The sequence below is a fragment of the Aquarana catesbeiana genome, linkage group LG11 (assembly GCF_042186555.1).
Source record: "Aquarana catesbeiana isolate 2022-GZ linkage group LG11, ASM4218655v1, whole genome shotgun sequence".
NCBI classification, from domain to species: Eukaryota; Metazoa; Chordata; class Amphibia; order Anura; family Ranidae; genus Aquarana; species Aquarana catesbeiana.
In genome coordinates, this window is record NC_133334.1 from 121,014,913 (window position 1) to 121,087,001 (window position 72,089).

Below are 72,089 nucleotides of genomic sequence, written 5' to 3' on the forward strand. Positions count from 1 at the left end.
AGCTCTCAGGTGAGAGCCCCACACCAGACTACAAAATGTAACTACGAACTTAAAATATACCAGAGTTTACTGTAATTTCATTAACCACTTGCCGACTTGCCGACCGGGCCATAGCCGAAAGATGGCAACAGCGCGGTCGACTCATTCTGGGTGGACGTCATTCCAAAATGTTGCTCCCGCGCACCCGGGAACTCCAGACCCGTGACCTCCAGACCCGGCGCATCATGGATCACGGTAAATAGCCGCTGATTGCGGCCATTTACCACGTGATCGTTCCGTCAAATGACGGAGCGATCACTTGTAAACAAACCGACCTCACATCATGACGCTGGTTCCTCCCTCCCCTCTGTGTACCGATCGGTACAGTGCAAGGGGAGAGGGGGAGAGATGGCAGCAGCGCTGTGGGCTGGATGTTTAGTGCCCACAGCGCTGCTAAATGTCAATAATCTGCAATACTCTGCAACACCGTGCAATACTCTGTAAAACTGCAATACTCTGCAACACTGTGCAATACTCTGCAACACTGTGCAATACTCTGCAACATTGTGCAATACTCTGCAACACTGTGCAATGCTCTGCCAATACTCTGCAACACTGCAATCTCTCTCTCAATGCCGGAACACACTAAACAGGGCCGCCGTGCAGGTGGCCTTATATAGTGTGGGGCGTGTACTAAACCCCCTGAGCCATAATTGGCCAAATCCACCCTGGCTTTGGCCAATTACGGCTCTCTACACAGACGGCGCTGTGATTGGCCAAGCATGCGGGTCATAGTGCATGCTTGGCCAATCATCAGCCAGCAATGCACTGCGATGCTGCAGTGAATTATGGGCCGTGACGCACCACTCGAATTTGGCGCAAACGGCCCATATCGTTCATAATTTGGTGAACGACCGAACAGGCAATGTTCGTGTCGAACATGCCTTCGATTCGTACACGAAGCTCATCCCTAATTCTGATGTAGCTTGAAGCTCTCAGGTGAGCGCCCTTGACAATTACCGCCGAAAAGGAGTCGCTTCATCCTGATGTAGCTTCTAGCTCTCAGGTGAGCGCCCCACTTACCACCGAAAAGGAGTTTATTCATCCTGATGTATCTTCTAGCTCTCAGGTGAGAGCCCCACACCAGACTACAAAATGTAACTGCGAACTTAAAATATACCAGAGTTTACTGTCACTTCAATTACATCTTACAAAGAAGGAGAGGCATTGGCCGGCTATAGGGGAGGAGGAGGCCGCATTTATTTTTACACTAAATATCTGAAAAAGAGTCGCTTCGTCCTGATGTAGCTTCTAGCTCTCAGGTGAGCGCCCCAGGCAATTACCACCAAAAAGAAGTCGCTTCATCCTGATGTAGCTTCCAGCTCTCAAGTGAGCGCCCCAGACCAGACTACAAAATGTCCATACAAAATTAAAATATACCAAAGTTTACTGTCACTTCATTTACATCTTACAAAGAAGGAGAGGCATTGGCTGGCTATAGGGGTGGAGGAGGCTGGATTTATTTTTACACTAAACAATATTCGAAAAGGAGAAGCTTCATCCTGATGCAGCCTCCAACTCTCAGGTGAAGACTCCAGGCAATTACCGCCAAAAAGGAGTCGCTTCATCCTGATGTTGCTTCCAGCTCTCAGGTGAGCGTCCCAGACCACACTACAAAATGTAGCTATGAACTTAAAATATACCAGAGTTTACTGTCACTTCATTAACATCTTACATAGGAGAGGCATTGGCCGGCTATAGGGGTAGAGGAGGCCGGATTTATTTTTACACTAAACAATATCTGAAAAAGAGTTGCTTCATCCTGATGTAGCTTCTAGCTGTCAGGTGAGCTCCCTTGACAATTACCGCCAAAAAGGAGTCGCTTCATCCTGATGTAGCTTCCAGCTCTCAGGTGAGCGCCCCCGACCACACTACAAAATGTACCTACAAAATTAAAATATACCAGAGTTTACTGTCACTTCATTTACACCTTACATAGAAGGAGAGGCATTGGCCGGCTATAAGGGTGGAAGAGGCTGGATTTATTTTTACACTAAACAATATTCAAAAAGGAGAAGCTTCATCCTGATGCAGCCTCCAGCTCTCAGGTGAAGACTCCAGACAATTACCGCCAAAAAGGAGTCGCTTCATCCTGATGTAGCTTCCAGCTCTCAGGTGAGCGCCCCAGAACAGACTACAAAATGTAGCTACGAACTTAAAATATACCAGAGTTCACAGTCATTTCATTAACATCTTACAAAGAAGGAGAGGCATTGGCCGTCTATAGGGGTGGAGGAGGCCGGATTTATTTTTACACTAAAGAATATCCGAAAAGGAGTCGCTTGATCCTGATGTAGCTTCTAGCTCTCAGGTGAGCACCCTTGACAATTACCGCCAAAAAGGAGTTGCTTCATCCTGATGTAGCTTCTAGCTCTCAGGTGAGCACCCCAGACAATTACTGCCAAAAGGAGTCACTTCATCCTGATGTAGCTTCCAGCTTGGAAGGTTAGCGCCCCAGACCAGACTACATAATGTAGCTACAAAATTAAATATACCAGAGTTTACTGTCAGTTCATTTACATACTACAAAAAAGGAGAGGCATTGGCCGGCTATAGGGGCTATATTTATTTTTACACTAAACAATATCCGAAAAGGAGAAGATTCATCCCAATTACCGCCCAAAAGGAGTTTCTTCATCCTGATGTAGCTTCTAGCTCTCAGGTGAGAGCCCCACACCAGACTACAAAATGTAGCTACGAACTTAAAATATACCAGAGTTTACTGTCATTTCATTAACATATTACAAAGAAGGAGAGGCATTGGCCGGCTATAGGGGTGGAGGAGGCCGAATTTATTTTTACACTAAACAATATCTGAAAAGGAATCGCTTCATCCTGACGCAGCTTCCAGCTCTCAGGTAAGTGCCCTTGATAATTACCGCCGAAAAGGAGTTGCTTCATTCTGATGTAGCTTCTAGCTCTCAGGTGAGCACCCCAGACAATTACGTCCGAAAAGGAGTCGCTTCTTCCTGATGTAGCTTCCAGCTCTCAGGTGAGAGCCGCACACCAGACTACAAAATGTAGCTACAAAATTAAATATACCAGAGTTTACTGTCAGTTCATTTACATACTACAAAAAAGGAGAGGCATTGGCCGGCTATAGGGGTGGTGGAGGCCAGATTTATTTTTACACTAAACAATATCCGAAAAGGAGAAGCTTCATCCTGATGCAGCCTCCGGCTCTCAGGTGAAGTCTCCAGACTATTACTGCCAAAAAGGAGTCGCTTCATCTTGATGTAACTTCTAGCTCTCAGGTGAGCACCCCAATTAAGGCCAAAAAGGTTTTCTTCATCCTGATCTAGCTTCTAGCTCTCAGGTGAGTGCCCCAGACAATTACCACCGAAAAGGAGCTGCTTCATCCTGATGTAGCTCCTAGCTCCCAGGTGAGAGCCCCACACCAGACTACAAAATGTAGCTACGAACTTAAAATATTCCAGAGTTTACTGCCATTTCATTAACATTTTACAAAGGAGAGGCATTAGCCGGGTATAGAGGTGGAGGAGGCCGGATTTATTTTTACACTAAACAATATCCGAAAAGGAGTCACTTCATCCCGATGTAGCTTCTAGCTCTCAGGTGAGAGCCCCAGACCAGACTACAAAATGTAGCTACAAACTTAAAATATGCCAGAGTTTACTGTCACTTCATTTACATCTTACAAAAAAGGAGAGGCATTGGTCGGCTATAGGGGTGGAGGAGGCCGGATTTATTTTTACACTAAACAATATCTGAAAAAGAGTCGCTTCATCCTGATGTAGCTTCTAGCTCTCAGGTGAGTGGCCTTGACAATTACAGATGAAAAGGAGTTGCTTCATCCTAATGTAGCTTCTAGCTCTCGGGTGAGCACCCCAGACAATTTTCCGCCAAAAAGGAGTCGCTTCATCCTGATGTAGCTTCCAGCTCTCAGGTGAGCGCCCCCGACCAGACTACAAAATGTACCCACAAAATTAAAATATACCAGAGTTTACTGTCACTTTAGTTACATCTTACAAAGAAGCAGAGGCATTGGCCAGCTATAGGGGTGGAGGAGGCTGGATTTATTTTTACACTAAACAATATCTGAAAAGGAGAAGCTTCATCCTGATGCAGCCTCCAGCTCTCAGGTGAAGACTCCAGACTATAACCGCCAAAAAGGAGTGGCTTCATCTTGATGTAGCTTCTAGCCCTCAGGTAAGCACCCCAATTATCTCCGAAAAGGTGTTTCTTCATCCTGATCTAGCTTCTAGCTCTCAGGTGAGCATCCCAGACAATTACCACTGAAAAGGAGTCGCTTCATCCTGATGTAGCTTCTAGCTCTCAGGTGAGAGCCCCACACCAGACTACAAAATGTAGCTATGAATTTAAAATATTCCAGAGATTACTGTCATTTCATTAACATTTTACAAAGAAGGAGAGACATTGGCCAGCTATAAGGGTGGAGGAGGCCAGATTTATTTTTACACTAAACAATATCCAAAAAGAAGAAGATTCATCCTGATGCAGCCTCCAGCTCTGAGGTTAAAACTCCAGACAATTACCGCCGAAAAGGAGTCGCTTCATCCTGATGTAGCTTCTAGCTCTCAGGTGAGCGTCCCAGACAATTACCACCGAAAAGGAGTCTCTTCATCCTGATGTAGCTTCTAGCTCTCAGGTGAGAGCCCCTACACCAGACTACAAAATGAAGCTACGAACTTAATATACTAGAGTTTACTGTCATTTCATTAACATCTTACAAAGAAGGAGAGGCATTGGCTGGCTATAGGGGTGGAGGGGGCTGGATTTATTTTTACAATAAACAATATCTGAAAAAGAGTCGCTTCATCCTGATGTAGCTTCTAGCTCTCAGGTGAGCGCCCCAATTACCACCGAAAAGGAGTTTCTTCATCCTGATGTAGCTTCTAGCTCTCAGGTGAGCGCCCCAGACCAGTCTACAAAATATAGCTACAAAATTAAAATATACCAGAGTTTACTGTCACTTCATTTACATCTTACAAAGTAGGTGAGGCATTGGCCGGCTATAGGGGTGGAGGAGGCCGGATTTATTTTTACACTAAACAATATCCGAAAAGGAGAAGATTCATCCTGATGCAGTCTCCAGCTCTCAGGTGAAAACTCAAGACAATTAGCGCTGAAAAGGAGTTGTTTCATCCTGATGAAGCCTCTAGCTCCCAGGTGAGTGCCCCAATTACCGCCAAAAAGGAGATTCTTCATCCTGATGTAGCTTCTAGCTCTCAGCTGAGCACCCCAGACAATTACAGCCGAAAAGGATTTGCTTCATCCTGATGTAGCTTCCAGCTCTCAGGTGAGCGCCCCACACCAGACTACAAAATGTAGCTACAAAATAAAAATATACAGAGTTTACTGTCACTTCATTTATATCTTACAAAGAAGGAGAGGCATTGGCCGGCTATAGATGTGGAGGAGGCCGGATTTATTTTTACACTAAACAATATCTGAAAAAGAGTCGCTTCATCCTGATGTAGCTTCTAGTTTTCAGGTGAGTGCCCTTAACAATTACTGCCGAAAAATAGTTGCTTCATTCTGATGTATACCAAAGTTTAATGTCATTTCATTAACATCTTACAAAGAAGGAGAGGCATTGGCCGGCTATAGGGGTGGAGGAGGCCTGATTTATTTTTACACTAAACAATATTCGATAAGGAGAAGCTTCATCCTGATGCAGCCTCCAGCTCTCAGGTGAAGACTTCAGACAATTACCGCCAAAAAGGAGTTGCTTCACCCTGATGAAGCTTCTAGCTCTCAGGTGAGCGCCCCAATTACCGCCAAAAAGGAGTTTCTTCATCCTGATGTAGCTTCTAGCTCTTAGGTGAGCACCCCAGACAATTACCGTAAAAAAGTAGTCGCTTCGTCCTGATGTAGAATCCAGCTCTCAGGTGAGCGCCCCACACCAGACTACAGAATGTAGCTACAAAATAAAAATATACCAGAGTTTATTGTCACTTCATTTATATCGTACAAAGAAGGAGAGGCATTGGCCGACTATAGGGGTGGAGGAGGCCGGATTTATTTTTACACTAAACAATATCCGAAAAGCAGAAGATTCATCCTGATGCAGCCTCCAGCTCTGCGGTTAAAACTCCAGACAATTACCGCCGAAAAGGAGTCGCTTAATCCTGATGTAGCTTCTAGCTCTCAGGTGAGCACCCCAATTTCTGCCGAAAAGGAGTTTCTTCATCCTTATGTAGCTTCTAGCTCTCAGGTGAGCACCCCAGACAATTACCACCGAAAAGGAGTAGCTTCATCCTGATGTAGCTTCTAGCTCTCAGGTGAGCGCCCTTAGCAATTACCGCCGAAAAGGAGTTTCTTCATCCTGATGTAGCTTCTAGCTCTGAGGTGAGGGCCCTACACCAGACTACAAAATGTAGCTACAAACTTAAAATATACCAAAGTTTACTTTCATTTCATTAACATCTTACAAAGAAGGAGAGGCATTGGCCGGCTATAGGGGTGGAGGAGGCCGGATTTATTTTTACACTAAACAATATCCAAAATGGAATTGATTCATCCTGACGCAGCCTCCAGATCTCTGAGGAGCACCCCAGACAATAAACACAGAAAAAGTAATCGCTTCATCCTGATGTAGCCTCTAGCTCTCAGGTGAGCGCACCAGACAAGACTACAAAATGTAGCTACAAACTAGAGTTTACTGTCACTTCATTAACATCTTACAAAGGAGAGGCATTGGCCGGCTATAGATGTGGAGGAGGCCGGATTTATTTTTACACTAAACAATATCTGAAAAAGAGTCGCTTCGTTCTGATGTAGCTTCTAGCTCTCAGGTGAGCACCCCATACAATTACGGCCGAAATGGAGTCACTTCATCCTGATGTAGCTTCCAGCTCTCAGGTGAGAGCCCCACACCAGACTACAAAATGTAGCTACAAAATAAAAATATACCAGAATTTACTGTCACTTCATTAACATCTTACAAAGGAAAGGAATTGGCCGGCTATAGGGGTGGAGGAGGCCAGGTTTATTTTTCCACTAAACAATATCTGAAAAAAGAGTCTCTTCATCCTGATGTAGCTTCTAGCTCTCAGGTACGCGCCCTTAGCAATTACCGCCAAAAAGGAGTTTCTTCATACTGATGTAGCTTCTAGCTCTCAGGTGAGAGCACTACACCAGACTACAAAATGTAGCTACGAACTTAAAATATACCAAAGTTTACTGTCATTTCATTAACATCTTACAAAGAAGGAGAGGCATTGGCCGGCTATAGGGGTGGAGGAGGCCGGATTTATTTTTACACTAAACAATATCCGAAAAGGAGAAGCTTCATCCTGATGCAGCCTCCGGCTCTCAGGTGAAGACTGCAGACAATTACCACCAAAAAGGAGTTGCTTCATCCTGATGAAGCTTCTAGCTCTCAGGTGAGCGCCCCAATTACCGCCAAAAAGGAGTTTCTTCGTCCTGATGTAGCTTCCAGCTCTCAGGTGAGCGCCCCACACCAGACTACAAAATGTAGCTACAAAATAAAAATATACCAGAGTTTACTGTCACTTCATTTACATCTTACAAAGAAGGAGAGGCATTGGCCGGCTATAGGGGTGGAGGAGGCCGGATTTATTTTTACACTAAACAATATCCGAAAAGCAGAAGATTCATCCTGATGCAGCCTCCAGCTCTGCGGTTAAAACTCCAGACAATTACCGCCGAAAAGGAGTCGCTTCATCCTGATGTAGCTTCTAGCTCTCAGGTGAGCACCCCAATTTCCACTAAAAAGGAGTTTCTTTATCCTGATTAGGGATGAGCCGAACACCCCCCTGTTCGGTTCGCACCAGAACATGCGAACAGGAAAAAAGTTTGTTCGAACACGCGAACACCGTTAAAGTCTATGGGACATGAACCTGAATAATCAAAAGTGCTAATTTTAAAGGCTAATATGCAAGTTATTGTCATAAAAAGTGTTTGGGGACCTGGGTCCTGCCCCAGGGGACATGGATCAATGCAAAAAAAAGTTTTAAAAACGGCCGTTTTTTCAGGAGCAGTGATTTTAATAATGCTTAAAGTCAAACAATAAAAGTGTAATATCCCTTTAAATTTCGTACCTGGGGGGTGTCTATAGTATGCCTGTAAAGGGGCGCATGTTTCCTGTGTTTAGAACAGTCTGACAGCAAAATGACATTTTGAAGGAAAAAACTCATTTAAAACTACCCGCGGCTATTGCATTGCCGACAATACACATAGAAGTTCATTGATAAAAACAGCATGGGAATTCCCCAAAGGGGAACCCCGAACCAAAATTAAAAAAAAAAAAAATTACGTGGGAGTCCCCCTAAATTCCATACCAGGCCCTTCAGGTCTGGTATGGATATTAAGGGGAACCCCCGGCCAAAATAAAAAAAAAAAATGACATGGGATTCCCCCTAAATTCCATACCAGACCCTTCAGGTCTGGTATGGATTTTAAGGGGAACCCCGCGCCAAAAAAAAAAAAAAAAAAACGGCGTGGGGTCCCCCCAAAAATCCATACCAGACCCTTATCCGAGCACGCAACCTGGCAGGCCGCAGGAAAAGAGGGGGGGGACGAGAGTGCGGCCCCCCCTCCTGAACCGTACCAGGCCACATGCCCTCAACATTGGGAGGGTGCTTTGGGGTAGCCCCCCCAAAACACCTTGTCCCCATGTTGATGAGGACAAGGGCCTCATCCCCACAACCCTGGGTCGCACTCTCGTCCCCCCCTCTTTTCCTGCGGCCTGCCAGGTTGCGTGCTCGGATAAGGGTCTGGTATGGATTTTTGGGGGGACCCCACGCCGTTTTTTTTTTTTTTTTTTGGCGCGGGGTTTCCCTTAAAATCCATACCAGACCTGAAGGGTCTGGTATGGAATTTAGGGGGAACCCCACGTCATTTTTTTTTTTTTAATTTTGGCCGGGGTTCCCCTTAATATCCATATCAGACCTGAAGGGTCTGGTATGGAATTTAGGGGGAACCCCACGTCATTTTTTTTTAAAATTTTGGCCGGGGTTCCCCTTAATATCCATATCAGACCTGAAGGGCCTGGTATGGAATTTAGGGGGACTCCCACGTCTTTTTTTTTTTAATTTTGGTTCGGGGTTCCCCTTTGGGGAATTCCCATGCCGTTTTTATCAATGAACTTCTATGTGTATTGTCGGCAATGCAATAGCCGCGGGTAGTTTTAAATGAGTTTTTTCCTTCAAAATGTCATTTTGCTGTCAGACTGTTCTAAACACAGGAAACATGCGCCCCTTTACAGGCATACTATAGACACCCCCCAGGTATGAAATTTAAAGGGATATTACACTTTTATTGTTTGACTTTAAGCATTATTAAAATCACTGCTCCTGAAAAAACGGCCGTTTTTAAAACTTTTTTTTGCATTGATCCATGTCCCCTGGGGCAGGACCCAGGTCCCCAAACACTTTTTTTTTTTTTTTTTTTTTTTGAGTTTTAAGAAAAAGTTTATTGAAGATCAATAACATACAATTTATGAAAAATATTCCATAACATACAGGAGACTAACAGAGAATGTATCCTGTCACAGCTATCGCCATATCCAAGAAGGTAGCATAAATTGTAGATAAACTAGTATTGCGAAAGGACACTTTGCACAATGAAAGTTAAATCATCCAGCAAAAACAATCAAGTAGGGAGTCAAGACAGTCGGGAGGTGCCACCCCCAGAAAGCAATCACAGAGAGAGCAAAATTGTTACTTTCTGGTGCTATAACCTCTCTATCCCCCCTAGGTGCCCAAACGCCCCACCCCTATGGGCTCTTACTGTTGAGACGTCTGGGGGGTTCCCAGGGGCTCTAAACCTAGGCACTGACACCGTCAACTGAAGGAGTTGGTTGTTCCTGAGGGGGAGAACACCTTCCCGACCGTCCACCCTCCACATAAATAAAGAGAACAAACTAAAATACTTCAGTAATGCTTTTTCAGAAGTGACTATTTGTCAATCGGGGTACGGGCAGAAGGCCCAGAAGAAGAGGAGAGAAAACGTGGGAAAGGGAGGGTGCAGTTAGAGAGGTAGAGGTCAGTGAGGAGGGGAAAGGTTCCGGGACGTCTGTCCCATACCAGGGAGGATTGGAATATCGCAGAACGTGGCCCATGGTTCCTAAGTAGTATTAAATCTTTCAATTTTATCAGTCAGCTTCGCCACTATAAGCTCTTGTGCCATAATCCACGAGATTTTTCTTTTGCAAGCCTGAAAGGAGACTGAGGGCTTCTTCCAGGCTTTTGCCAAGGTAATCTTAGCTCCCACCAGAATGAAGAAAGAAAGTACTTGTGACCGTTTAGTCAGATTAGGTATGTATTGATTTAGTAGAGTGATCATAGGATTAGGGGCGATCGTTTCTCCTGTTAGGGAACTAATTGTGCGAAAAATTTTCTTCCAAAAGGATCTGATGCGAGGGCAAGTCCACCATACATGAAACATTGAGCCCTCTAGCTCACATCCTCTAAAGCACAGCGGGGAAGTTCCCGGATAAATTAATGCCAATCTAGAAGGGACATAATACCACCTATTCATAACTTTTAAGCTAGCTTCTATTAAGGAAACGTTGCACATACCTTTCGATGACGCAACGAAACCCGGAACCAATCAGAGGCAGTCCAGACGCAGCCCGTGTCCTCCTCCCAGGCCCGAGCGTAAGCTGGTTTATCCGAGTGCGATTGAAGTGCTGCATAAATTAGGGAGATACCCCCCTCTGGTCCATGGAGTCAGTGCACCATTGCGCATAAGGTGTTATATAGGGAGGATCCTTCCTGGAGGACCAGATAGTGTGTAAAAAGTGGAAAATTTGCGAATATCTGAACCTTTCCGAATCCGGCATACCTAGATTTTTCTTACATTGGGCCAGAGTGAGAGGGCCCTTGGAGGACAAAAAGTGCCCTATACGGTAGAGGCCCTTGTCTGTCCACCAGTGGAATGCCCGAATGTTAAGTCCCGGAGGGAACTTCGGGTTATGGAAAAGGTGAGCCAGTGGTTTCAGTTGAGAGATCAAGGAGTGATTCATGTAGAGTTTGGTGCATAGAGCTATCGAGTGGGATAGGGTGGGGGCCATAATAGCTGGCCTACTTCTGGTGTCTGACCATAAAAGGTAATCGATAGTATTAAGGGGGATCGCTTTCCTTTCCATTGCGACCCAATCCGGTTTGTAGTTCCTGGAGTAAATTATTGATAATTGTGCTAATTGAGCTGCCTGATAGTAACCCCACAAATCTGGCAGACCCAGACCCCCCTGTGATTTTAGGCGTACTAAAATGCTGGATGGGCATCTGTAACCCTTGTTACCCCAAACAAAGCGGGTTATGTCAGACTGGAAGTTACTGAGGAAGCGTTTCCTTATGGGAATCGGGAGCGAACGGAAAGGATATAAAAGGCGTGGGAGGACCGTCATCTTGACTGCATGCACCCTACCTAGCCAGGATAGACCACTTCTAGACCACTTAGTCAGGTCTGCTCTGCATTTATGAATCATCGGTGGGTAATTAGCATTCAAGAGATTATTTATGTCCGAAGTCAGTTTAATCCCTAGGTAAGGGAGTGTGGCTGGTGCCCATGAAAAGTCAAAGTTGTTTGAAAGATGAGCGAGAGAGTCGCTAGGTACTGTTATATTTAAAGCCATGGATTTAGACAGGTTTACTTCTAAACCGGAAATCGCCGTGAACTCCTTCAGCGTCTTATAAATCATAGGCGTAGAGACCAAAGGGGAAGTAATATAAAGTAGGAGGTCGTCCGCGTAGAGCACACACTTGTGTTCCTGGCCCCCACACATCACCCCCTTAATGTCAGGATTCGATCTGATCGCTATGGCCAGCGTTTCGATGGCCATAGCGAAAAGCAGGGGCGAGAGAGGGCATCCCTGCCTGGTACCCCTACTGATCTTGAGAGACGATGAGTATCTGCCCATCAGTCTCACTTGAGCAGAAGGGTTAGAATAAAGTGAGTTGATTAAGTTCAAAAAATGATTACCAAAACCCCATCTCCATAGGATACCAGACAGGTAGGCCCAGTCCACTGAGTCAAAGGCTTTGTTTAAATCAATCGAGAGGAGAAAGCCTTTCTGCGGGGATCCCCCATCCCACTGCGACTGTAGGAGTGAAATTATATCTATGGAACGGCGGATCTGGTCCGGGCCCTGTCTCCCGGGAATAAATCCCACCTGGTCCCCATGTATATATGATGGGATGAAGCTCCCTATTCTGTTTGCCAGTATCTTAGTCATAATTTTGATGTCGTTATTTATCAGCGAGATGGGTCGATAGTTGCTCACCTCACTGGCGTCTTTGCCCTGTTTTGGTATAACTGAAATATATGCTGAGTTAAGGTCAGTATCGAGATGTGAACCCTCCCGAAGTGCATTGAATAGTTTCGTCAGATAATGGGCTAGACAGGTGCCAAATTTCTTATAGTAACCATTTGAAAAACCGTCAGGGCCTGGTGAGGAGCCCACCTTTAATGTTTTGATGGTGTCCAGGACTTCCTGGATTGAGAAGGGATCCTCGAGGAGGTCCCTGTGTTCCGGTGACAGAGTAGGTAGGGTAAGGAAGTCCAGGAACAAACTCTGCGAACCTCGGGGTGGGGAGAATTTCGGATTGTAAAGATCTGAATAGAATTTATGGAAAGCTGCCATAATCTTTTCGGGATTTTGGGTCAAGTCGCCTGTGGGTAGTCTAATTTTCGGGAATGCCAAAGAGCGGGGTTTGGGGCTTAGTTTGACTGCCAGTTTAGATCCTATTTTGTCCTTTTGGGAATAAAGCTTAGCCCCCGACCATCTAAGGTGTTTTTCAGCTGCTGTAGTCAGTTGTAGGTTTAGGAGGGTTCTGGCTTTCTCCAGATTTTCTAAGGATTTAGGTGAGGGGTTCTGCTTATGTGCTTTCGTAGCTTTATGAAAATCTTCAGTTAGTCTGAGTGTGTCTACTCTGTGCTCTGCTTTAAGTTTGGATGACATTTATATCAGTTTCCCTCTAATTACTGACTTGTGGGCCGCCCAGACCGTTACCGGGGAAACCTCACCGGTCGCATTAATTTGAAAATATTCATTAATGGCTTCTTCAACTAGGGAACATTGAACTGGGTCACTCAGTAGGGATTCCTGCAGACGCCAGCGAGGTGAGCTCCCTGCGCCCCCAGACCTTTTTAGGATGAGTGTCACCATCGAATGGTCGGATAAGGGAGTATCTACTATCCTAGATCTTCTGACCAATGGGATTGTTGCTGAGCGTGTGAAAATGTGGTCTATCCTGGCATAGGAATTATGCGGTGCCGAAAAGTGGGTGTAATCTTTCGTACGTGGGTTAGTCTCTCTCCAGATATCAATCATACCCGCCTCATGAAGCAACCTTGCAATTTTGACGCTCTGTCTGGAGGGGCGTCTAGAATTCTGCTTGTCCCCAGAAGACTTATCAATGGAGAAGTCAAATGCCGTGTTGGAGTCTCCTCCCACAATGATCGTGCCTCGCAGATGGGGTTTAAGTTTATGTAAAAGTGATTCAAAAAAGGTTTTCTGTCCACTATTAGGGGAGTAGTAGGAGACAAAAGAATATAGATCCCCATCAATATGGCCAGACACCAGAATATACCGGCCTTGAGGGTCAATTATTACCTCTGATTGTGAAAGATTAACGTGTTTGGCAAAGCAGATAGCTACTCCTTTGGTTTTATTATCTCCGGAAGCTAAGAAAAATTGTGGGAAGCGTTGGTGGAGAAAGGAAGGCTTATATGTAGAAGGAAAATGTGTCTCTTGGATGAGGAGGACATCCGCATGCATGGAGTGATATAGTTGGAATAATTTCCTACGTTTTATGGGGGAATTCAGGCCCTGCGTATTGTGAGAAATTATGTTAAGTGAGGGTGTAGAAACGGGAGTGTCAGCCATGAACCAGAGGAGGTGCGTCCATGTAAAAAAACACTGGCTTACCCCTATTGAGCGTGGGTATCCAATCAAGCAGCCCGACGAATCCTTGGGCCAAATAATGCGAACCTGCTGTGGGAGGACACGAACCTGCCCGGAACCTTGATGTGCTCAGATGAGCAAGGAGGAAAGTAGGGGAGAAAAGAAGGAAAGAAGAGAGGGAGGGAGGCAAAAGCATACCATTAGTCTGAAGTATATACATTACAAAACAATAAAATCCCTGAGAACCATGAGCCGAGGGGTCCTTGCCCCCCTTCTCACCCCTGAGTCGAAGTGAACTCATCACCTCAACTCCCTAACCCTAAGAGGACCAGATGCCCCAGCTAGGGGATCTGGTAAAGGAAACCAAGTGCGCCTGCTGTGTACCTGGATTCCACTGGAGGCGTGCTGGGTCCACCACAGCCCCGACGCCTAAAAAAAAGGAAAAAGAATAACTGAAGGCCAATCTGAGGCCTATGCTGAGTAATGCCCTGAACGAGCCATCCAAAAAGAGATTACTACTAAGAATCTAGTGGATCACTGTATATGAAAAACCTTGCCCTTTTGGCGCCCCGTTCCCCAGTCAATGAGACTGGGAACCCAGGAAAGCCATCAGGTGTCAAACTGGAGTAGAGCCTGGGCTCCGAATGGATAGTAAATGGAGACTGTATCCCAAGAGACTCACCCTTCACACCGCCCGCGATGATCCCATCGCCGACCGTGCGAAGAGGCAGCCAGTAATCACAGAAATCCTGAAAATACTAGGATATTAAAAAAAAAAAAAAGGAGATATAAACATAACAACCTAGAACTCCCATAACCTGTTCAAGAGCCCCAAATAGCGTGAGACTTCGTGTCCTACCCTAAAGGGGCTAAGCGAGGAGAAAAATGACTCACATGTATATACTAGCTTAACAAAAATAAAGAAAAAGTAAAGGAGACTGTAGGGGCGTACTACCCCCTTCCCTCCCCCACGTCTGAGTCCGACACCATCGGGTGTAGGTGACTTCCCGTCTGTTACCAACTTGGACCGAGTCCCCCTCCCAAACATAGTTGATAGAGATAAAGATGCCCAGTAAACCATTTAGTGATGGGGGATACTTGGAAGGCCCAAAAGAGATCTGTGTCCGGACTGGGGGGAAAAACAGCAAGTCTCCAGGTAGTGACAAAAATCCTGATCATAGCCGGACAGTCATGTCGGAGCATTTTCTTTGGATCGTTTGTGGCTTGATTGGAGCCAGGTGGGTTGCAGCGGGCTCGCTGGTGGGGGTCTTTTGGAGGACAATGATGATCCCTTGGTTGACTTGGTGTTAGGGGGTTCCTGCACAATTAGGCCCAGGTGCAAAAACAAGCGCTCTCCTTCTGCAAATGATGAGAATGCGTAGTTCTTATTTCTGTAGGAAAAATTCAAACGGAGCGGGAAGGACCACCTATATGTGATTTCTTTTTCCGTAAGGATCTGCAGGAGCGGTTTAAGTGCACGCCTCTTCTGTACCGTGTATGGCGATAAGTCGGCAAACACCTGTAGTTTGTGTCCCCTTAGCATTAGATTTTCTGAAAGCCTGGATTTCTTCATGACTTCCTCCTTCACCGAATAAAAGTGTGGTTTCACGATGATATCTCGAGGGAGACCGTCTGAGCGGGGGGGTTGTAGGGCCCTGTGTGCCCTATCCAGTTCCAAACGATGTTCAGGTATGCCTGGAATGAGAGCCTGAATCAGGGATTTTACAGCAGCATGCACATCTTTTTCAGACTCAGGGAGCCCCCTGAGTCTAAAGTTATAACGCCTGGACCTGTTCTCGAGGTCATCGATCTTTGCATACGCCGCTTCTAGCTGGTCCTGAACATCCTGAATTCTGGCTGCGTTCTGGTTAATCCTCGCCACTGACTGATCTGCTTTCTTTTCTATATTGTCCATTCTCAGACCTATTTGCTGCAGGTCAGCATGGATGGAAGAGGTAATTTGGGCTGCATTTGCTGCTAAGCTTTTAGAAAGCAGCAGAGAGAAAGCTGTCATCATGGAGGGGAAATCATTTGGAGAGGGGATGGCAGCCATTTCCTCACTCACTGACAGGAGCATGCCTGTGTGTGGGTCAAGCATGGGTGTGGAGGGGAGGCCGTCATTCATTCTGAGCAATAGGGACTCTGTTGAGGCAGGAGAAGCAGCCCATTCCCGGGGGGGAGATGAGGTACCTGGAGATTGTGGCGGTTGTGAGTCCTGGTCCGCGATGGAGGCCTCAGGATCCTCCGTGCTGTGTAGGCCGCGCGCCGCCATCTTGGCATAGCTGAGGGGGGCGGCCGCCGCCGCCATCCGGTCGCTCAGGTTCCTCCGCACTTGAGACTCCCCAGCGTCTCCCCCACCCGATCCACCCGGTGGCTGTCTCACGGGCTCGTTCTGCGGGCTCCGGCGGCTATCGGCGGGCTGTGGTGGAGCGGAGCTCTAGAAGGCAGCGGCCATCTTGCGAGCTCCCGCGCATGCACCTTCCCCCAAACACTTTTTATGACAATAACTTGCATATTAGCCTTTAAAATTAGCACTTTTGATTTCTCCCATAGACTTTTAAAGGGTGTTCCGCGGCATTCGAATTTGCCGCGAACACCCCAAATTGTTCGCTGTTCGGCGAACTTGCAAACAGCCAATGTTCGAGTCGAACATGAGTTCGACTCGAACTCGAAGCTCATCCCTAATCCTGATGTAGCTTCTAGCTCTCAGGTGAGCACCCCAGACAATTACCACCGAAAAGGAGTCGCTTCATCCTGATGTAGCTTCTAGCTCTCAGGTGAGCACCCCAGACAATTACCATAAAAAAGGAGTCGCTTCGTCCTGATGTAGCTTCCAGCTCTCAGGTGAGCGCCCCACACCAGACTACAAAATGTAGCTACAAAATAAAAATATACCAGAGTTTACTGTCACTTCATTTACATTTTACAAAAAAGGAGAGGCATTGGCCGGCTATAGAGGTGGAGGAGGCCTGATTTATTTTTACACTAAACAATATACGAAAAGGAGAAGATTCATCCTGATGCAGCCTCCAGCTCTGCGGTTAAAACTCCAGACAATTACCGCCGAAAAGGAGTCGCTTTATCCTGATGTAGCTTCTAGCTCTCAGGTGAGTGCCCCAATTTCTGCCGAAAAGGAGTTTCTTCATCCTAATATAGCTTCTAGCTCTCAGGTGAGCGCCCCAGACAATTACCACCGAAAAGGAGTTGCTTCATCCTGATGTAGCTTCTAAGAGCCCCACACCAGACTACAAAATGTAGCTATGAACTTAAAATATACCAGATTTTTCTGTCATTTCATTAACATCTTACAAAGAAGGAGAGGCATTGGCCGGCTATAGGGGTGGAGGAGGCCGGATTTATTTTTACACTAAACAATATCAGAAAAGGAATTGCTTCATCCTGACGCAGCCTCTAGCTCTCAGGTGAGCACCCCAGACAATTTCCCCTTCAAAAGGACTTGCTTCATCCTGCTGTAGCTTCTAGCTCTCAGATGAGCACCCCAGACAATTACCGCCGAAAAGGAGTCGCTTCATCCTGATGTAGCTTCCAGCTCTCAGGTGAGCACCCCAGAACAGTCTACAAAATGTAGCTACAAAATTAAAATATACCAGAGTTTACTGTTACTTCATTTACATCTTACAAAGTAGGTGAGGCATTGGCCGGCTATATTGGTGGAGGAGGCCGGATTTATTTTTACACTAAACAATATCGGAAAAGAAGAAGCTTCATCCTGATGCAGCATCCAGTTCTCAAGTGAAGACTCCAGACAATTACCGCTGAAAAGGAGTCGCTTCATCCTGATGTAGCTTCTAGCTCTCAGGTGAGTGCACAATTACCTCCGAAAAGGAGTTTCTTCATCCTGATGTAGCTTCTAGCTCCCAGGTGAGCGCCCCACACCAGACTACAAAATGTAGCTATGAACTTAAAATATACCAGTTTACTGTCATTTCATTAACATCTTACAAAGGAGAGGCATTGGCCAGCTATAGGGGTAGAGGAGTCCGGATTTATTTTTACACTAAACAATATCCGAAAAGGAGTCGCTTCATCCTGATGCAGCCTCCAGCTCTCAGGTGAGCACCGCAGACAATTACCACCGAAAAGAAATCGCTTCATCCTGATGTAGCTTCTAACTCTCAGGTGAGCACCCCAGACCAGACTATAAAATGTAGCTACAAACTTAAAATATACCAGAGTTTACTGTCACTTCATTTCATCTTACAAAGGAGAGGTATTGGCCAGCTATAGGGGTGGAGGAGGCCAGATTTATTTTTACCCTAAACAATATCTGAAAAAGAGTCGCTTCATCCTGATGTAGCTTCTAGCTCTCCGGTGAGTGCCTTTGACAATTACTGTCGAAATGGAGTTGCTTCATCCTGATGTAGCTTCTAGCTCTCAGGTGAGTGCCCCAGACAATTACCACCGAAAAGGAATGGCTTCATCTTGATGTAGCTTCCAGCTCTCAGGTGAGCGCCCCAGACCAGACTACAAAATGTAGATATGAACTTAAAATATAACAGAGTTTACTGTCATTTCATTAACATCTTCATGTCGTTTTGCTCCCGAAAAACCAACCGTTTTAAAAACTTTTTTTGCATTGATACATGTCCCCTGGGGCAGGACCCAGGTCCCCGAAAATTTTTTTTGACAATAACTTGCATATTAACCCTTAAAATTAGCACTTTTGATTTCTCCTATAGACAATTCACTATAGCCGACACCGCTATTACTTCATGTTTTTTTTTTCCCTTTAGAAATGTCATTTTGCTCTCGGACTGTTCTAAACATGGGAAAAAAGCGCCACGTTACAGGCATACTATAGACACCCCCCAGGTACGAAATTTAAAGGAATATTTCATTTTTATTGTTTCACTTTAAGCTTTATTAAAATCACTGCTCCCTAAAAAACTGCCGTCTTTAAAACTTTTTTTGCACTGATACATGTCCCCTGGGGCAGGACCCAGGTCCCCAAACACTTTTTATGACAATAACGTGCATATAAGCCTTTAAAACTTTTGATTATTCATGTTCGTGTCCCATAGACTTTAAAGGTGTTCGCGTGTTCAAACAAAGTTTTTGCCTGTTCGCATGTTCTAGATGCGAACCGAATCGGGGGGTGTTCGGCTCATCCCTAGTGAGGAGATGTTTTTTGCAGTGTGTTCAGGGGACAGGCAGCTAGCAGATAGTGAGGAGATGTTTTTTACAGTGTGTTCAGGGGACAGGCTGCTAGCAGATAGGGAGATGTTTGCTATATGTGACAAAAAATGTTGTAGCCTAAAAAATGTGTTGCATCACTTACAGCACCTTAAGATACACAACAGTTGCTTGAACCAACTAACTCACAGTTTGTCACTGGTTTTCTCAACAGAACATTGATACTGCTGTGCATAATTGGTTGGTAAGTATAGTAATGCTATATCTGTACACGTTTAAGTTTAGTTTAGAAAAATGCCACACACACAGACACTCAGTCACCACATACCCACAGACACACACGCACACACACACACACACAGACATAGACAGACACAGAGAGACACACACATCCCCACAACACACTCATTTTTTTTTAAATACGAATCACAAAGGACACTTTGATAATGAATAAGTTAATATGTTGTCCAAATAGAAATAGTGGCGTTATATATCACATCACTCTGATGATGTGTACAAGTGAATACTGTGAAAATAAATGAACTATAAGTGAATGTGATGATTCACCCACTAATACTAGTGGGTCCGTGTAATAATCACCCAATATTCCCTACCAATGATGACCGGGGACCTTTTTAACTTACAAAATAATCTTAAAAGATATGTGATGAAATGAAACCATATAAAGTATAAGAATTAATAGTGACAATAATCCGTACAATAATGAGTAAAAAAAATAATGAAACAAAGTCCATGCAAAGTATTAAGTGTCAAAGAGAGTGAAATGAAGCAATCTTCCTATGCAGTAAAATATCTTCCACCACACCGTCTGTGACTGTGATCCACTCTTATGGAGCCGCACTCACCAGAAAATATTGCCTTGCATTCTCATGCTCGGCAAATAGGCAATAACCTAGCCCCCCGGGGGCTAACCAAGATAAATGAAACCGTGTTCAAGGCGAGTGAAGTTCTTCAATTAGCAGCAATACTCATCATGAAGAATTGTATCCACATGAAAAGAAATACCGTATTTATCGGCGTATAACACGCACTTTTTTCCCCTTAAAATCAGGGGAAAGTCGTGGGTGCGTGTTATACGCCGATCCCCGCTATCGCTATGTGAATGTCGGCGATCGCCGCCGACATTTACATAGCGAGTAGTTTCAAATATGGCGCCGCGGACTTCGGAAGGACTCGGCGGTGCTGAACGAGCGCCGCCGAAATCACAGAGCCGAGATACACATAGTCGGGTGTATTCGGCTCTTTCCGGCGCCGCTCACTGTCACGCCCAGTCCCGCCATTGGACCTGTGTTATGTCCATCATAGGGCGGGACTGGCGGGACTGTGAGCGGCGCCGGAAAGAGCCGAGAACCCTCGGCTATGTGTATCTCGGCGGCGTTCGTTCACTTCCGCCGGCGCCGAGTCTCTCCGAACTCCGCGGCGCCATATTTAAAACTACTTCTATGTGTATGGCGGCGGCGGCAGCGGCAGGAGGCATGGACACTAGGCTGCACTGGGGACAAGGCTGCAGGGACAAGGCTGCACTGGGGACAAGGCTGCATTGATAAGGCTGCACTGGGGACAAGGCTGCATTGATAAGGCTGCACTGGGGACAAGGCTGCATTAATAAGGCTGCACTGGGGACAAGGCTGCATTGACAAGGCTGAACTGGGGACAAGGCTGCACTGACAAGGCTGCACTGGGGACAAGGCTGCATTGACAAGGCTGCACTGGGGCAAAGCTGCACTGAAAAGGCTGCACTGGGGCAAAGCTGCACTGACAAGGCTGCACTGACACTGAAAAGGCTGCAATGACACTGAAAAGGCTGCAGATGAACACTGATGAGGCTGCATTGATGGGCATTTTAATGTAAGTTTCTTTTCCTTAAACTTCCCTCCTAAAAGTTTTTTTCCTTAAAATTCTCTCCTAAACTTGGGGTGCGTGTTATACGCCGGCGCGTGTTATACGCCGATAAATACGGTAAATAATACTTCCAATAGTATGATACGGTAGGAAACACTTATTACAATGCACAATCAAGGTCTTCAATCATTGTACTCACACTTTTCTAATAATAAAAGGCATAAAACTAAAGCTTCATGTGATAAGGCTGTAGCAATGTATTATGGTCATGGCGGACCCGGGATGCAGTGTTTAAACCTCACCCTTCCCCTCGTTGGATCCTCAGCAGCGCGAGGTGGTCTCAACCGACCAGTGCACAGCTCCATAAGAGTGGATCACAGTCACAGACGGTGTGGTGGAAGATTTTACTGCATAGGAAGATTGCTTCATTTCACTCTTTGACACTTAATACTTTGCATGGACTTTGTTTCATTATTTTTTTACTCATTATTGTACGGATTATTGTCACTATTAATTCTTATACTTTATATGGTTTCATTACATCACATATCTTTTAAGATTATTTTATAAGTTAAAAAGGTCCCCGGTCATCATTGGTATGGAATATTTATGAAATTATTACACGGACCCATTAGTATTGATGGGTGAGTCATCACATTCACTTATAGTTCATTTATTTTCACAGTATTCACTTGTACACATCATCAGAGTGATGTGATATATAGCACCACTATTTCTATTTGGAATATCTAATATATTTATTATTTTATACAAGTTGACAGCTTTAAATAATCATTTTTTGATTTTGCACAGAAGCGCAGTGGTGGTTTTTCAGTGCCTTGATGCGCGGCATTTGAACACCAACTTTCTAATATGTTGTCCAGCCTGAAAAGTACTCATTAAAATAAGCTGTGAGGTTAGTTTTATAAAGTAAAACTGGATATGTATTGCTCTATGCCTCACCATACAGATGATGATCTTATTGAACATGATGCATTGCTGTAGATTAAAGGTGCTCTAAGTGATGTGACGTGTTTTTTAGGCTAACACATTTTTCCTCACATACAGCAAACATCTCCTCACTATCCACTAGCTGCCTGTCCCCTAAGCACACTGTAAAAGATGCAGCCAGAAGGACAAGGAGCTGGTTGAACCACCACTGCAGCAGCGTTAGGACATAGGCTACTTCCACAATGTGTATTCAACCGGCTCCTTCTTGTTGGTTATTGGCTGGAACACTGTTTGTTATGTTTTGTTGTAGAGGTTGGCACAGTTTGTTTTTGTTGGCGTTTGTGGAGCCTGAGCTGTCTACTTACAGAGTGTTCGGGGGACAGACAGCTAGCAAATAGTGAGGAGATGTTTTTTACAATGTATTCAGCATTCCCACTCATTTTCTCCAGGAAATGAATTTTCTAGTTGGCATTAACAGTGGCACTAACTGACACCGACTAACTGACATTAATGTACACACAGCACCCCATATTGACAGAAAAACACAGAATTGTTGACATTTTTTCAGATTTATGAAAAAAGAAAAACTGAAATATCACATGGTCCTAAGTATTCAGACCCTTTGCTCAGTATTTAGTAGAAACACCCTTTTGATCTAATACAGCCATGAGTCTTTTTGGGAAAGATGCAACAAGTTTTTCACATATGAATTTGGGGATCCTCTGCCATTCCTCCTTGCAGATCCCCTCCAGTTCTGTCAGGTTGGATGGTAAACGTTGGTGGACAGCCATTTTTAGGTCTCTCCAGAGATGCTCAATTGGGTTTAAGTCAGGGCTCTAGTTGGGCCATTCAAGAACAGTCATGGAGTTGTTGTGAAGCCACTCCTTCATTATTTTAGCTGTGTGCTTAGGGTCATTGTCTTGTTGGAAGGTAAACCTTCGGCCCAGTCTGAGGTCCTGAGCACTCTGGAGAAGGTTTTCGTCCAGGATATCCCTGTGCTTGGCCGCATTCCTCTTTCCCTTGATTGCAACCAGTTGCCCTGTCCCTGCAGCTAAAAAACACCCCCACAGCATGATGTTGCCACCACCATGCTTCACTGTTGAGACTGTATTGGACAGGTGATGAGCAGTGCCTGGTTTTCTCCACACATACCGCTTAGAATTAAGGCCAAAAAGTTCTATCTTGGTCTCATCAGACCACAGAACCTTATTTCTCACTATCTTGGAGTCCTTCAGGTGTTTTTTTAGCAAACTCCATGCGGGCTTTCATGTGTCTTGCACTGAGGAGAGGCTTCCGTTGGGCCATTCTGCCATAAAGCCCCGACTGGTGGAGGGCTGCAGTGATGGTTGACTTTCTACAACTTTTTCCCATCTCCCGACTGCATCTCTGGAGCTCAGCCACGGTGATTTTTGGGTTCTTCTTTACCTCTCACCAAGGCTCTTCTCCCCTGATAGCTCAGTTTGGCCGGACAGCCAGCTCTAGGAAGGGTTCTGGTCGTCCCAAACATCTTTCATTTAAGCATTAAGGAGGCCACTGTGCTCATAGGAACCTTAAGTGCAGCAGAAATTTTTTTGTAACCTTGGCCAGATCTGTGCCTTGCTACAATTCTGTCTCTGAGCTCCTCAGGCAGTTCCTTTGACCTCATGATTCTCATTTGCTCTGACATGCACTGTGAGCTGTAAGGCCTTATATAGACAGGTGTGTGGCTTTCCTAATCAAGTCCAATCAGTATAATCAAACACAGCCGGACTCAAATGAAGGTGTAGCGCCATCTCAAGGATAAGAAGAAATGGACAGCACCTGAGTTAAATATATGAGTGACACAGCAAAGGGTCTGAATACTTAGGACCATGTGATATTTCAGTTTTTTTTTTAATCAATCTGCAAAAATGTCAACAATTCTGTGTTTTTCTGTCAGTATGGGGTGCTGTGTGTACATTAATGAGGAAAAAAATGACCTTAAATGATTTTAGCAAATGGCTGCTATATAACAAAGAGTGAAAAATGTAAGGGGGTCTGAATACTTTCCGTCCCCACTGTATGTGTTCTTCAGTTGTAAAGCGGTAAAAGACTCCCGACACCGTCTGACAGTATAACTAAGGGGCCGGGCCACCTAATGACGTAACTGGATGACCCCCGCCCCCTTGTGACGACATCGACCCAGCATGCCCCAGGTTGATAGCCTGCTGGGCTACATGCTCGGATAAGGGTAAGGGCCATTTTTAAAAACATGTGGGTGTGGGGTTCCCCTTAGAATCAATATCAGACTGGGGAATCCCGCTGACAGCGGATGAGTCATCAGTTGCTAAGGATGTAGTGGCAGCCCGCATCTTAACAACCGCTAATCACAGTTTGTTAAGGAGCCTTTCCTATAAAGAAAAAGCAAAATGCATCAAAAACGTAACACTTGCGTTTTTGGTGTGGGTCCATGGAAGTATATTACACGTAAAATGCAATCTGCTGCAGGAAAAAAACTTTGAGACCCTTTCCAAAAATGCAGCAGCGGAAAAATGTATAGATGTGAACATGTCCCATAGGAAACCATGTTAAATGGACTGTAGTCCAAAAACAGACTAAAAAACAGATAGGTGTGAACCTAGCCTTAGGAGGCTATGTATTTTTAAATGTACACTTGTCCTTTTACTAGTCCCAGCAGGGCACACAAGGGTGGCTCCAAAGGGCCCTTAAAGGGAAAGCCATCCTGAAACTGGAAAATGGCACAAGCACTGATAGGACCAGCTAAAGCAGGAGGAAAGAAGAATGTTTGAAGAGCAAGAGGCAGCATGTAAGGTAAAGCTGGCCATACACTAATTTAAATTTGGCTTGTTGAGCAGATATCAGCAGAATTCGATTAGTGTATGGCAGTCCCTTCTCAACGGAATCAATCATTTGATCAACTTCTGTCAAAGGGAAATGTTGTTCTCAATTAGCAGCTGCAACCGTTGATCAGGATATTCTGACAGTGGTGGATGCAGCTGTCAAAATACAATGTTACATAGGGGGCGTGGCTAGCTGCAGAACGAGCTGGCTGCACTGTGAGGGACCTCTGTAATCACGGACATCCCTGAGCTACACACAAAGCAACAGAAAAGCCCTGGAGACATACCCCGAATCCGGAAAGCGGCAGCAACCTGATGATGATGTCAGCAAAACGAAAAAACAGAGAGGGACCCCGCAAATTAGGTGAATTCCTCGGTCCGTCCAGGACACAGGAGATCAAAGATGGCGCTGACTCCTCCCTCCTTCATCACAGCTCTGTACACAACATTGCAGATTCAGGAGAGGAAGAGGAGACACACAGTGGTCAGCAGCGGTATAGCAGCCTTGACACACAGGCTGAATTTACAAGCCCTCTCAAACAAAGGAGGAGGATTTCTTCTGCTGAAGGTAACAATCCCACACAAGATAATAATTACACACCAGATATAAATCCATATGATGAGAAGCTGAATGCAATCCCCACAGCAGGACAACCCATATTGGACTCCACTATAAAAGATATGATAATCTCCCTAAGAGGCGCACTACAGTATGATATGTTAAATTTCATGCAGAAATCAAAAATGGAAATTGATGCATTAGGAGAGAGAGTGGACTATGTCGAAAATAAAATGTGTGAATTTACATCTGCCCACAATGAAATGGTCCATTCTCACTTTGAGTTAGAAGATGAAGTTAAACATCTCAAAATGAAAATGGCAGACTTAGAAGATCGCGCAAGACGCAATAACGTGAAATTCAGAGGCATACCTGAAAATGTTAAACCACCGGAACTGAAGCGATTTCTTAAAGACATGATTAAAAAATTAATCCCAACAATCCCACATCAACAACTAGAAATCGACAGAGCTCATAGATTGCCCAAACCGCCTCACATTTCAGAAAAACTACCAAGAGACGTCATAGCCAAAATACACTTCTATGAAGTGAAAGATCAACTGATGCAATACGCACTACGAAACTCTCCACTACCTGACCCATTCACAGGTATTGTCTTATATGCAGATCTCTCACAAGCTACGATCCTGGCACGTAAGAACCTAAACTCAATTACCAAGATCCTACGGAATCACAGCATGATTTACAGATGGGGATTCCCTACGAAAATACTCGTAGAACATAAAGGCACCTCATACTCGATCAACAACTTGGAGCAAGGTTTGAAAATCTTACGTTCATGGGGCATTCTCCCAAAAGATGAAGGTATCATATCGGATAAATCCACACCTGGAAAAATGCCTAAGACTGGCAGAAAAATCACAGATGAATCCTCTATACTTGGTAAGATAATATTATACCCTGTATATAGCGACATGCTGCTGTCTTTTTTTTTTTTTTTTTTTTCTCTTTGGAGATTAAAACTCCTCCAAGAGTAACCATCCAAGGTTTTTCTTTTACTGAAGATCAGGGATCCTGATACCTGATTCACCCCGTGTTTTTCCCTGTAAGCCCTGGAAATTAGTACAAGTTCAATGTACACTAGAGTTGCCCCGTAACTCTTTAATTTTTTCTACCTTTTTATGTTTGAGTTAAAAGACTGTGTTTTTTCCTTTCATCTCTTTAAAACCACTTATATTGAATTTATGGTCCAACACCACCATCTACTGGAAGAAAAACATATCTACATCAAATACATTTCCTTTACAACTTATCTGTATATAAAACATACGACTACTTTCAGCAAGTGCACACGAACCTACAATGAATCTTAAACTCTACTCGTTAAATGTAAAAGGACTTAACAGCCCTTACAAAAGAAGAGCTCTGTGGACGGATGCCCTAAAACATGAATGTGACATAATTTGCATCCAGGAGTCCCATTTCGCACTAGATAAAACTCCTAAATTCAACCATCATAAATTTCCTCATATCTTCTTATCCAGCTGCAAAAAAAAGAAAAAAGGAGTGATAACAGCAATCAAAGACACTATCTCTTTCAAGCTTATTAACCTAATAACCAACGCTCAAGGCAGATACATAATCTTGGTGGCTTCAATAGACAATGTAATCTACACAATTGTGAACATCTATGCTCCCAATAAAAATCCGCATCAATTCATCCAAAAGATTCTCAAGAAAACAAGGAAAATACAGAAAGGAAATCTTATATTCTGCGGCGACTTCAATGCACCTATGGACCCCGTTATGGACACCTCCAAGGAAGGAACTATCTCCAGGAAGGGATTATCTCCCATCTTTTCCTCAGAAGACATGTATGATGCCTGGAGATGCATGCACACAACGGAAAGGGACTTCACTTTTTTTTCACATGTTCACAAATCCTATTCTAGAATAGACTACTTCATTGCCGACAAGCTTCTCCTGCCAAAGATCACTAAAGCCTGCATCCACAATATAACTTGGTCCGACCATGCACCAATCACACTTGAAATTAACCAAGGGTTACCTTGCTCGAATAGCTACATATGGAGAAATAACACCTTTATTCTTTCGCAGGAGAATTACTTGTCGGTTCTGAGAAAAAATTTGGAGGAATTTTTTGTAATTAATGATAAAGAACCGATAAACTGCACTACTCTATGGTGTACACACAAAGCCTATGCTAGAGGCCTCCTTATACAGGCAGCAACGAGGGAAAAAAAAAAGAAAACCAATATGGTAAATAATATCTTAAAAGACATAGCCAAATTAGAAGAACTACACAAAAATAACCCCAAAGACATTAACCTAGATCACCGTCTTACTCAACTAAGATCTGAACTAAGAGCCATTCTAATATCAGACCAAGACAAAATTCTTAAAAAAATGAAAGTAAACTATTACTCCCAGAACAACAAAGCAGGGAAACTACTAGCCTCCCAACTCTGGCAACGCCAAATAAAGAATAAAATACATAAACTAGCACATCATACCTCCGGTAAAGTAGTAATCAACCCCCAAGAAATAGCAGATACATTCGCACAATACTATGAGTTACTATACAACCTAAAAGACGAAACCATTGCTCCCCAACCTAACCTAGACAATATAACAAAATTCCTAGATAATATAAAATTACCAAATATCGACCCTATTGATCTAGAACGATTGAATAAACCAATATCACCTGAAGAAACCCTTAAAGTAATCAAAGAATTACCCAAAAACAAAACACCAGGAGCTGATGGCCTATCAGGGGAATATTACATGGCCTTCAAAGAAACTCTAGTTCCATATCTAACTAACATGTTTAACCATCTAGCTAACTCTAATTCTTTTCCCAAAGAACTATTGGAAGCAATTATAATAACAATACCGAAACAGGGTAAAGACCCCTCATCCCCTCTAAATTATAGACCCATTTCATTATTAAATTCTGACCTAAAAATCTATGCTAAAATCCTAGCCAACAGATTAGTAAACATAACACCCCAACTAATAGGAACCGACCAAGTAGGATTTACTAAAGGGAGACAAGCACCAGACAGCACTAGAAGAATTCTTAATATAATTGACCAAATTCACACTGATCGAACGCCCTCCTTACTTCTAACATTAGATGCAGAAAAGGCATTCGATAGAATGCACTGGATATACATTTCCAAAACTCTAGACAAATTCGGATTTCAAGGATTCATCCACTCGGCAATTATGGCACTATACTCTCATCCTACGGCCAAAGTACTCACATCAGGTATAATTTCTAAAACTTTCCCCCTTACTAACGGAACCAGACAAGGATGCCCACTATCCCCATTAATTTTCTCACTAGCAATAGAACCACTTGCGGAATATATAAGATCAACCCCCAACATTAAAGGTATAACTATAGGACGATATGAACATAAAGTAGGATTATTCGCAGATGACATCATACTTACATTAACCAATCCTACCTCTTCCTTACCTGAAGCTCAAAAATTACTAGATAAATTTGGGGAGGTATCGTACTATAAAATAAACCAAAACAAATGCTATGCTCTCCCTATGAACATTCCCAAGACACTAATCAATACACTACGCAAGGAAAATGGCTTTAACTGGGATAACTGCACAATAAGCTATTTGGGAATACAACTTACCTACCCACCAACCAAAATATACGAAGCTAATTACCCCCACCTTTTAGACCTAGTCAACAAAGATTTACAAAACATACAAAAAACACAACTTTCTTGGGTAGGGAAAATAGCCGCATTTAAAATGCAAACCCTCCCTAAAATACTATACCATTTTAGATGTTTACCCATCCCAATCCAGTCCAAATTTTTCACACAACTGAATACAAAACTTAAAAGGTGCATATGGAATGGAAAGAAACCCAGAGTGGCATTTTCCATCTTAACTACCAGAAAATCTTTAGGAGGAATGAACCTACCTGACATCAAAAACTACTATTATGCAACCTTATTAGATCAGATGAGATATTGGTTTAACAACACGGAAGACAAACTATGGCTAAACATAGAGAAACAAGTCACAAAAAGACACGACCTGTATGCCCTAGCAATAGCTTACGCTATACTACCAAAGATTAATATACCTAAACTACTCAGTATAAGAACCACATTAATAGCTTGGAAACATATACTTTCAAAAACTAAAAATTTCCAAAATAAAATCAAGTTAATGATTCCGACAGGAGCAATCAATTATTGTAAAATACGTCTAAATTCTGACGAATGGGTTAAAGAAGGTTATCATCTTTACGTAAATTTACCCTTGCATTATAAAGAGATCACTCTAAATAAATCGAGGAAACATACCAAACTAAAAGAATTTAACCCGACTAACCCTCTAGAAATCCCTTTAACTATATGGCAATTTTTCACACATCAAAATCAACTATCAATAAAAGGAATCTCTCTTTTTTATGATCTATTATCGACTCACCCATTTGACAATAAAAACACACACATGATTAAATGGGAGAGAGATCTAGAACAAAAATTTACCTGGGAACAATGGAAAAAAGCCATTCATATATCTAGCAAGTCGTCAGCATGTATCGAGCACTGGGACAATGCACAAAAAATACTCAATAGATGGTATCTGACCCCATATAGATTATCGAAAATATATCCCTCTACATCTAATTTATGCTGGAGATGCAATGATCAGACGGGTAACCTTTTACACATTCTATGGAACTGTAAAAGTTTGCAAAGCTTCTGGAATTCAATAACTTCCTTCATTGCAGACCTCACGGGCATCCTAAATAAACTAAATCCTGCCACAGCCTTGCTAGGTATTAATTTAGATATATATCCTAAAGAATTCAGAACAATTGTATTCCACACACTAATAGCAGCAAGACTCACTATATCCAACCTCTGGAAATCCAGTAATGCACCCAATTTATCGACAGTTATAGCCAGAATTAACACACAGGCCCAATACGAATTAATGCTGGCTTATAAAAACTATTCCACCATTACATTTAGAAAGAAATGGAAACAGGACAGGGCCGGCTAGGGGGCGTGACCGGATGGGCGGGTGTGTGTTGAGAGGCAGCATGGAGTGAGTGAGAGCATGGACGCTGTGTGCTCCGTCCCCCCTCCGTTCTCATCTCTCTCTCCCCTGGCCGTATGAACGGCATACTGGATGGCTCTGGCTCCCTTGTCACTCGGTGCCTCGCTGCCCCTCCTCTCTCTCTGCTAAAGGTGTGCTGAGGAATCCTCTGGGTGAGATGTCATCCCCTGTACGCTGCTGTGAGACAAGCAGCTTTTTACTTTCACTTTCCCATCTCTACACTAGTCATGGAATAGAAGTCGGCCAGAGCTGGTACAGTATGGAGTCACTAATATAGTATCCAGATGCTGTTTTTTTGTTAGACAATCCTCAGACTAGAAGTAAATCCTGGTAATAAGACATCTGTGTAGTAACAGAGTTATTTATGTGAGTCAGTGCGTTGACCTGCCTGCTGCTTGGGTAATATTAAGTCTGGGAGCAGACAGAGTGTGCTAATATAGGAAGCAAAGTATATTCTCCAACCTTTTTTTTTTTTTTTTTTTTTTTTTTTTTTTGTTTGTGTGCTGCTGACTAGCTAAAGCCCTGGGACCCCTGGGATTTTCAACAGATGCAAAGAGAGAGGTTTAGGTAGGGGTTGGGATACTCGGTATATATACCCCACTAACCGTATTTTTAATGGCGACTGCCTTAGCGGCATTTAACCAACTGTATAAAACTACGGTGTAGGTGGGGGGCTGCACCAATTTAAGTTGTAGCTGTGGAGTTTATGTGTGTAGGGAGTTGCCCCACACCTGCCATTTAAGGTATTGTAGCTTCCTTCTGTGTGAGCTCTCTTTTTTTTTTTTTTTTTACAGGGGTGTATAAGAGTGTAGAGTGGAGAGACTTACCCCGCTTTATACACTTTATGGTATATGCTCTGTACAGCGGGTAGTTGAGCGCTGATGGGAGCAGCGGCTTCCCTTTCCTCCCCCTCTCTCCTTAGTTCCTTTTTGGATTTGTGGAGGACGTTGGTAACTGTCAGTCTCTAATTTGTTGCTGTTAGAGTATATTTATATCTATAAGCGTAAATGATGCAGAATCTACGTTCCTCTAAAGAGAAAAACCCGCAGCATGCGGCAGCAGTATCAGCAGCAGCAAAACTGGAGCAATATGCCCATGCCTCTGCTCTGACCCCTCCAAAAAAGGGGTCGCAGCAGAAGGGTCAACAAGGGGGGGCATCGGATAGGAAAAGCCAGGGCCAGCCTCAATTACAGCCCTTAGGGGCTGTGCCGGCTACCCAGCCTTCCAAATCTTTATGTAATAAAGGCCCAGGGCTAAGTGATCAAAACACAAACGTAAACTCGGAGCTAATAAATGACCCGAATCTACCCTTGAACAGAGAACCAACTATAACGGATGTATTCATGGCTGTAGGGGTATGTAGCGGCTCGCTTAAAGATCTTTGTGAACAAATGAAAGGTGTTAAAGCAGATCTGTTATTGGTTAGACAAGATCTGCAGAAAACGGCGGAGAGAACAACGGCCCTGGAAGAAAGAGTCAGTGGGCTAGAAGATAATGTGCTCCCAATAACCAGAGAAATAAAATGGCTGAAGGAACAGCTATCTAAACAAGCCTCTAAGTTAGATGAGATGGAGAACAGGAGTAGAAGAGATAATGTGAGGCTGATAGGTTTACCCGAAAGGAGTGAGGGCGCCAACCCAATTGCATTCCTAGAAAAATGGCTGGGGGAGCTAATCGGGAAAGAATCATTCTCGGCTTCGTTTTCCATCATAAGAGCTCATAGGATCCCTTTCAGGGCACCATCGGAGGGGGGCCACCCGAGACCCCTCCTCCTGAGATTTCTTAACTACCAGGATAAAGTAATCTTACTACGGAAGATCAGGGAAGCAGGGGAGGTTTTTTTTAAAGGAGCAAAAATATCGTTTTATTCCGACTTCTCTCCGGATTTGCAGAGGCGTAGGGCAGAGTTTACCCAGGCAAAACGCAATCTACAAAAATTTAAGTTGCCCTATGCTCTTTTATATCCGGCAAGGTTGCGGGTTGCGGCTCTGGGGGAGACTCTGTTTTTTAACTCCCCTTCTGAAGTTGAGAAGTGGCTGGAAGATAATAGGGAAAAAATCACGAATTTTACGTAGAGAATGGGGGAAGATATAATAGGCCGGGATATCAATAGGATGGCACGATAAGGCATTGGGAGGTACAGGGGCTGTATTTTTGTTTTTGTTTTTTTTCTTGTTCTTGCTTTTTTTTTTTTCTCCACCCCTTTCTGCCATCTGTTAATGCTTTTTGTTATAAGGGGACGGGAGGGGATAGGTGCACACAGCTATTTGTGGGTAGGGTGGTGTGGGGCTGTGAGTGTAAGATTGGTGTAAAAGGTTGGTGTTAGTGTAAGAGGCAACGGTCATGGTAAACCCCCAGGGGGTACACCTAGATAGGTGGGTACGGGTGGGGGGGGGGGGGAGGGGGATGGGGTGGGAGGGTAGGGGAGATTAGGTGGGGAGGGAAGGGAAGGGGTGGGAAGATGGGAGGGAGGGGAAATAGGATGGGTAAACCATTCCTTACGAACACTTATACCACTAGAAATTATAACGGAGGTATCCAGACCTTCCTTAAGATTATTTTTGCACATACAGGCACTTTTTATAGTAAATAGGTTTTTGGTTGTTCTACACGCACATGCAAGCACTGTCTATGGCAAATTTATGCCCAAAGTAAGGCTAATATAGCCAAAATGAATACGTGGTCTAGTGGCCAAGTATGCACACACACGGAATTGTTATAACAGTCACTAGGAGGAGAAAAATTAGTTTTGGGTTAGGGTTATATATATTAAATTTCTCTTATATCTTTCTGTTATATACGTTTGTATATGTTGGGGTAAAGAATATTCCTCAGTCTTTAGATGTTAGCTAAGACTCTGAAAATAGGATCCTGGAATGTCAGGGGCCTAGGTACACCACTTAAAAGATTAGCAGTGTTCTCTATGATGGAGAGGTGCGGGGCTGATCTGGTCTGTCTGCAGGAAACCCACCTAACCAAGGAAACTATCCATCACCTACAGATGAAAAAATTTCAAACCCAATTTCATGCGGTTCACTCCTCCTACAGTAGGGGAGTGAGTGTTTTGGTAAAGTCTGGGGTGAAGTTTTCCTGCAGCCAGGTCAGGATAGACGAGTTGGGTAGATACATCTTTTTATTATGTTTTATTGAAAACGCCAGGTATGTGGTGGCAAATATATATATCCCTCCGCCCTTTAATCTGGATGTCTTGCTTAAACTGTATGAATTTTTGCTAGATAAAAAAGAGGTGCCGATTGTAGCAATGGGGGACTTCAACGAGGTTCTAGATAAAAGGCTGGATAGATTCCCACTACGAAAAAGCTCAGAGGACTCAGTAAAGAGTCGGTTAAGCTTTTTTCTGGAAGAAGTGGGATTAATGGATTTGTGGAGGGCACGGAACCCAGGCGTGCTGCAATATACTTGCTGTTCTGCATCTTACTCCGTGCTTTCAAGGATAGACCTAGCCCTAGGAAATGATAGGGCTCTCCAGATGGTAGAAAAAATAACATACTGGCCAAGAGGCATCTCAGACCACTCACCTATGGTAGTCATTTTAAATCTTGGGGAGCCTAGGCCCCGGAAGTACTGGAGTATAAGCCCGTACTGGTTTGAAATTATTAAAAAGACGGTTGGGATACTTTCCTCCTTAAGGGAGTTTGTTGAGATCAATCAGGGAACGGTGTCCCCTTCTACGCTATGGGACGCCCTTAAGGCTTTTCTTAGGGGGGTCCTGATACAGCAGATAGCTGCATTCAACAAAGAGGCTAGAAGGGAGGAGGAGAGCCTGTTGAGAGACGCTCTTGAAGCAGAAAACAACTATACTTGCAACCCAAACCCGGAGACGGAAAGTATCTGGCAAGAGAAACAACAAGCATATAAATCAGTGGTTTTACAGAAAGCAGAAACCAGGCGGTTACTCCAAAGACAGGAATCTATGGTGGAGGGCGAGAGAATGGGAAGGACACTGGCTATGCTAGCAAAATCCAATGCAGCTCCATCCACGGTCCTCGCGATTAGATCCCAGAGCGGTGAGGTAGTATCAAGCACCTTAAAAATAGTACAAGCCTTCAGGGATTACTATAAAAAACTGTATTCCTCCCAGAAGAGGGGTAAGGAGGCCAAGATGGAGGACTTCCTAAGGGGGTTAGACATCCCCACCATATCACAAGAAGAAAGAGATATATTAGATGCCCCAATATCTATAGCAGAATTATACCAAGCAGTAGCAGGCATGGCAACCCATAAGTCGCCCGGACCAGATGGTCTTCCAATTGAGACCTACAAACACTATGGTGAAGTGTTGATCCCCGAACTGCTGAAAGTTTTGGGGGGGGCGCTTGAGGGGGGCCAATTACCTGCCTCAATGCTAGAAGCAACTATTATTGTATTACAGAAAGAAGGGAAAGATCCCTTGGATATGGCCGCCTATAGACCAATTTCTCTTTTATGCACGGACGTAAAAATTCTGGCCAAAGTGCTGGCAGCAAGATTGAATGGAGTTATCCATAAGCTGATCCACGAGGACCAGGCGGGCTTCATAGCCAATAGATCCACGAGCCTGAATATTAGAAGGGCGTTTTTGAATGTACAGACCCCAATGGTGAACGAGGGTTCGAGAGCGTTGATGACCCTTGATGTATCCAAGGCTTTTGATAGCGTGGAGTGGGGCTATATGTGGCGCGTGCTGGAGATCTTTGGATTTGGCCCTGCCTTTATAGGGTGGATTAGAATGCTATATACTCGACCCAAGGCAAGATTAAAAATTAACAACGAATTGTCAGACTGGTTCGAGCTGGAGAGGGGGACGAGGCAGGGGTGCCCACTCTCCCCTCTGTTGTTTGCACTAGCGATGGAACCCCTGGCCATTTCCATAAGGGGAAGTCGAGCGATAACCGGCTTCCAGAGAAAAACAGGCGAGGAAAGAATCGCATTGTATGCGGATGACATTCTGTTATTTTTGGGAGACTCGAGGAAATCGCTACCGGGAGCAATGAGGATAGTGGAGGACTTCGGCAGTTTTTCTGGCTTAGAGATAAACTGGGAGAAATCAGAGTTTCTACCGATAGACCCCTTAAATGAGACAATAGCACCTGGTATGCCTCAGGTGGCAACAGTGGAAGCTCTGAAGTACCTAGGGATTGTCCTGACGAAGGACCCTGTTCTATATATCAGTAAAAACCTTGTCCCTCTATTAACAAAATTTAAACAAAAAATAGGAATTTGGAGACGCCTGCCTCTATCAGTTGCAGGAAGATGTAGCTTAATAAAAATGATATGGATGCCACAACTGCTATACGTCTTGCATAATTCCCCTGTCTGGATAAGTAAGAAGTGGTTTAAAAAAATTGACAGTCTCTTTAGGGAATTGATTTGGAAGGGGAAACAAGCCAGGATCCGTCTTGGAGTGCTCCAGCTCCCTACCCAGGAGGGGGGCTTTGCCCTCCCACATCCCGAGAGTTATTTTTACTCAACTCAGTTGCAGCAATTATTGGGCTGTGGGATACCGAAAGGAGGCACCCCTAACGGCAAGTTACTATTGTTGAGCTCCACACATAATACAATTATTGAAGCCCTAGAGGCGGACGCGTTCCATGATAAATTTCCAACAATTAAATTGATAACCAAACTTTGGAAAACAGTTAAGAAAAAGATGGGGTATGGAGCCTTAACAGCCTACTCCCCTATTTGGAACAACCATAATTTGCAGGAAGTTCTTAAGATAGGCATATTTAGAGAGTGGGAGAAGCTTGGCCTCAGTAAGCTAAGTCAATTATATAACGACTTTGGGTTAAAGAAATTTTCAGAACTGGTTGGGGAGTTTAAGCTTCCCCGGGGGTCTTTCTTCCTATATGTCCGGTTGGAACATGCCCTTAAAGCACAATTTAAAGCCCAGACCCCGAGATGGGAAGAGATGCCTCTATTTCAGTGCATAATTCAAATAACCCCCACTAGAGGGGTAATTTCAAGAATTTATGACCAATTAAGCAAATCGGTTAATAGCAGGGAAATACTCCTTCGGGTAAAGGCTAAATGGGAAGAGGAGGTGGGAGGAATGACCCAGGAACAATGGGCGAGAATTTTGGAGTTGGGAGCGCAGGTTTCTGTGACCCCTTCACAGAGACTCTCACACTTAATGCTGTTAAACAGAGCCTATTATACTCCTAAAAGACTTTTTAAATTTGGGAGAAGGCCCAATGACAACTGCCCCAGGTGTCGAAGAACGGGAGATCTCATTCACATGGTGTGGAGGTGTCCCAAGCTGTTTAGATACTGGGAGGAGGTGACTGGGAACTTGGGAAATATTTTCGGTACGACAGTGGCAAACGAGGCCTTGGTTTGTATTCTGGGGCATAGAAGAGTGATGGGAGAAAGGCTGAGTACTACCTTAGCTGTCACGCGGGCCCTGTTTCAGGCTAGAAAGTTGATAGCATTTAGATGGCAGGTAAAGGAGCCCCCCACCGTGAAAGACTGGATCTCTACAATGAATGAAACCTTGGGTAGGGAAAGAATGGAGTACATAAAAAGGGGCAATCTTCAGGAATTTGAAAGCATGTGGAAGACGTGGATAGAGAAAGTGAAGAGTCATTAATAGTGGGATCTGCATAGACACGGAATAGACTGAGGGATGGGCTTAATATAGGTATATAGGCAACTGGTATCCTTGCAGGCAAAGGATCCTATAATAAAGTGTTTCTGGATATGCACATTTTTAGTTAAATATATAGCTTAGTAGGGTATAGGATAAACATATAGGGAGTAGGTGGGGGGGGGGGGGGATCGGGGTATTAGGGCATAGGTAATTTGGTACACAATACAGGCTGGGTCAGTAGAAGATGGGCACGGGGAGCCCACAAGTTCATTTTTACAAACCTCTCTTCTTGTATTTTTTTGTTGGTGTTTTTGTCCTTTTTCTTCCTTCTTACGGGTCCCTTTGGTTATCGAGTCCTAGTTAGTGGGGCTTACGAGATGGAAGGGACAGAGGACTTGTTGGTAAAGAGGCGTAATGGAATCCGTTGGTCATTAGGGCGATATAAAAAGCAATGAGAAAAAGTATAATCCACTATGATGTGAATACGAGAAGGCGACAGTTAATGAACAACAAACTGATTTAGCCCTCCAAACACTGTTTACTGACGTGGAAAAAAAAAATTTAAAGAAAAAGAAAAAAAAAAAAAAAAAAAAAAAAAAAAAAAAAAAAAAAAAAAAAAAAAACATTTAGAAAGAAATGGAGTACTTGGATATCCCATCCCAAAGCATCCAGTTACTTAAAACAATGTAATATATAATCTTATGACAAATTGGAAGTACACTGAAGTCATATATAAACACACCTCAGATGTAGTATATCATCCTGGACCCACTTTATTAACCTATGCAACAAGTTTTGTTCAGTTAATTTAGATGTATGTATGTGTATATGTATATATATATATATATATATGTGTATATATATATATATATATATATATATATATATATATATATATATATATATATATGTATGTATATGTATGTATATATTTTGTTTTTTGTTTTTTTTGTGTTTTTTTTTTTTTTTTGTTTTCCTTACAATTTTCTGTATTCAACTAATTAACGCAATTGATGGCCTATCCATGCCTACAGTTTGAACCCAATAGGGGTAGGCTGGTACAGACTATCAATTACTGTATTTGTATAAGAATATTCTTAAGAACTATTGCAAAGAAGTTAGTCACAATTGTTATTGTGTCAATGTCAATCTGTATTGTTAAGAAAATCTTTTCAATAAAAATCTATTGTAGGAAGAAAAAAAAAAAAAAAATACAATGTTACATTTTTGTAAATATTTTATATTATCCCTTTCATGACTAAGCCTATTTTTGAAATTTGGTGTTTACAAGTTAAAATCCGTATTTTTTGCTAGAAAATTACTTAGAACCCCCAAACATTATATATATTTTTTTAGCAGAGAATCTAGAGAATAAAATGGCGATTGTTGCAATATTTTTTATCACACGGTATTTGTGCAGCGGTGTTTTAAACGCAAATTTTTGGAAAAGTGACACTTTTATGAATTTTAAAAAATCCAAACAGTAAAGTTACCCCAATTTTTTTGTATAATGTGAAAGATGATGTTACACCGAGTAAATAGATACCAAACATGTCACCCTTTATAATTGCACGCACTCGTGGAATGGCGACGAACTACGGTACCTTTGAATTTCCATAGGCGATGCTTTAAAAAATTTTTACGGTTACCAGGTTTGAGCTACAGAGGAGGTCTAGGGCTAGAATTATTGCTCTCGCTCTTACGATCGTGGCGATACCTCACATGTGTGGTTTGAACACCGTTTACATATGCGGGCGCGACTTCCGTATGCTGCGCGAGCTCGCGGGGACAGGGGCACTTTAAAAATTTATTTATTTTTTTTTTATTTAATTTATTTATTTTTGTACTTTATAAATTGTGTTTAAAATTTTTTTTTTTTTTTACTTTTATTGCTGTCACAAGCAATGTAAACATCCCTTGTGACAGTAATATGTGGTGACAGGTACTCTTTATGGAGGGATGGGGGGTCTAAAAGACCCCCCATCCCTCCTTTACACTTCAAAGTATTCAGATCGCCGAAAACACCGATTCTGAATACTGTGTACTTTTTTAAATTCGGCGCCATTGGCAGCCGAGTAAACGGGAAGTGACGTCATGACGTCGCTTCCGCGTTTACAACAAGAAGGCTGGAACGAAGCCGCTCGCAGCTTCGTTCCAGCCCGCCCCCAGCTGCCGAAGGCAGCCGAACAGACACCGGGCCTCCCGATCGCACAGGAGGCCCGGTAACAGCGGCGGGAGGCGGCGGGAGGGGGGGGATGTCCCCTCCCGCTCCTCCGGTATAACAGCCGAGCGGCTTTTAGCCACATCGGTTGTTATACACGGGTAGCCGATCGCCCGCTGTAAACAACGGTATCGGGATGATGCCTGCAGCTGCGGGCATCATCCCGCTATAACCCCGGAAAGCCGAGTACGCATATCTGCGTACGGTCGGCGGGAAGGGGTTAAATCTTTTCATGTGACAACACTGAAGAAATTACATTTTGCTACAATGTAAAGTAGTGAGTGTACAGCTTGTATAACAGTGTAAATTTGCTGTCCTCGCAAAATAACGCAACACACAGCCATTAATGTCTAAACCACTGGCAACAAAAGTACATTGCTGGCCTCTTCCGGCTACAGAGTGCGCCCCCCTTGGACTCCCACTGTGATTATACACAGCAGGATTTTGTCAGCTGGTACCGGCTAGGGATGAGCTCGAAGTTCAGGTCAAACATAAGTTCGACTCAAACATCTGGTGTTTGCCCGTTCGCAGAACAGCGAAAACATTATGGGGCGTTCACAGGAAATGCGAGCGCCACGGAACACCCCATAATGCACTGCGAGATCGCAGTGCATTGCTGTATAATGATTCGCCAAAGCATGCACCTGACCTGCATGCTTTGGCCAATCACAGCCCGCTCTGCTGAGAGAGCCATCATTGGCCAAAGGCAGGGTGCCTTTGGCCAATCATGGCTCAGGAGGACTAAGTCCATGCCCCACACTATATAAGGCTGCTTACACGGCGGCCATGTGAAGTGTTGTTGGTGTGAACAGAGAGATAGTTTGAGTTATATTAAGCAGGCAGGTTATTCAGTTAGTGGCAGTGTATTTGAGATATATATATATATATATATATATATATATAGTCAGTCTAGTGTGTGTGTGTGTATGTGTATGTGTGTATATATATATATATATATATATATATATATATATATATATATATATATATATATATATATATATACACTATATATTCAGTGTTTACACAATATTCAGTCAGTGCAGGCAGTCTATTAATAAATATATATATATATATATATATATATATATATATATATATATATATATATATATATATATATATATACATACATATATATATATATATATATATATATATATATATATATACATATATATATATAGCCTTGTGTGTGTGTATATATATGTGTATATATATTATATATATATATATATATATATATAATCTGCATTCTTTCTAGCCTATATCTACAGTGCATTCGGTGGTGTACAGTTTCTACTACACTTCTGGTGCTGTACACAGTACACAATACAGTGCAACCGTAGTACAGTTTCTAATATAGTGCAGGTGGTGTACACAGTATCTAATACAATGTGTACAATTTCTACTACACTTCTGGTGGTGTACACAGTATAAAATACAATGCAGCCATTGTACAGTTTCTAATACAGTGTGTACAGTTTCTAATACACTTCAGGCGGTGTACACAGTATCTAATACAGTATGTACAGTTTCTACTACTTTTCTGGTTGTGTACATAGTATCTAATACAGTGTGTACAGTTTCTACTACTTTTCTGGTGGTGTACACAGTATCTAATACAGTGTGTACAGCTTCTACTACTTTTCTGGTGGTGTACACAGTATCTAATACAGTGTGTACAGTTTCTACTACACTTCTGGTGGTGTACACAGTATAAAATACAGTGCAGCCGATGTACAGTTTCTAATACAGTGCAGGTGGTGTACACAGTATCTAATACAGTATATACAGTTTCTACTACTTTTCTGGTGGTGTACACAGTATCTAATACAGTGTATACAATTTCTGCTACTTTTCCGGTGGTGTACACAGTATCTAATACAGTGTGTACAGTTTCTACTACTTTTCTGGTTGTGTACATAGTATCTAATACAGTGTGTACAGTTTATACTACTTTTCTGGTGGGGTACACAGTATCTAATACAGTGTGTACAGCTTCTACTACTTTTCTGGTGGTGTGCACAGTATCTAATACAGTGTGTACAGTTTCTACTACACTTCTGGTGGTGTACACAGTATAAAATACAGTGCAGCCGATGTACAGTTTCTAATACAGTGCAGGCGGTGTACACAGTATCTAATACAGTATATACAGTTTCTACTACTTTTCTGGTGGTGTACACAGTTTCTAATACAGTGTATACAATTTCTGCTACTTTTCTGGTGGTGTACACAGTATCTAATACAGTGTGTACAGTTTCTACTACACTTCTGGTGGTGTACACAGTATAAAATACAGTGCAGGCATTGTTCAGTTTCTAATACAGTGCAGGTGGTGGACACAGTATCTAATACAGTGTGTATAGTTTCTACTATACTTCTGGTGGTGTACACAGTACACAATACAGTGCAGCCATGGTACAGTTTCTAATACAGTGCAGGCGGTGTACTACAGTTTCTACTACACTTCGGGTAGTGTACACAGTATAAAATACAGTGCAGCCGTTGTACAATTTCTACTACTTTTCTGGTGGTGTACACAGTATCTATTACAGTGTGTGCAGTTTCTAATACACTTCAGGCTGTGTATTAAAATATATATATATATATATATATATATATATATATATATATATATATATATATATACATATACATGCACTCTGCAGTCAGTGTTGCGCAGGGATATGGGATATGCAATTCACGGACCTCTAGCTGTTGCAGGACTACAAGACTACAAGTCCCATGAGGCATAGCAAGACTCTGACAACCACAAGCATTACACCCAGAGGCAGAGGCATGATGGGACTTGTAGTTTTGCAACAGCTGGAGGTCCGCTAATTGCATATCCCTGGTGTAGCCCATATATACAGTGCATTTGGTGGTGTATAGTTTCTGGAGGGAGTTGAAGAAGTAAACGTGATTAGAGATATCAATATATATATTTTTTACTCTTTACACACTGCGTTTTTTACACATGGAATCGTGGTTTTGATAAACCAACGATATTCATATGAATTACATGTCTAATAAAAGTAGGTTTTAACAGGATTGAAGTCTATGCAGGAAGCAGGATGATGATTAACTCATGCTGTAGCCATGGCAACCACTCTGCTGTGTTGCTATAAAGCTGAGTCCGTCAGAGCTTGTATTATCCTTGAAAAAGTCACGTGACTGTGATGTAACGTGTGGGAGGAGCCAAGGACGCTCTGTGCAGATCAGCAGTATCACACAGTGTACTGCAGTGAATCTGCTCCTGTCTAAGGCGGCTGACTGCTATAGTAAAACCTGCATATGCCTTATCATTATAAGGCACACGTGAGTGGATTGAAGTTTGCCTGTGTACCTTGGTATCCTAACTATTGCACAATGATTGTTTTTTTTTCTCTTATCTGCCTGTCAAATGAGATCTGTTTATGATTCTCACATTGGTTGTGAACAGAAGCAAAAGAAACATTGTTACTATAAATGTCAATGAGCACCTTAATTAAGCAAGTGTTTTTAAACAGCTTTGCTAGTGGGACCGGATCAAAGCTCTATACCAATCGGATTCTACACTTGTATAATTGAACCTTCTGAATACATCCCTATATATTTGTTTTTATGTTGATTTTTTATGTGGATTTTTTTACACATTTGTTGGCACTAATAATTTTACACTTTTTTGATTGCTGGATTTTTTAGGAATTTTATTCACCGCTGGATTTATTTGAGTATTTATATTTATTTATATTTATTCATATATACTCATTTTATGCACATTGTGAAGCGCTTCAAATATCATTATTTATTCTTTTTAAGTGACTCTGAAAACACTCTCTTTTGATAGCAGCCTCACTTGGTTTTATGTGTAATTATCAGCTATTTAGCATCACAGCGCTTTGTGTTTTATATATTCTTTATATAAAAGCCACTGAGCCACCTCAAATCAATAAGGGTGGAAATAAATAGAATCAAAATAACCTGTAAACAAAAACATATACGAGTGACATATGAATGTACACCAAGGTGCTGTGGAATGAATGCGATGAACTACAATAATCTAATGGCCAAATGTCCACATGTATAGTGTCCCATAAATGGAAAACTTTCTCTTCAATCTTTAACTGAAGCAGGAAAAGTGGTCACAATGGACAAGAAGTGCACCAATAAACATTAAAAGATATTCAGATGAGAGGGTGGGTACTCTTACTGAACCAGGTGGGCGCACATGCCGTATGGCAGTGCGTCTAATTGGCTTATGGTACTGGATCCCCAGTGGTGTGATGATGCCGGATGGTAACACAAAGACCGCAAAATCCAATCCACTCAAAGTTGGGTGATTCCAAAGAAGCGGTGGTTTCAAAGAAATCAACAGTCAAACCAATCCAAAAATGGTGGTATTCAGAGGGTGGTCATCGGTGCTCAAACATAGGGGTAAATGGAAGATCCACGTGGCGCAGGTCAACCAATATTGGTTTATTGGAGATAAAAATACCATACAATAATGGATAAAAGTGATCACAAAAAATATTAAAAAGCAATATGGGAAGCAGGAAGTGCTGGTCCGACGCGTTTCGACTAACTAGTCTTCAACTGGGGCATTTTTTTCACGTATATTTTGGGTTTAGCGCAGTATTTTCACCCCCTTCCCTATAGTTTCTAATATACTTCAGGCGGTTTACACAATATATGATACGGTGTAGTGTGGTGCTGCAAAACAAAAAATACATCATGTCCGGATGGCCACCAAGGAGAGACAGATGCTCTCAGGCCAGCCTCTGTGTCTACAGTCAACAGTGGTGGTCTTGGACATGGTGCATCCTCTGCAAGTGGCCGTGGGGCATACTTGTGTTTTTTTTCCTGCTGCTGGCCCTGTTATTGAGCCACAACATGCAGAAGAGTTGGTGGAGTGGATAACCAAGCCATCCTCATCCGCCTCATCCTCTGTTACCCAGGCTCAGAGTAGTTTGCCTTCCAACGCAGCTGCCAAAGTGGCCTATTCCACTGGCTCCTTGTCCACAGTCACTCCTTCCGTAGCCCCACCATCATGCACGGAGGAGTCCCCCGAATTATTCGACAGTGTCGGGTACATGATGCTGGAGGATGCGCAGTGATTTGAAGGCTCCAATGTTAGTTCCTAGGTTGAGGAAGGGAGTAACATGAGCCTAGAGAGAGGGGGTGCCAAAGAAACTGACAGTCATGTTCCCTAAGCTGCAGCATACTGCCAAGTTTGCTCCAGTGACGAGGAGGGAGGGGATGATGAGGTCACTGACTGTACTTGGGTGCCTGAGAGAAGAAAGAAGGAAAGTGAGGAGGAGGAGGCACAACTCCAACAAGGCAGGGTGTCCTCTAGGGGGGCAGCTTAAGGGCAACCACCCTATTGCAGCACACCTCAGAGCTCCGCAGGTGCAGGGCACTTCTGACTCCCCTCTGACTTTTAAAAGTTCCTTGGTGTGGGCCTTTTTCAGCACGTGTGCAGCAGATCACACCGTCGCTGTTTGCAACCTATGTCTGAATCGGATCAAGCGTGGCCAGAACAGCAGCCGGTTGGGCACCACATGCTTGACCAGACATATGACGACCTGCCATGCAGTCCGTTGGCAACAGCACTTGAAAGGTCCACATCAAAGAAAAATGCAGACTTCTCCTTGCTCCTCATCTGGGATCTCCAACCCTACTATACCTCCAGTCCTCAAACCTGCACTTAGAGGAATGAAGGTATAGCAATAGGTGTCCCACGTACTTGCAGCCAATCTGCTAGCAGTACACCACCAATTGATTTTAGCAGGCAAATTTCCCTGCCCCAGTTGCTGAACCATAAAAAGAAATTCGGTCCCAGCCATCCACATGCTCAGCGTCTAAATGCTAGCTTGGTCAAATTGGTAGCACTGCAATTGCTGCCTTTTCAGCTGGTAGACTCCTCCCCCTTTTGTGAATTTGTGGAATGTGCTATTCCTCAGTGGCAGGTTCCAAAATGCCATTTCTTTTCACAGAAGGCCATTCTGGCTCTCTACCAGCATGTGAAAGGCAATGTTTTGGCCTCATTGGACAGGGCGGTCAGCAGTAAGGTTCATATTACTGCTGACTCATGGTCCAGCAGGTATGGGCAGGGATGTTACCTTTCCTTCATGGCGCATTGGGTAATTGTGCTGGCAGCTGGGGAGGATGAAGGACAGGGTTCAGTGTTGTTGGAGCTTGTTCCGTCACCACGCCTCCAAAATGCTAGTGGTGATTCTGCCACAGCTCTCTCCTCCACCCCCTCCTCTTCTTCTTCCTCTATGGCCTCTTCTGCAGATTTGTCCTCTGAACCAGCCGAGCACCGTAAGCGTTCAAGGGGCTATGCAAGCAGTCAGGCTAATAGGTGCCATGCGGTGCATGAGTTGGTCTGGCTAGGGGACAGAAGCCACACTGGGGCAGAGATTCTGTCAGCTCTTCAGGGGCAGGCTCAAAGGTGGTTGATGCCATGCCAGCTTCAGGCAGGAATAGTTGTATGCCACAATGGCACCAACCTTCTCTCCGCCCTCCGACAGGGACAATTGACCCATGTTCCATGTTTAGCACACGTCCTGAATATTGTGGTGTAGTGGTTCTTGAGCAGGTACCCAGGCTTACAAGATCTCCTGAGGCAGGCCAGAAAAGTCTGTGGTCATTTTCGCTGGTCATACAATGCCAGTGCTCGGCTGGCTGACATTCAAAGGGAATGCAACCTGCCCACCAACCGCCTCATTTGTGACATGCCTACCAGGTGGAACTCAACGTTGGCAATGCTGCAGTGGCTGCACACACAGCAAAGGGACCATCAATGAGTACCTGTGCGAGCATGGCACCAGGACAGGGTCAGGGGAGCTTGGCTTCTTTTTGCCATGCCAGTTGCTACTGATCAAGGATGGTGAGCAGTGACAATGCATGCATCAGTGACACTGTCCCTCTAGTCTTCCTGCTGGAGCACACGCTTCATGAAATCATGGGATCATTAGGGAACTTGAGGCAGAACAGCGGAAGGAAGAGGAGGACTTCCTTTCCTCTCAAGGCCTTCTTTATCCAGATAGCATTCCTGCGGACCCGCCAAACACACAGGAAGAAGAGGAGGAGGATTGTGTCAGCATGGATGTAGAGGATAACACTCAGCAGCAGTCTTCAAGGGATGGTTTTCAGTCCCCAGAAACCCAAGGAGTTGTACATGGCTGGGAGGAGGTAGTTACGGATAATGTGATCCTTAGTGACCCAGTCGAATGCCTCTGCATGGCCTAGCTGATTCTGCAAAGCCTGCAAAAGAACCCTAGGATTCATAGGAACAAAGAGAGGGATCATTACTGGCTGGTAACCCTTCTTGATCCATACAAGGGTAAAGTTGCAGAACTCATCCTGCCTTCGCAGAGGAAGCAGAGGATGAAACATCATCAGGAGGCCTTGAACAAATGTTTGTGTAACGCATTTGCAGACCCTGGGAGGTTACTATTTCCTGGTGCTGGACAATGTGTTGCTGAGGCTTCGCTCAGTCAGAGGAAGAGCGGTGGAGAAGGTGGCCGTCTGACCGATGCCTTTAAACAATTTTTTAGTCCTCAATGCCAAAGTCTAATCGGTTCAAGCAACTATTGCCAGCATCTGCATTTTATGGTGCAGGAATATGTAAGTAAGATCCTTCGTGCTATCAAAGTGAATATATGCTAATCTGATAAGTTGCAGGAATATGTACGGGCAAAAGTAGACTTGGAGACCTTTCCAACAGAACATCCACTGAGTTACTGGGTCTTGAGGATGGACCACTGGCCAGAACTTGCTCAATATGCAATTGAGGTACTGGCCTGTCCTGCATCCAGCGTGCTTTCTGAACGCACATTCAGTGCTGCTGGAGGGTTTGTAACGGATCAAAGAGTGTGCCTGTCCACAGACTCCGTTGATAGGCTCACATTCATAAAAATGAACCAGTCTTGGATCAGCAGCTATCAAGCACCTGGTGTTGATGTAACTGATTGAATTTGGATATGGGATCCCTTGAAGACTGCCTATGCTGACTATCCTATTCCTCCTCATTCTTGATGATGCTAGCTTCCAACAATATTTTTGGTTTAGGGCACCACCACCCAAGCCCAATTTTTCTGCCCCTGTTTAACATTATTGATCTAATATTTCACAGCAGGGCCCATTTCTGCTCCCAACAAGAGTATCTGTGAGGGATTACAGTGTTGTGGCACCACCACCCAAGGCCCAATTTTTCTGCCCCTGTTTAACAGGTTATGTAATTACAATTTTTGATACAATATTTCATAGCAGGGTCCCTTCTTGCGCCCAACAAGAGTAACTCTGAGGGCTTACAGTGTTCTGGTGCCACCGAAACCAAAGGCCCAGTTTTTCTGCCCCTGAATTAACAGGGGCATGTAATTACAATTTTTGATATAATTCACAGCAGGGCCCGTTCCTGTGCCCAACAAGAGTAACTGTGAGGGCTTACAGTGTGCTTGCGCCTCCAAAACCAAAGGCCCATTTTTTTTGCCCCTGATTAACAGGGCCAAGTAATTTAAATTTCTGATAAAATATTTCACAGCAGGGCCTGTTCCTGCCCCCGACAAGAGTAACTGTGAGGGGTTACAGTGTTCTGGTACCACCAAGACCTAAGGCCTAGTTTTTTGCCAGCGTATATAGGGCAGACCGTATAGCATATATACTGCTATTCAGAGTATATAGTTCCTGGGGGCCATATTTTTTTATTTTGCTGTGGGGTTCCCCTTCATATCCATACCAGACCTGAAGGACCTGGTATGGATTTGGGGGGGGGGGGGGGGCATCCACACCCTTTTTTTTTGGTATTTTTATCTAAATTGCCGGGATCTGACAATACATTACAGCCGCGAGAAGTTTTAAATTAAATTTTTTCCTTTAGAAATGTCATTTTGCTGTGGTACTGTTATAAACATGGGAAAGATACGCTACTTTACAGGCAGTCTAAAGACACCCCCCTGGCACGATCTATAAAGGAATATTTAAATGTTATTGTTTCACTTTAAGCATTATTAAAATCGCTGCTTCCGAAAAAACAGACTTTTTTTGCATTGATACATGTCCCCTGAGGCAGGACCTGGGTCCCCAAACACTTTTTATGGCAATAACTTGCATATAAGCCTTTAAAATTAACACTTTTGATTTTTCACATTCACGTCCCATAGACTTTAACGGTGTTTGCACTCATTTTTTGCCTGTTTGCATGTTCTGCTGCTAACCGAACCGGGGGGGTGTTCGGCTCATCCCTAGTCCCGGCCAGTAAATCATGGCTGGGACCTGCTGATCGGCTGTGTCCAATCACATCATCAGAGCCCAGCCCAGAGCCTTGTGTTGACAAACAACACAGGGCTCTGTAGAGGGAACAAGCAGGGAAGAAGGAGCAAATAGGTTTTTATTAAAAAGCAGCATATAATACACATATTAACATTTATTATGCACACACTTAACCCCTTGATTACCCTGAGATGTTAACCCCCTTCCCAGCCAGCGTTATTAGTTAAGTGACAGTGTATAGTATTATCACTAATCACTGTCTTAGTGTCATTGGTGATGTCAGTGGCAGCTAGTCAGTTCCCACCCAGTGTCAGTTAGTGTCAGGTTTCTCGCCACACTATCACATACTCACTATAAGTCGCCGATCACCGCCATCACCAGTAAAAATAAATAAATAAATAGTTTTTTTTTTTTTACCAAAGACACGTAGCAGAATACATTTTGGCCTAAATTTAGAGAGAAATTTGATTTTTTTTTTTTATTGCATATGTTTTATAGCAGAAAGTAAAAATATTGTTATTATTTTTCAAAAATGTCAGTCTTTTTTCATTTATATAATTAAAAAAAACACAGTGGTAATCAAATACCAGCAAAAGAAAGCTCTATTTGTGTGAAAAAAAATTATACAAATTTTATTTGGATACAACGTTGCATGACTGCACATTTATTAGCTAAATTAGCGCAGTGCTAAATAGAAAAAACTGGCTTGGTCATGAAGGATGTAAAACCCCCTGGAGCTGAAATGGTTAAAACTCATTCATAGTCTGCTATTGTTGTTATTGATGGTGTGGAGGAGGTATAAAATGATGTCCATATTCCCATTGCACACTTTCCTGAATAAGGGAGCTAAAGCAACAGCCAGCTGGAACTAGAGACTTCACAGATCAAAGGCACATATTCACCAGCACACCACGGGTTATCTAATATAGTTCTAAATCTTTATTGAAAAACAATCACATCACAGAGGACATGTTTCTGAGCCAAAAATATGGAACGCTGCACAATTTACATGTCAGGTATAAAGGGGAAATGGGTGACATTTTCATGCAGCAAGTATGTTAGCATATGTGCTACCAAAAATATACCTTTATAAATATAATTTTCTGTTTAAAAAACCTATTTGCCTTTAGTACTTTACAACCGAAATTGTACTTTGTTTTACTTATTATTGCTGTTACAGTTTATGTTTCCCTTGGCTGATTCTTTTCTTCTCTTATTTTGGGAAATCCAGAATTGGAGTACCATGAGCATGAGTTCTTAACAGATGGATGCTTTACTATCAGATCACTCTACCTTCTAACTGCTGCCATGTTGTCTGATGCACCCTCTGGTGGCAACATGATCACATTACATATACATTGTTATCTGAAATTGCCTAAACAAAAACACACAAATATAACATAAAAACAATCCTAAAGAAAAATGCTCAAAAGTTTTAAAAAATAAAAAAAAACGCTGAGTCTGAGGCTGTGGGTACTTCTGGAATGTGAAACTTTGTAATGTTTAATTCAATCTTATTTTATTGAGATAGAAAAATTAGAATTGAAGAATTGTACAGTATACATATATGTCATTCAATATCACATAAACAGAGATATACATCCGTGCAACACTGGTGTCGAACCGTCTCATGGTTTAGGTAATTTGTGAGCTTCGGTTGATTTGGTGTGGTATATAAGCCTGTATACCTACAGGGTCTAACCTGGCTTATTAAGGTTAGGTGAGCACCACTATCTACTCAACGAGCGGTGCCCACTCATTACAAGTAGGCTAGGGCTTTTGTTGCTGTGCTGAGTACGTTTTGTGAGGGGGAAGCTCTGTGTGTGCCACCGTTCCGGTCTGATGAGACTAGAGATTATGATTTAGGTGATCATGTAACACTAACATTTAGAGGGAATAGAGAAAAAGAGAGAGAGTGGGGATAGAGGGGTCAAGGCAGTAAGGAATGTAGAAATTAAGAGAAAGACATTCCACTCTGGCTACACATGTGGGTCGGTGGAGTCCTCTGAGGCCCATGGAATAAATTCTGAGGAGTAGCGAAACATAGACCATGAGGTCCAGGTCTTGGAGAGTTGCTCCTCTTTACCCATTTCCTGCGATAACATTCGTTCCAATCTATTAATTTGGTCCACTTCAATTGCCCAATCCCCAGGGAAGGCATGCTCGTCGTCTTCCAATGTCTGGGCAGAACCATTCTAGCAGCCACCAGAAAGTGACGCAAAACATCTTTTTTGACCGATTTAATCAGTCCAGGGAGCAAAGATAGCAGAACTACCTCAGGAGAGGGTGTGATTGAGGTCGTCATGAGTCTGCAGTACAAGTCGAGGATCTTCTGCCAGAACCTCCGCACAGGGGGGCATTCCCACCAGATGTGGAGTAAGGTTCCCTTGGATGACAAGCAATGCCAGCAAGTATCCGGGAGCGCTGGGTTTATCCAGTGCAAAGTCGAGGGGCATCTGTACCAACAGGTCAACAACTTGAATCCTTTTTCTTGGGCTTTGGAGGCTAAGGATATTTTGTGAGTCAGAATGAAGCACTTTTGCCAGTCTACAGGTGAAATGGAGTGCCTCAAATCTTCCTGCCAGGCCTGTGTGTATGGGGGGAGGTCAGGATTATAAACTAATATGTATGAGAGAGTATAGTTGAGAGACCACATGTGTAGGGGGGGCGGTCTGGAGCAGCATGCTCTCCAAGTCTGTTAAGTCAGTAAGTATATCAGGCAGGGATGGGAAGGTGTGAATGAAGGATATCACCTGTTGCCTCTGCGAAACTTTGTAATGTTAATATTTTATTTAATAATCAAAAATCCAACTTTTTTTTTTTTAGGTATGTGAGTGGTGGAGCATGTGATAGCATCATGAAAGCCAGCCATGAATAAAGCTTTAGAAACTAATTTACATTTTGTTTTAATTATTTTTATTTGTATTTTTTTCACGTGAAAAAATAAAGTCAAGCTGTGTACTCATAATAAATGAGGACTCAGAGTATAACGACTACTAGAAATTATTTGGGTAAAAATTCAAAGGCTAAACGGTAACAATAATTTTTTTTAAATAAATAGCCACAAAAACACATTAAGAAGAAATGTAAAATCATTAGAAATGTACTAGAGTAAGCATAAAATAAGCCTTCTGTTGTTAATACGGAGGTGCAGGGAGCTCTGATTTGCCCTGTGTACAGAAGATTATTGCTTCTGCATGCTTTCATATATCAGGTAATGAATGGTCTTGCTAGGATAATGGAATCCCACAAACTGCACTTTGCATAAGTATGTGTATTTGTGATCTGTGTTTTGCAGTGGGTATTAGTAGCATGCTTTGTATGTTGTGCAGATGAATTTGCTTTTCTGCAGCGCCCAGAGCCCGGTGAGTGCCTGTATGTAGGGTGGGGGACTCCAGTGTGTGTGGGGCCCCTGTTCTGCACTTCGACTCCAAGGACACCCTCAGCCACTCTGATACACCTGGTTGAAAGTTACTGCAAGCACTGGTACACATACTGTACAACAAGTACAGATACCTTTAGCTTGGCTGCGAATTAGCACAAGGAAATAGCACAAGATAATTTATTAGTAAATTAATTCAATTTATTAAAAAGATAGCAGGAAAGGGTCCAAGGATCAGTGGAAGATCTCCCAGCGATCGCCAAGTAGGATTGCAGAGAACAAAGTGAGCAGAACATTTAGCCTTTGCAGGTCCCTCTCCGTACAAAGCCCTCTTGCTATCCCTGATCTGTCCCCCAGCATAGACACAGACACCTCCAACATCACCCATATCCCTCTCTCCACACCTCCTCCCTCAGGCACAATCTTGAAGTTCTCCATGGTGAATGGACCCTGCGCCCTGTGGAACCCATCACTCATGCCAGCTGCAGCGCCCAGAGCCTGGTGAGTGCCTGTATGTAGGGTGGGGGACTCTGGTGTGTGTGGGGCCCCTGAGATGTGGGGGGGCAGAATCAGTTCTCTGCACAAGTGGTCAGGGGGGCCCTTCATAGTTTCTTGCACTGAAGCCCCAAAGGTTCTAGTTATGCCTCTGCTTTCAACATCACATGTAATCTACACATACTGTAATCTTCTTCCCAAATAAAAATGTATTTTGAAATTTTAAAAAGACGTGCAAGTGGTAGCAAAAAGCACTTCCACTATATGTAACTATTTATCCCCATTTTTTAGCAAGAGGAGAAACAATACCTGGTTAAGCGAAAAGATCACATACAGATGTGGCTGAAATAATTGTCATTAAATGCATGTATGTAAAAGGGAGTAAATAATTTTTTACACATCACTTTATAAGTTACTCCTTAAATGTTTTATTAATTGTAACACGTGTTATATTGTATATCTGATAACATGCGTGGAATGTAATATTAAAGGGGTTGTAAAGGTTCATTTTTTTTTTAAATAACAAACATGTCATACTTACCTCCACTGTGCAGCTTGTTTTGCAGAGTGGCCCCGATCCTCCTGTTCTGGGGTCCCACGACAGCTCTCTCGGCTCCTCCCCGCAATAGCTAACCCCCTTGGGGAGCTCTCTCCTGAGGGGGTTACCTTGTGGGCGCACTCCCATCTCATACACTCTGTGTCCATAGACACAGAGTGTATGTCTCGGTCCCACCCCCGGGGGCCGCATCATTGGATTTGATTGAGAGCAGTGGGAGCCAATGGCTGCGCTGCTATTAACGCTGAGACTCCCTGGAGAAGAGGACGCCGGGACGAGCAGAGCAGGTAAACGGGCTTAGGTAAGTAAAACGGGAGGGGGCCCGTCGTTGCCAGGTGTTTTTTCACCTTAATGCATAGGATGCATTAAGGTGAAAAAACACAAACCTTTACAACCCCTTTAAGTATGTAGGTTGCACTAGTAGAAGCTTAAGAGACCCCCTTAGATGGAAAAATGGGACTTTAGATTTAGCACCCAAAGACAAAGGGATTTTTTAACCAAAAGAAACAAAATGTTATTATTTTTAACCTCCCTGGCGGTATGATTATTTCGGATTTTAGGTGCTGAAAGCGGTACCATTATTTTGCATGGAAATTTGGCGTTTTATATTGTAGGTCTGTAAATCTTAACAATAACACACTTAAATCTGTCCAAACCAGAGTCTAGTAGATATCCCGGGTATGATAAAGTTTAAAACACAAAAACATAAATTATAATATAATAAATAAAAATAAATAATTAAAAAAAATGTAAAAAAATAGTAATAAAATAAATTTCCCCACAATTCACTATCGCTCAATTCTGCAAGTGTTCTAATTTATTATCGCTGTTTTCTAGCTGGTCTAAAGCCACTTTTGACGTAAAGGGACACTTTTTGGTTGCTATGGACAATCTCCAGTTTCCAGGCAGAAAGAACAGTGTATATCATGTAAAACTGCATGCAGGGCATGGGCCAGAGCACTGGGGACAAAAGGGATGTGAAATCATTTCATACAGTACTGTAATCTGTAAGATTACAGTACTGTATGTGTTATGATTTTGACAGTTTTTTTGAATTTGCCGCCAGGCTCCGCCCCCGTGCGTCGCGCCGCTCGCAGGGAACGGAGCCTGGCACGGAGAGGCTTCGGAGGAGGACGGAGCCCTCGGACACTGCGGGGGACATCGCAGGATCCCGGGGACAAGGTAAGTAACGCCGCCCCAGGATCCTGCAATGCGATCCCGAGTGTGGCTCGGGGTTACCGTTAATGGTACTGAATTTTAACCCCGAGCCACACTCGGGAAAACCGCCAGGGAGGCTACAAGATCAAATAAGAAGTTAAAATCATTGCAAATATACACATATGTATCGATATAACAAAAAAGTCTCCTGTGCTCAAGGGTGTTGCAATGACAGTGGATGTTACACAGGATCTCTACGGCTCCAGGTGAATGCACAGGCCTTGCCCTCCAAGGTTGGGGGGAACCCAATGGAAACACTGTAGAAGAACGAAAAGGGGGCGCACTAGCCTTGTGCATTACTCAAGTGATGTTTATTAATATAAGATAAGAAAGAGATGTACTCTCAAACAAATCAGTCATAAAAGCATTTCTGAGTCCACAATGGACACAAAGCGACCAGGTCCCTGAGACTGTGTTCAGCAAGCCGGAGGACCTTTCAGATGGCTGACATGTTTCAAAGGGAGATCCCCTCCTCCTCAGAGCCAATCATGAGGGCTGGTGTGCCCTCTTTGCATTCTTATACAATACACACACATACTGTATAAATATAAATATATATATATATATATATATATATATATATATATATATATATATATACACATACATATACAGTGGCTATAAAAAGTCTACACACCCCTGTTAAAATGTCAGGTTTCTGAGATGTAAAAAAAGAGAAAAAGATAAATCATTTCACAAACTTTTTCCACCTTGTGGAATCTATAAACTGTACAACTCAATTGAACAACAAACTGAAATCTTTTAGGTGGAGGTAAGTACAAAAAAAGACTAAAATAATATGATTGCATAAGTGTGCACACCCTTAAACTAATACTTTGTTGAAGCACCTTTTGGTTTGATTACAGCACTCAGTCTTTTTGGGTATGGGTCTATCAGCATGGCACATCTTGACTTGGCAATATTTGCCCACTCATCTTTGCAAAAACACTCCAAATCTGTCAGATTGCGAGGACATCTCCTGTGCACAGCCCTCTTCAGATGACCCCGCAGATTTTCAATGGGATTCAGGTGTGGGCTCTGGCTGGGCCATTCCAAAACTTTAAACTTTTTCTGGTCAAGCCATTCCTTTGTTGATTTGGATGTATGCTTTGAGTCATTGTCATGCTGAAAGATGAAGTTCCTCTTCATGTTCAGCTTTCTAGAAGAAGTCTTAAGGTCCTCTGCCTTGATTAAGGCCGTAGAAAAACAGCCCAAAAACATGATGCTGCCACCACCATACTTCACGGTGGGTATGGTGTTCTTTTGGTGATGTACAATGTTGTTTTTTGGAATTATGGCCAAAAAGTTCAACCTTGGTTTCAACAGACCATAACACATTTTCCCACATGCTTTTGGGAGACTTTAATGTGTTTTTTCAAAATTTAGCCAGACTTGAATATTTTTCTTGGTAAGAAAAGGCTTCCATCTTGCCACTCTACTCCATAGCCTAGACATGTGAAGAATACTGGAGATTGTTGTCACATGTACTACACAGACAGTACTTGCCAGATATTCCTGCAACTCCTTGTTGCTGTAGGCCTCTTGGCAGCCTCCCTGACCAATTTTCTTCTCGTCTTTTCATCAATTTTGGAGGGACATCCAGTTCTTGGTAATGTCACTATTGTGCCATAGTTTCTCCACTTGATGATGACTATCTTCACTGTGTTCCATGGTATATCTAATGCCTTGGAAATTCTTTGTGTACCCTTCTCCTGACTGATGCCTTTTAACAATGAGATCCCTCTGATGCTTTGGAAGCTCTCTGCGGACCATGGCTTTTGCTGTAGGACGCGACTAAGAAAATGTCAGGAAAGACCCACTAAAACAGCTGAACTTTATTTGGGGGTAATCAGAGGCACTTTAAATGATGGCAGGTGTGTACTGACTCCTATTTAACATGAGTTTGAATATAATTGCTTAATTCTGAACACATTCCCAGTTATAAGAGGGTATGCACACTTATGCAACCATATTATTTTTTATTTTTACCCCCCCCTCTAAAAAAAAATTCCAGTTTGTTTTTCAGTTTATAGGTCACATTGAAGGTTCTGAAATGATTTATCTTTGTCTCATTTTTTTACATCACAGAAACCTGACATTTTAATAGGGGTGTGTAGACTTTTTATATCCACTGTATATAACATAGATACAACCATTTGAAATCCAGAGTATTGGATTGTATCCGATCAATCTGATTCACAGGTTGATGCTTTTTACAAATATATTCTTCTTCATCAGGACCAGTATAGAAAGTAATTTTCAGTACATATTGTTTATATGGTCTGTACAATTATTTACAATAAATACCATTCAGTTATAAATCCCTATATCAAACACATTTATCCATAAAAATCTTACATTTCTCCACAAACTAACAAAATCAATTGAAATCATTCATCAAAAAAATAAGTACACATGAAAACCCATAATATGACAAATGTAGCAGCAAATAAACATATGCTGCATGTTCCCCTCCCCTTCCCCCCGGCAGTGGTCATCCATCTCAAAATCTCAAACTGTCCTGACATAAAAAATATGAATCATGTATGGTAATATTAAAAATCACCATATGTCACAATTAGGGATGGGATGACTGTTCGAGTGGAACATGAGTTTGACTCGAACATCAGCTGTTCGATCATTCAACGAAGATAGAATATTATGGGCCGTTCGTGCCAAATTCGAGCGGCGCGTCATGGCCCATAATGCACTGCATCATCACAGTGCTTTGCTGGCTGATTATTGGCCAAGCATGCACTATGACCTGCATGCTTTGGCCAATCACAGCGCCGTAAGCAAACAGAGCCATAATTGGCCAAAGGCAGGGTGCCTTTGGCCAATTATGGCTCAGGGGGTTAAGTACACGCCCCACACTATATAAGGCTGCCTGCACGTCGGCCCTGTGTAGTGTGTTGCTGGCGTTATAGAGAGATAGATAAAGAGAGAGAGAGTGTGTCATTTAATTTACTTTGAGCAGGCAGTTTATTCAGTTAGCTAGATCTCACTGCAGACCGTTCCTGCTGTACTATTTATAATCTACTTCAGGCAGGCAGTTGATCCAGTTTAGCTAGATCTCACTGCAGACCGTTTATGCTGTACTGTTTCTAATCTACTTCAGGCAGGCAGTTGATTCAGTTAGCTGCAGTGTATTTCATATATATATATATATATATATATATATATATATATATATATATATATATATATATCCACTGTATCCAGTTTAGCTAGATCTCACTGCATCCCGTCCCTGCTGTACTGTTTCTGATATACTTCAGGCAGTCAGTTGATTCAGTTAGCTGCAGTGTATTTCATATATATATACAGGCTTGTATATATATATATATATAGTCTAGCCAAGCCTATACCTGACTGTAGGCCATTCCTGGAGCATGTGTTCAAAGACACTTTCAGGCAGGTGACTCAGTGAGGTGCAGTTCATAAAATATATATCCTCTCCATTGTAGTCCAGCCAAGCCTATACCTGACAGTAGGCCATTCCTGGAGTACGTGTTCAAAGACACTTTCAGGCAGGTGACTCAGGTGCAGTTCATAAAATATATATCCACTGCATTGTAGTCCAGCCAAGCCTATACCTAACAGTAGGCCATTCCTGGAGAACGTGTTCAAAGACACTTTCAGGCAGGTGACTCCGTGAGGTGCAGTTCATAAAATATATATCCACTGCATTGTAGTCCAGCCAAGCCTATACCTGACTTTAGCCCATTCCAGGAGTGCGTGTCCAAAGACACTTTCAGGCAGGTGACTCAGTGAGCTGCAGTTGAGTTGGTCTGCTTAGGGGACAGGAGCCACACTGGGGCAGAGATTCTGGCAGCTCTGCAGGGGCAGGCTCAGAGGTGGTTGACGCCACGCCAGCTTAAGCCAGGAATGGTGGTTTGCGACAATGGCACCAACCTCCTCTCCGCCCTCCGACAGGGACACTTCACCCATGTTCCCTGTTTGGCTCACGTCCTTAATTTGGTGGTGCAGTGGTTCTTGTGCAGGTACCTGGGCTTACAGGATCTCCTGAGGCAGGCCAGGAAAGTCTGTGGGCATTTCCGCCAGTCATATAATGCCAGTGCTCGGCTGGCTGACCTCCAAAAGGAATGCAACCTGCCAAAGAACCGCCTCATCTGTGATATGCCCATCAGGTGGAACTCAACGTTGGCAATCCTGCAGCGGCTGCACACGCAGCAGAGGGCCATCAATGAGTACCTGTGTGAGTATGGCACCAGGACAGGGTCAGGGGAGCTTGGCTTTTTTTTGTCACGCCAGTGGCTCATGATCAAGGATGCATGCACTGTCCTGTCACCATTTGAGGAGGCCGAGGATGGTGAGCAGTGACAGTGCATGTATCAGTGATACTGTCCTTCTTGTCTACCTGTTGGAGCACACACTGCGTGGAATAATGGACAGGGCACTTGAGGCAGAACAGAGGGAGGAATAGGAGCCTGGCACTCAGCATCAGCAGCAGTCTTCAATGGATCATTTTCAGGCCCCAGAAACCCAAGGACTTGTACGTGGCTGGCAGGAGGTGGCTGCGGATGAGGTCGTCCTTGGTGACCCAGAGGACTCCGGACCGAATTCCTCAGCAAGCCTACGCTGCATGGCCTCCCTAATCCTGTAAAGCCTGAGAAAAGACCCTTGGATTTGTGGTATCAAGGAGAGGGATCAGTACTGGCTGGCAACCCTTCTTGATCCATGTTACAAGGGTAAGGTGGCGGAACTTATCCAGCCATCACAGAGGGGCAGAGGATGAAACATCTTCAGGAGGCCTTACAGAAAGGTTTGTGCAATGCGTTTCCAGAGCCTGGGAGGTTACAATTTCCTGGTCCTCCTGGACAACATGTTGCTGAGGCTTCAGTCAGTCACAGAAGGAGCGGTGAAGAAGGTTGCCATCTGACCGATGCTGACACGTACCTCGTATGTGAGCCTGACGTGCAGAGGGAGACCTCTCGTACAGCCCTGGTTCTCAGATCACTGGAGTTGAGGACAGTGACCGTAGGAGCACAGTGGGGTATGAGTGCCTGGTGGATTCTCTGGAACTGGAGATGATGTCCACTGGGAGACACTGGAACTGACTGGAGTGCCGGGTGCAGGTAAGCTGGATACAAGTCAGCAGGTAAGCCGGATGCAGGTCAGCAGGGTGCAGGTGAGCTGGATGCAGGTCAGCAGGATGCAGGTAAGCTGGATGCAGGTCAGCAGGATGCAGGTAAGCTGGATGCAGGTCAGCAGGCTGTAGGTGAGCTGGATGCAGGTCAGCAGGCTGCAGGTGAGCTGGATGCAGGTCAGCAGGATGCAGGTGAGCTGGATGCAGGTCAGCAGGCTGCAGGTAAGCTGGATGCAGGTCAGCAGGATGCAGGTAAGCTGGATGCAGGTCAGCAGGATGCAGGTAAGCTGGATGCAGGTCAGCAGGATGCAGGTAAGCTGGATGCAGGTCAGCAGGGTGCACACAGCAGGCAGAAGCAAGTTCAGACAAGCCGGGTCATACACAGTGGATCAGTTCAACAGATTCGGCAGGCAAGGAATAGTCAAGTTTGGGCTGGTTTCTGGTAACAGGAGATCAGACAGGCAGGTAAACAGAATCAGAGTCAGGGAAAGCCAAGGTTCAGGATTGGAGACAGCAGCGTGGTCAGAGAGCCAGGTCAGGTGATCGGATGCTGATTACAGGAACAGGTCACAGGTGAAGCTGCAGATCAAACAGCAAGTGCTGAATTGTGGAAGCCCCTCTTAAAGGCCATTGGGCGCCAAAAGCCGAATCACTGTGCGTGCGATCTCTGCGATCGGCACATGCGCATTGGCGCACGCCTGTTCGTTACTGGGAACCTGTTGGTGGGGATGCGCCTGAGCCCTGTTGCAGGTCTAGAAGTAGTATGTCCATGACATTGCCCCCCCCCCCTTAAGGGCAACCTCCGGGTGCCCAAAAGAGCTCTTTTATGAGGATGTCTGCGGAAGAAGGCCTGGATCAGTTCTTGGGCATGCACATTTTGCTTAGGTTCCCATGAGTTCTCCTTTGGTCCATAGCCCTTCCATTTGATTAAAAATTGAAGTTGGTTACCTCTTCTCCTGCAGTCTACGACAGCCTCCACCTCATACTCCTCGTTCTTATTAATAATAATGGGTCCGGGTGGCCCCGTTCCTCTGTCCGGGAAAGGGTCCGGTACTGTGGGTTTAAGCAGAGACACGTGAAACACCGGGTGCACTTTGAGCGACTCAGGCAGGGTAAGTTCATAGGAGACCTCATTCAATTTCCTTTTAACTGGGAAAGGGCCAATGAATCTGGGTGCCAGCTTCTTTGAAGGGCAAGCCATCTTGAGGTTGGTGGTAGATAACCACACCTGATCACCTGGTTGGAGACGTAATTCACCTCTTCTCTTCCTGTCATAAAGCCTCTTGTTGGTTGCCTGCGCCTTGGCCATAGCTTCTTGCAACAACTTGTTGTTGCGACCCAGGAACTCGACAGTGCTTTGTACTGCTGGAACAGGAGATTCTGGAATAATGTTAGGCAGGAAGACAGGATGGAACCCATAGTTCGCAAAGAACGGTGACTGACCTGTGGCTGAATGGCTGGCATTGTTGAAAGCAAATTCCGCTAAAGGCAACAGTGCTACCCAATCATCTTGGACAAATGAGGTAAAGCAACGGATGTACTGTTCCAGGGTTTGGTTCGTCCTTTCAGTTTGTCCGTTAGTCTGGGGGTGGATAGCAGATGACATGGAAAGTTCAATTTTCAGAATTTGGCATAGCGACCTCCAGAAGCGGGAGGTGAACTGGACTCCCCTGTCAGATACAATGTTGGTTGGTACCCCGTGCAGCCTTACGATCTCCCTGATGAACACCCGGGCGGTTTCCAAAGCAGACGGCGTACTCTTTAGGGGTATGAAGTGAGCCATCTTAGACAGACGGTCAACCACTACAAAGATAGCTGTATGTCCTTCAGAAGGGGGTAGTTCCACTACAAAGTCCATGGCAATCATGCTCCAGGGTCTGTCAGGAATTGGTAGTGGTCTGAGGAGGCCCCAGGACTTGGTCCTGGCAGACTTGCTTTGGGTACAGATGACACATGACTTAACATAGTCCTTGCAATCTTCCTCAAGCTTCGGCCACCAAAACATGCGCTGGATTAGTTCACGAGTCTTGTGAACCCCAAAATGTCCGGCCAGCGGGTGGTCGTGACACAGGCTCAACACTTCTGTCCAGCAACTTTCTGGCACAAAAATTTTGCTGTCCTTCCAAAGCATCCCATCCCTGGGTATCAAGACCGGACACCCCCTCTGAGGCTTGTTTTAGACCGGACATCAGGTCTGTCTGGAAAAGCAGAAAGTTGCCCTCAGATAAGATGGTGTCCGGAACTGAAGTTTCTTTGGGGTCATCGTACATCCGAGAGAGAGCGTCAGGCTTGATGTTCTTTGATCCTGGCCGGTAGGTGATGTGAAATGAAAATCTGGAAAAGAATAACGCCCATCGTGCCTGACGCGGCTTCAAACGTTTGGCAGTTCGTAAATATTCCAGATTTTTATGATCCGTGTAGATAAGTATGGGATGTGCCGCTCCCTCTAGCAGGTATCGCCATTCTTCGAGTGCAGCTTTAATGGCCAAAAGTTCACAGTCCCCCACATCGTAATTCTTCTCTGCAGGCGAAAGCTTCCGAGAGAAGAAAGCTATGGGGTGCATGAGATCCTTGAGTCCTTGGCGCTGAGAAATAACTGCCCCCACAGCTGTTTCTGAGGCATCAACCTCGAGTAGGTAAGGAAGAGAGGGATCCGGATGGCTCAAGATGGGGGCAGAGGTAAAGAGTCCCTTTAGGGTAGAGAAGGCAGCTTGAGCCTGGGGATTCCACTGGAATCGGACGTTTTGTCTTGTTAGCTGGGTGATCGGAGAGATAATTGCAGAAAATCCTTTGATGAACCTTCTGTAAAAATTGGCGAAGCCAACAAAATGTTGCACCCCCTTTTTATCTGAGGGTGCAGGCCAGTCCAGAACAGCTGTGACTTTTTGTGGGTCCATCTTGAACCCTTCTGTGGAAATTACCAGGCCCAGAAATTGGATACTCTGCCGCTCAAATTCGCATTTTTCTGGTTTGGCGTATAAGCCATGCTGACGGAGTCGGCAAAGTACCATCTTGACGTGTTTCCGGTGCTGATCCAAGGATGAGGAAAAGATCAGGATATCGTCTAAGTAGGCTATGACAAAAATGTCCAGATAATCTCTGAAGATATCATTTATCAGGTGCTGGAAGGTAGCAGGGGCATTACACAGGCCGAAGGGCATCACCAGATATTCATAATGGCCAAACCTGGTACGGAAGGCCGTTTTCCACTCGTCCCCTGCACGAATGCAAACCAAATTGTAGGCCCCACGAAGATCGAGTTTGGTGAACACAACAGTAGTTCTTAATCTTTGAAAAAGCTCAGGTACCAGGGGTAAGGGATACCGGTTCTTGACCGTGACCTTGTTCAGCTCCCGGTAGTCCACACAGGGACGCAATGAGTGGTCCTTCTTCTCCACAAAAAAGATCCCTGCCCCAGCTGGAGAGGTGGATGGCAGGATGAACCCCCTCTTAAGGTTTTCGTCAACATATTCCTTTAAAACCTCCAACTCCCGCTCAGACAGAGGGAAAATTCGCCCAAAGGGGATTTCAGCTCCGGGCAGTAACTCAATCGGGCAATCGTAGGAACGATGAGGAGGAAGTGTCTCTGCCCCTCGTTTACTAAAAACGTCTAAGAACTCGTGATACTGTTCAGGTACTACTGAGCGTAATTCTGAGTCAGCTTCCAGGCACAGCAAAGGACCAGATATCTTGGAAGGTAAGGGCAGACAATGTTCTTGACAGTAGAGGGACTGAAACCTGATTTCTCCGGAGCCCCAGTCAATTTGCGGGTTGTGGGCCTGAAGCCACGGTAGACCCAAGATGATCGGGAACAGAGGGGAAGCAATAGCATCAAACTTAAGCAGTTCCTTGTGGTTCGAGACAGTAATTACAGGCAGTGGGGGTGTCTCTTAAGTCACCTGGCCAGATTTAATACAGGATCCATCTGCCAAGAAAACAGAAAGTCCTTGAGCCCTGTGCTGGAGTGGAATGCGTTGTTGGTTGGCAAAGTTCAAATTAATAAAACAACTGCATGCACCAGAGTCTATTATTGCAGTAACAGACACAGTCTTTCCAGAAAACTGAAGGGTGATGGGAATAGCCAGGTGAGTAGAGAGAGCTGGGTGACTGTGTGGTGGGATGGATGAAGATCTACGGTACTTGGCAGGACATGAATGTACATAATGGCCTGGTCCCCCGCAGTACAAGCACAGGTTGAGCTGTTGCCGACGTAGATGTTCCTCGGCAGACAATGCGGGTCTCATTAGTCCGACCTGCCCAGATTTCTGAAAGTCCGGTATTAGTTTGGTTGGTGCAGGATTAACTGGGACCGGTCTAAGGGGAACAGGACGAGAGGTTGTAGGCACTTGGGGTAACATCCAAGTTGGTTGAGTCTGCTGGGTCACCCTCTCCATCCTGCGTTCCCGAAGACGACGGTCTATCTGAATATTTAGGGTCATCAAGGATTCCAGGGAATTTGGTACACCGACCCGAGCCAGTTCATCCTTTAGTCCTTCTGACAAGCCTAGGCGAAACTAGTGCCGTAAAGCTGCATGGTTCCACTGGGTATCCGCGCTCCAGCGTCTAAAGTCCATTATATAATCTTCGACCACTCTGCGGCCCTGCTGGAGCGTGCTAAGAGCAGCTTCGGCAGTGGAAGTTTGTTGGGGGTCATCATATAAGAGTGACATTGCGTCAAAGAAGGATGACAAAGAGTCCAGAGAAACATGGTGTTCTTCCAGCAGGTGATGAGCCCAGGCTTGTGGATCTCCCAGCAGAAGTGAGACAACAAACCCCACCTTGGTGTTTTCCCGTGAAAAGGTTAAGGGTAGTAAGGAAAAGTACAGCTCACATGCATTACGGAAAGTCCGAAACTTGCTTCGATCCCCAGAAAACTTCTCCAGAATTGGGACCCTGGGTTCTGGAGATAACATCATTACAGGGAGTGCGGGGGAAGCCTCTGATGACAACCCACTGGAAGAAGGGTTTGTAATACTCGTCCGGGACTGCACTTGTCTCACCAGGTGTTCATAGCTGTCCTGAAGCGATTTCACCTCTTGAGTGAGGACGGAGAGTAATTGGCAGATTTCATCAGTAGCAGAGGTCCCTCTTGCAGGCTCAGGCATGGCTGTTTGATACTGACACGTACCTCGTATGTGAGCCTGACGTGCAGAGGGAGACCTCTCGTACAGCCCTGGTTCCCAGATCACTGGAGTTGAGGACAGTGACCGTAGGAGCACAGTGGGGTATGAGTGCCTGGTGGATTCTCTGGAACTGGAGATGATGTCCACTGGGAGACACTGGAACTGACTGGAGTGCCGGGTGCAGGTAAGCTGGATACAAGTCAGCAGGTAAGCCGGATGCAGGTCAGCAGGGTGCAGGTGAGCTGGATGCAGGTCAGCAGGATGCAGGTAAGCTGGATGCAGGTCAGCAGGATGCAGGTGAGCTGGATGCAGGTCAGCAGGATGCAGGTAAGCTGGATGCAGGTAAGCTGGATGCAGGTCAGCAGGCTGCAGGTGAGCTGGATGCAGGTCAGCAGGATGCAGGTGAGCTGGATGCAGGTCAGCAGGCTGCAGGTAAGCTGGATGCAGGTCAGCAGGATGCAGGTAAGCTGGATGCAGGTCAGCAGGATGCAGGTAAGCTGGATGCAGGTCAGCAGGATGCAGGTAAGCTGGATGCAGGTCAGCAGGGTGCACACAGCAGGCAGAAGCAAATTCAGACAAGCCGGGTCATACACAGTGGATCAGTTCAACAGATTCGGCAGGCAAGGAATAGTCAAGTTTGGGCTGGTTTCTGGTAACAGGAGATCAGACAGACAGGTAAACAGAATCAAAGTCAGGGAAAGCCAAGGTTCAGGATTGGAGACAGCAGCGTGGTCAGAGAGCGAGGTCAGGTGATCGGATGCTGATTACAGGAACAGGTCACAGGTGAAGCTGCAGATCAAACAGCAAGTGCTGAATTGTGGAAGCCCCTCTTAAAGGCCACTGGGCGCCAAAAGCCGAATCACTGTGCGTGCGATCTCTTCGATCGGCACATGCGCATTGGCGCGCGCCTGTTCGTTACTGGGAACCTGTTGGTGGGGATGCGTCTGAGCCCTGTTGCAGGTCTGGAAGTAGTATGTCCATGACAGATGCGTTCAGACAATTTTTTAGTCTGCAGCCCCAAGGTCTGATTGGTTTCAGCAACCATCGCCAGCGTCTGTTGTACATGGTGCAGGAATACCTAGGGGCAAGATCAGACTTGGACAAAGTAAAGATAATCTCCGCGCTCAGGATAGCACAAGGTTGCAGCCTCCCCTATTCAGTTCCCAATAGGAATTTACAGAAAAATGAACACAAAGCAAGTTGGGGTAATTGGAGCTACCTTCTTAGCTGTCATGTGAGGGTGAATAAACCAGATGTGTGTAAACAAATATAACTACCTATAAATCAAGAAAATTATCCCCAGTATTGTAAACAACGTGCAGCGATAGCAATGTAAGTGACAAACAAAGAGGCAAACAATGGTATTGAAACCTAGTGGCCCTATATGTGTGCAAAAAGAAAATGTAAGTGAAAATGCAAAGTGATATTATTCACAATGTAAACCTGAAAACATCAAAAACTTTCATTTAAATAATTATATACAATGCACACAAAAATATATATATTGTATATAAAAAACCGCAAGTCCTGAAAATAGCAAAAAGTCCCAAATGAATATGGAAAACCATAAATACCGTGATAAAAGATAAAAAATAAATAAAAAAGAAGTATAATAGTGCAAAAGAGTCTATATGTGAAGCTCCAAAATGGCCAGATGTCCAAAAGCATTCAAATGACTTTTGTGTTCATCAGAAAACGGGTGACTGATGTGCTCCCCACTCACCAGCACCCTATACCCCAACAGGGTTAATAGGCATGCAGGGTAGCTTTAGATGGTGTCCCTTGGTGGCTCCACTCGTGGCCCATCTCCAGGTTAGGTGAAGGGTCTCTGCAGTTCTATCCACCTCGTCAGGGCATCCAGAGGGGTTACACCGGTCACTTGTTCCAAAAAAGGTTATCAGGGATGGATCCTCGTGGAGAAAGATAAGGGTCCCATAGTGTAGTATAAATTGCTTTTTATTTAAAATAAAGTTTAAAGCGGGAGTCCAGCGACCTTGTCAAGTTCTCACGTACCTGACTGATGAGCCCGATAGTGCAGAGGAATGCCTCCCTTACGTATCTGACTTGCGGCCCCTGGTAGAGCAGACAGGTGGCACGGGAGTGCAGAATGGTATGAGTGCCTGGCAGGATCAACAGCAGATGGGTCAGATGGCCGACACAGCAGACATGACCAGCAGGCTGGATGGATCAGCAGACAGGTGAGCAGACTGAATGGATCAGCAGACAGGTGAGCAGACTGGATGGATCAGCAGACAGGTGAGCAGACTGGAGGAGAGTCTTGGAACGTCAGGCAGGCCGGGTCGGTAATCAGGCTGGCAACAGAGGTACAAGAGGAGCAGGCAGAAGGAATCGTCAAACAAGCCAAGGGTCAGATGCAGGTGGATAACAGGAACAGTCTCAAAACAAGGGTCAAACAGGAGCAGATATCAGATCTTCAGGAAACACATACACAGAGCTGCAGATCAGACAGCAAGGACACAGTGCTGCTGAGGTGTTTAAATAAGGCAGCCTGTTGCCAATCACTGAAATCAGTCTGGACTAAGTTAACCCTTAGGTGGCAGATCCATGACAGACCTATCGTTTTTTCTTTTCTGTTCATTCACAAACTTTGATTATCAACATATCATACTCACAGATTGTGTTTAATATTTCCGCCTCTGCCAGATTTCTTCCGCAAGAATAACTTTTATTATTCGATGCAGCCGTTTTCCATCTTATTTTATTTGTGTGTGTGTGCATATATATATATACTGTATATATATATATATATATATATATATATATATATATATATATATACACATATATATATATACATACACACACACACACAAATATCTATGTACATAAAGAGAGAAAGCTCTTTCTTTTTTAATATTTTTTTGTATGTGTATGTTTGCATTGATTAATATAATCGATAAAAGTATACTCTTCTTAATTTTTAAAAAATAATTTTATCTTGTGTTTAAATTAAAATTGTATTTTTGGTTTAAATGCAGTATTTTTTGGGTTACATTATAAAACTAATTATATATATATATATATATATATATATATATATATATATATATATATATTTATTTGTCTGCATACATAAATATTCCTTAATATTTTAATATTTTTTTCTTTAAAGAGAAATCTGTTAATTGCACAACTTATGGCCAGGTATCCGGCCCCTGAACATGACAGAGCCTTTCCAAAAAATCCAAAAATGCCCATTACAAGTGATGATTCGATTACTACACAATTGCAAGAGACAGCTGATGTAAGAGAACTGCTCTGGTGCACACACGTGCACATGCGTGCACTCAAGGTCAACAGAGGTGTAAGAGAACTGCTCTGGCGCACACGCATGCGCGTGCCCACAGGCAGCAACGGACTTCCAGGGAGCTGATGCGCACGTGTGTGCGCAATGGACTGTGTGCACTCGCAGGAGCGCGTCCCTAACGCCAATTGGCGCCTAATGGCCTATTTAAAGAGTGCTCTGACTCACAAACAGCGCTGACTGGTTTTCAGCTGTGTCCTGATCTTCTGATTCCTGTTATACTCTGCCTGATATCTGTAGCTGAACCCGGCTTACCTTGACTCCACCTCTGGACTCTGATACATTCCTGATTACCGGTTCCTGATCTCGGCTTCCATTTGACCTTGTTTCTGCTCATGCCTTTGTACTTCGCTGCCTGCCTGTTACCGAACCCAGCTATCCTTGAGACCCTGCTCCTGCTCTTCGCCTGGCTCAAACACTGCCTGTTGCCCTGCCTGTGCCACCCAGCGTACTACTCCATCTGCAAGTTCTGCAAGCAACACTCATGTTCCTCCTAGCCCTTGCCACCATCTGTTCCACCTTTAGTGGGGCTTGGGCTGGAGATACAAGGGAGGCCGACCTTGTCATATCAGACTCCTACCAGGTATGTGACAGCTGAAGACAGAATTGGCAATACACACTGGTGTCTGTGTGAGTGTTGCATACCAATGGCAACACAAATAGACTCTGTTTGCTGTAGAGAAATTCCTGAGGTCCAAGGCTGTATCCCTGAGGGCGGCAAATGCATCACAAATGCTGATATGTTCATCTCCCAAATTGCTACAGAGCAACATGTTCGGCTGATGTTCATGACCATGCATCTGGAGGTTCTACCTGTCGTGGATGCCAGCAACAATAGGTTAATCGATAAATTATACTCTAATTAATTAAAAATTTTTTTAACTAAATGTAACTCTGTCTTAATACGCATTCCACTTTTATTTATTTTTTTTATAGGCGATTGAGGAAAACGGCATACCGGGCATTCATTGCGTGGATCTATGGGTTTTTAGGGAAGGGCAACAGAAGAGTCATTCCATCTTGTGCAGTAAAAGTGGTGAGAGAGGTTTTTCCAGATCCAAACAGTTCTTACGTGGGTTTTCTATATTCAGGCGATTACGATGCATAAGAGATGACATTTCATTAAAGTTAGATGATTCGATTTATATGTCAATTTTTTGTTTTTTTGAAATTTGGTTTTATGTTAAGAAATGTATTTTGTGTTTTAAATAAATATTATTATTTCATTATATTGTTTTTAAATTTTTAATCCACTGTATTTAATTAACACATTAGCTGCATCAATAAACATTATTTTAAAATTTTTATTTTTTTAACAAAAATTAGGAATCATAAATTTCAAATACAACAGGTTTATTAATGTAATAAAATATTATAAATATATTACACTTTATATAAAACAAACTCTCATACATAAAAAACAGCAATTTAATTTAAAAAAAAAAATGGTAAATGGACATATGACAATTACCGTTTTTATTTATCAAGTGTCGGAAAATGTGTCATATGTTTCTTGTCAGCAATACTGGTGTCTGGCCTTTCTACAGGAGCTATGTTTTTTGGCATTTCGGGATTTTTGGGTTTCCAAGAATTAATTAGGGTTCCCTCAACAATGCTAATCATCTTGGAAAAAATGTGGATGGCATGTTCATTGTCCATTTTTTGGAATACATTATGCACAATCCACTTCTTTCTACCTCTTGGAAACTCCAATTTTTTTCGTTCCACCAAAATTTCTTCTCCTCTTTCATCTATTTTTTTTGTCAGAGCAGGGTTGCGTATCACATTATGATTGTGGCATAATGCTGCCAGTTTAGTTCTGGCTTCCATTGAATCAAATCGGTAATTCATTCGTTTTGGGCGATATTTTAGAATCATACTGTGATATGTTTCTATAACCCCGGTTTGACAGAAAAAAGTTAGATGTTTCTTGTCCTTTTCCAATTGTGGATCTAGTACAATAGTGGACAATGCATGAAATGCAAGTGTTTGTTGGATTAACCAGGGAACAGTCGGAGAATCCTCATCGATCTCATCATGCAAGCATTTGTGCTCGACATCTCCAATTTTCCATACATGAACATTTAAAACATGATGTAGTACAGATTGCCAAAGTTCTTTTAAAACTGCCTTGTTTCCTTGACAAGCTCTACTACACCAATAAAAATGAGTCATTATGGATGGAACCCATGGCAAAAGTGCACTATTAATTTTTTTGGGGGAAATTTGAAACAATTTTCTTTTTAAATTTTTTGCATAATGCCAAATGTCGAATTGATGATTAATATTTTTATATATTTCATTTGTTGATACTAATTTTCGAATGCCAGCGTGTCGATCTGTTCCCACAAATTGAATATCCAAATTTTTGTCAATTAGGTGATTTAAACTTTTGGTGTATCCAAACGTCTCCATAGCAACTGATGATGTTGTTTGTGACACCTGCACTAATTCAAAGTCCACAATTTTTTTGGAAAAGAGATCCATGAAAGTGTAAGTGGAGTACTTTGATGAAAAACCAAGGCTGGAGGGGCAGGAGGCGGAGCCTAGCAGAGCAGACATGCATTGTTAGAGCTCCACACCGCTGAGGAGAGAAGAGAAGGACAAAGCGGAGCCTGCAGGCTCAAAAGGTATCCATTTGAAACTTTTTGCCCCAGGGAACAAACTGTGAAAGTTTGGGCAGGAAATATGGCACTGGGAGGAAACCGTGGCAGAAATAAAAATCACCTCACAAAGAGCTCACAGGCACTCACTGCAGCTGAAGCAGCTCCAGTCACCTCACAAGATACAGCATCAGGGCGCTCTCACAGACAGAAAATGTCACAGCAAGACTCTCCATTTGAGTCAGATACAGAACAAATCCTCTCACAAACTTCTCCACAAGCCTCCTCAGTATCCCCAGTAATATTATTACAATTTGAAAAGATGCTTCATAAGGCTTTAAAACAAACCTCAGACCAAATAACAAAAAGCCTAACCAAAGAAATAAGAGAGCTGGGAAACCGCACCGCAGCCTTAGAAATAAAAATGGATGAAATTGAAATTACAACCCAAGAAAATGTAACAGAATTGGAACAATTAAAAAAAGAGAATTTAATACTTCAAACTAAGCTCGAAGATTACGAAAATAGAGCCAGACGTTCAAACTTGCGCATAAGGGGAATACCTGAAACTGTGACAGACCTGCAATCTACTATTACTGCTCTATTACAAGAACTAAAGCCAGATATCCCTATTGAACGTTTAGAACTGGACAGAGTACACAGAGCCCTCACAGCCAAAAAGAAAGATGGACCCCCACGTGATATAATCACAAAATTTCATTATTACAGAACGAAAGAACAAATACTAATTGCTGCAAGAGAAAAAAAGGAACTTAATTTTCAAGGACACAATTATCAAATTTTTGCTGACCTATCCCAACTTACTATTACTAAAAGACGATCCATGAAACCCCAACTAATGGAACTGCAACGCCACAACATTATGTTTCAATGGGGCTTCCCCTTTTCAGTCAGATTTAACTACCAAGGTACAATTTACAGAAGCAGATCAGCAGATGAACTACAACAAACCCTTTTAAAATTAAATCTGACAGAACCCACAAGCAGCAACACTCCCACACGCAGAAGAATGGCATCATCTTCACCTTCAGGCAGCACCCAGAAAATTTCAGAACAAAATGGGAATCATCATTCTCACAAAAGAGGCCGTTATGCCACATCATCCATGGACCAAGAAGATTCAGTGGACTGACATCCTAATTCCTGATATCTCTTCATTTATTATACTAAGAGATGGTTCTCTATAAAAAACCTATATTTATAACTGAATGTAACTGCATTCTGATAGTCACACACTGTGTGGTATCATGTTACATTCCAGTTATATTTCTTATTACTTCTGATTCATATAGCCTTAGAATATGTAAGTGAAATAAGGAAATTCTTGTTCAGTTATATATTATCAGGTAATAACAATAGATTTATTACTTTTTAGGACAAATATATTCAATAATCCAGAAGTAATGGAAGCTTTTTCTTTCTTTTCTTAAAACAAATATATTATTACCTAACTAGTTCCTAGAATTATGTTTTTATTTATTCTAATCTGAAGCAATACAACCTCTATTTTATGAGTTAACATATCTAAACAGTTACATATGAATAAAATATGTAATTGTTTACTCTAAAAGGGTTAAAATCCCAAAATAATTCAAACTATCTTCATCAATACCAAAGTTATTAACAGTACCTTTCTAACTGAATTATTTAGCCTAGGGCAAGACTAACCATATACAACCACCCTGGAATAAATAATTTTAACAAAAACTATATTCTGCACTCCAATTAATGAAACATCATTTTGATGTCTTTTGACATAGCACTTCTCTCCTGTAAGTGGAAGATCCGTGTACCCCCATTAGCCCTCCTCATTCTCCCAACCATATTATGTGGGAGTGTGACGAAGGC